At 35.8% G+C, this 61820-nt stretch overlaps 3 protein-coding genes across 8 annotated transcripts; 2 read left to right on the top strand and 1 right to left on the bottom strand.

The window, feature by feature from the left end:
• Nucleotides 1–2011: 2011 nt before the first annotated feature.
• On the bottom strand, nt 2012–8054 carry LOC138327362 (sequestosome-1-like). Its single transcript, XM_069273404.1, has 7 exons — nt 7714–8054; nt 7162–7257; nt 5519–5799; nt 5026–5230; nt 4504–4844; nt 4051–4228; nt 2012–3815 (listed from the first exon to the last, which is right to left on the bottom strand). The coding sequence occupies exons 1-7, from the start codon at nt 7871–7873 to the stop codon at nt 3646–3648; spliced, it is 1431 nt and encodes a 476-aa protein (XP_069129505.1). The 5' UTR covers nt 7874–8054; the 3' UTR covers nt 2012–3645.
• Nucleotides 8055–8247: 193 nt separating this feature from the next.
• Nucleotides 8248–18456, top strand: LOC138327360 (sterol regulatory element-binding protein 1-like). 2 transcript variants are annotated; one of them, XM_069273402.1, is made up of 16 exons: nt 8248–8405; nt 10652–11364; nt 11650–12084; nt 12293–12422; nt 12578–12715; nt 13215–13406; nt 13615–13799; nt 14072–14327; nt 14548–14714; nt 14974–15136; nt 15552–15740; nt 15868–16000; nt 16296–16461; nt 17058–17231; nt 17485–17596; nt 18007–18456. In XM_069273402.1, the coding sequence occupies exons 1-16, from the start codon at nt 8297–8299 to the stop codon at nt 18240–18242; spliced, it is 3498 nt and encodes a 1165-aa protein (XP_069129503.1). In that variant the 5' UTR covers nt 8248–8296; the 3' UTR covers nt 18243–18456. The 2 variants fall into 2 exon arrangements, with proteins under 2 accessions (XP_069129503.1, XP_069129504.1); XM_069273403.1 differs by lacking the exons at nt 16296–16461; nt 17058–17231; nt 17485–17596; nt 18007–18456 and adding an exon at nt 16156–16249.
• Nucleotides 18457–23853: 5397 nt separating this feature from the next.
• On the top strand, nt 23854–53762 carry LOC138327358 (PAN2-PAN3 deadenylation complex subunit pan3-like). 5 transcript variants are annotated; one of them, XM_069273398.1, is made up of 18 exons: nt 24527–24667; nt 28581–28635; nt 29940–30034; nt 30725–31060; nt 33122–33386; nt 34258–34391; nt 34950–35015; nt 35442–35546; nt 39943–40000; nt 41718–41876; nt 42249–42365; nt 43143–43310; nt 43612–43856; nt 45930–46069; nt 46556–46685; nt 47295–47359; nt 47740–47878; nt 48030–53762. In XM_069273398.1, exons 3-18 carry the CDS (start codon nt 29954–29956, stop codon nt 48177–48179), a joined length of 2358 nt encoding a protein of 785 aa, XP_069129499.1. In that variant the 5' UTR covers nt 24527–24667; nt 28581–28635; nt 29940–29953; the 3' UTR covers nt 48180–53762. The 5 variants fall into 5 exon arrangements, with proteins under 5 accessions (XP_069129498.1, XP_069129497.1, XP_069129499.1 ...); XM_069273399.1 differs by having other exon boundaries at nt 28581–28700; XM_069273397.1 differs by lacking the exon at nt 28581–28635 and having other exon boundaries at nt 23854–24667; nt 29943–30034.
• The last annotated feature ends 8058 nt before the right edge of the window (nt 53763–61820 follow it).

The following is a 61820-nucleotide window of genomic DNA, read 5'->3' as shown; positions in this document are numbered from 1 at the left end:
TTACAGTACTATATATACAATAAAATGAGTTAATCGCTCAATTATAAGTCACTTAGTGTAACCCCTGGGATATATCATATAGGTTGTCTTAGAGTATTACCAGTATCACCCTCGACACTCCAGGGGATACTATTACTGACGTTATATCCACCCCTGCAGGGTCACTATTGTATCTCATAGTAAAACTGGAGGTAAGAGAGAACAGAACAACTAATTTAGTCCTTTGATGTACATCAAAAGAATTGTATAACGGTACGCTGTGTAGCTATGAAGTTGGGCGTCTCTCTCTCTATGTAGTCTTCAAAGGAATTAAGTCTTTGCAGGTGAACTGTCTTTAGTTTTGCTATTGGGGTGGATATAACGACATTAATAGTAACACATGGATTATCGAGAATGTACCACTATGTGACTTTCGACATATTCCGAAGTTTGCCAGATTCTATAAATGTGTACACTACATGCTTCGATTCTCGTACATTCCTGTGTATGGTTATAGTTATATCATTTGGAGGTAGAGACTGAGAAACAATTCTGTGTTATTCATCAGTAGAGTCATCCTCGATACTCCATACATCGGAACTATGCTGAAAGATAATAACGAAGAGCACTATTACGTTCCCTACTATTTAAAGGTTTTGTATAGTATATTCATTGTACCATCATGCTACATGTACATGTATGAATTTCCCCTGAAAAAAAATTCTCCATCTTTTTCCCTATCCTCGATATTCCAGGGGTTCCGATCACTTACGATCTCTACACCCCTGGATTATCTCATAGTAAAACTGACGGCAGCTCATGATCAGGGGAACAAATCTGAACCATTCACAGGTCTGCAAAAATTTTCTTTGAAGACTACAGAGATAGCGACGCCCTATATAGCTACTTCAAAGTCGAACAGTCAACCACAGTGTATCGTTATACGGCTCTTTTGATGTACACAGTGTATCATCAAAGGACTAAATTACATTTTCTGTTCTAGATCTATTGCCTCTAGTTTTACCATGAGATAGTCCAGTGGTGTAAAGATCGTAAGTAATCGGAACCCCTGGGGTATAAAGGATGGTATTTCCCAAACTAAACCCCAGTTGTGCCTTAGCATTAGAGGTATCAAACCAGATAAAGAACACACAACCTTGTATTCTATTTGAACAAAAATTCAGCTTGAAGGAATTTGTTGATTCTCAGGTAAACAAGTATCAAAATTTATTTGACAGATTGTCAGGCAAATTTTATTTTGCCCTATAATACAGAGTTATCTGTTCTTGTGAATATTTTTTTCACAACAAAAACTAATCAATGAATTGAAATGCAGGTCCTTATCTTATTCTGACTGGCCAGTACTCCTACACGTGTATTCCGCCTGATTATATTAGGTGGATATGCGACGCAATGGTAAAAAATATCCCGTCGTGTTAACCTCTAACATTGTTGGAGTAACTGGCCAGCAGACCCTATAAGTTGCCAATTAGACTTTCCCAACTGAATTATTTACTCGATTATCCCCCCTAGTTTGACACTTTGAATCAGACGTAGTACAGCCAAATTTAAGTGGCGTTTTCAATATTCTAGAGGCTGGTGGCCAGTCTACTCTGTTACAAACAGAATATGATAAAATCGCCTAATATTGACAACATCATCTAATGGATTGAGACACAAATAAGGGATATGCAAATAAAGAGTAAACAAGATTCACAAATTATTTTGCAAAAAAAAAATAAACAAATTATTTTGCAAAAAAAAAATAAAAAAATTCCTACCCGATTCTGAAAGAAGCAGTTTGTATAGCCAATTGATAAAATCTTACGTAGTTGCCTGGGAATAAGGATATGCGGTACTTAAGCATAGTAGAAAACAAATACTTTTTGAACATGATTTTCAGTCACATACATATATGACTACTTCTGTGACAAGGGGAGAGAATTTGTATAATTGGTCCTAATAAGTCTGAACTACAGTTCTGTAGTACAGTTCTGTAGGATCTTACTGACAAATAACTAAAACTTCTACATTAAATGCAGATATGTTTATTAGACATACATTAATAACACATATAAATATACTGAAAGTCCATCGGTGATTTCTCCTATCCTTGCCTTCATTGGTTGATATCCAGACGTGACCTTCTATTTTGACCCTCGTGACCTTGCAACCTTGCAATGCTATCCATCACTGTTCAAAGTGAACTACCTAGTACATAACACTTCCTATAACCTTTTTAAAACTATAACTGATCCTTCTTCAAACACTTATGTTATTACATTCCGAATCATTCTTCTTTTCATTTTTTGTTCAACCTTTCCAAACCTTTCTTATAAAATTGCCAACTTCCAAAATCATTCTTCAAATGTTCTTACTTTCAATTGGTAATTTTCTTATTTTGTAATCAAAGTTACTTTTCAATGATCTGTAATCTCAATTCCTTCTCCTCCATCTATACAATTACATAAAATAAGCAAATGACCAATTCTTTCTCATGACCATCTTTTTCTTATAACAAATTCTTTCTCATGGACGCAAATTTATTATCCAATATATATTACCGCTAATAAATTTTCAAAATGCTTAAAATAATTAAAAAAAAATACATTAATTTTACCACATATAAAAAATTGTTTTTAGACCAAATAAAATTGGTATCATAATTCCGAAAATATTTTAATTCAGAAACACTACATAACTGTGATATCTAGTTATTCATATTTGTTTAAAATTGAATTTCTAAAATGTAAAAGTACATATACCAGATTTTCGTTTTATCATCAATAAAAATTAAAGAAATATCTCATTTTCAATATACATGTAAATATTCAAATAAATTCCATGTAAATCTTTGAAGTCCCGATACACGTAAAAAGCAAATACTTTCAATAAAATCATAATTATTTGTGTTAATAAAATAAACCCTTAAATCCAAAATAACACACCATAAAAAATAAACTAGTAAGCATTACAACAGAAATTGAGTCACACTGACCATTATAGATCGTATGCATGTACAGGATCTACCACAAACTCGGTATAACTCATCCTGTAAGATACTCTGTTTCTGCACACTACACTGTTATCTGTTCCTGTATGTATAGGCATTGATTGTAACATCATTAGTTTTAGGCAAAACAATCATGTCATTCTCTCCAAAAAGCAAGACAATTGACTCACAAACAAATGACATAACAAGCTAGCCATATCGGCAAGGGGAGATAACTCAGTAAGATGTATATACAGAACAGCCACCATCCATGTTCTCAGAATGGCTCATTTCCTTGTTTGTAATGCTTGAGCCGAAATCAGGATAGGTTATGTATGGTATGTAGAATATTACTGCAAACACTTCATTACAACAATTAATACATAATAATATGTAAAAGTTTTTGAAAATGGCCTAAAATAGGTGGTCAGTACTACAATGCAAAAATCACCACCCTCAGTTCATTTTGGTTCACTACATAAGTATATAATATACTCTATATACACAACAGTCTTTTTGTCAATTTAGAAATGGCAAAATTAGTTAACTTCAAATCTTAACAAAGTCTTATAACACTAATCATCTGGTTACATAGAATAAATGAAGAGTCCAAAGGTCATTATCCGAGGGCAAGGTCAGAGGTCGTTTCCGAAATGTGCCTGCAGGCCACAGCTTTAGGCCATGTATCCGCCAGTGTTTTGTCTGTTGGCTTGGCGTGTTTTTATCTCGTCGAGGACTTTACCAATGTCAGCATCTTTTTCTATCAAGAGATGTTGGAGCCAGCCACCCTCATTATGGAATCCCATAGCCAGCATCTGAGTGAGAGCATCAACCACTCTGGGATCTACGAAAAATAAAGAATAACTTTGTTAGACAAAAATAGTAACATTGAAGAAAATCTCAATAACAATACTATTCCAAAAAACTGGTATCCAAATTGTAGTACAATAATCATAGTCATAATGAATTGTAGTAAGTATATTAAACTTCATATGAATTGAATTCATATAATATTAATATATTGCACCAATTTCATACAATAGCATGGTAGTAGGTTTACAAAACATTCATGTCCTTACCAGATGGAGGGTAAATCAGCTGGGCACCAGGAGCTGATGCCTGCGGCGGCTGGGAGCTAGGAACTGATGAAGATGGGATTTGGAAAGGCTGTAGTGGTGCTGGATGTTGTCCATCAGCTTCCACTTCTCCCGACAGAACTGTCCATTCATCTATCTCCTTTGGCTTCCCACTTGTCTCCTATAATGTAACAATTACTTTTATGAATAAAATCTGTTTTTATTTTTTCTATTTTCACATTTTTTGTTTGATAAACAGTAAGGCATAGAACTTAAGGTTCATATCTATAGATATGCATAATGACTTAATCTTGCTTGCCACATTCATATGCAAAGAAAAAGCAGATTTTTTGCGGCTTAACATTCTACTTCTATCTTTATTTTCTGATTAAAAATTCCCTACTGAAAATTTACAAGTTACTAGAAGGATGATGTGTGAAATGTTCAGATATTTACCATAGGACTTCCCTGCTGTTGAGTTTGGGGTGTAGGTGATGGTGTAGGGGATATATCCTTTTCCATCGGCTCAGCATTTCCTTTCTGTGGAGCTTTCTGTTGGGGGTCAGTTTCCCCCGTCTGTGGTTTCTCCTCACCTTGTTTCTTAGCTTGACACTTGCCTTGGACAAAAGGACAAGACCCGTTTGTGGGGCCATTACCCCGGCCTCCCATCCTAGGACAACTTCCTCCCCAGTGGCCTCTGCCTCTACAGCCACCCCGCCCAGCTGACCTACCACGACGTCCACTACCACAACGTGTTCTACGCCCATTGGTCTCAACATCAATGTCTACATCTATTCCTGTAGACAACAGCAAATGTAAAATTAATGAAAATACATACTGTTTTACACTATCTTATCAAAATTAGTTCTAAAACAATATCAATTTTACTCTAAAATTCCCATCACACACATAACAACCAATACCTGAAAATAGTTTGCAATATGAAAAGATGGATTAGCGAAGAAAAGGTTAACCTACCAAATGGGTCAAGCATGGCCTGGACAGACTCGCCGATTGTCTTCAGATATTCTTCTGGAGTTCCCTCCTCTTGAGGCTCTTCCTGTGGCTCCTCTGGTTCAGGGGCTTGTCCTTGATCCTCTCCAGAATATCCTGGAGCATTTCTGTTGTGCCAACGCCTCATGAATCTCTGCATCCAGCGACGGAAATGGGGAGGAGGTACGAACTAAACAAGTCAAAAAAATGAAAATGATTTATCCTTCTAAGGTACAAATGGCAATCTCTGAAACTTATATCTAGATAAGGAGCATTAAATATTTTTAGTTTTAATTATATTTGTTAATGTTAGTTCCTGTTTAAACTCACAATCAGTTATATATAATTATGATTAGCTAGGAATGGTCAATGCTTGTCAAAATCAAATAAAATCCAACATCTATGATATGCATATGTGTTTTACACACAGTTAACTAGGTACTGTTACTATGACTACAGATAAAAACTGATTACTTACCCCATGAGGTCCATGTTGTGGTCCATGAGGGGAAGGCCCACCAAACATGGAGCCGAAAAATCCTGGTCCACCACTGACTGGTGTGGTTATCTTCAGCATGTCATGTTCATTGTGGATTCCTTTCTTCTCACAGCTAGCACACAGATCATAGTCGGCACAGACCACACACTTAAAGCGTGAACCAAAGATGGCTCCTTCACAGCCATCACAGATGACATTGGGGTGTCGCTCTCCTGTACTCTCATCGGGCTTTGGTCCTTCAGTAGAGTGACCATCAGATTCTGAATAACAAAAACAGTTTAGTCAATGTCAATAACTCTGATAGTTAAATTACATGATAGAGATATCAAATTATCAAACTTTTTTGGAAAAACTTCATTTCATAACAACCAAATTTTTCGCTTTATCTAATTAATTTACACTTGAACATTTTTTGTTGGATAACCCATGTTGAATTCCAATTACCAGTTACTGGGTTTGACTAGATGTATATCATAGTTATCTTTAAGCTGATTTTGTCACAATATGCCTTTCTACATAATTCCATCAAACAAGAGTATGCTTAAGTCACCTTTATTTTTATCTTTTGCATGACTATGACTCATAATAATGTTGCCATATTTTTACATCCTTATTTTTAACGTCAATAGAAGCTATTGAATACAGAATTAACCACAGCACATAAATTTTCTGTGTGTATTGAACAAGAGGCCGACAGCTTGGCATAATGCCTATACATTTACGCTTCACTGCACGGTCACACAAGGTTCTTATGAAATAATACATAAACAATCCCTTTTCCTCCAATACACAACATAGTTTATATAATAACATGTATTGCAGCATCTCTTTCAAAAACATCGAGTGAAATGACAGGTGCTGATAATCCTATATGATGATGACATAAATTTTATCAGATTTCATCAGAAAATCTACATTATTATGTTCCACATTGTGAACTCCAATGATTGACACCACCTCTTACTTATGTTCTCCAAATCATAGCAGTAAATTAAACATTTTTGTAAGTTTCATAAAAATCAATCTAACCAAAGACTTACACATAAAGATAGTAAATTAATGGTTATTCATGATGGGATAAATCAAATGTCAGCGGAACTAGGAACATCATTGAAAACTTGTACTTGAAATTGACAATAAAGACTATGATCTTTATTTCAGTAGGTGTATATTGACTATACGAGGAAAGAATATAATAAAATCTGATAAACTTGTACGGGAGAAAATGAACTCCCTTAATGACTTTTCAGCATATATATATAAAGACAAGTCACAACAACTTCAGAATACCAATATCTATTAACGTTATGTACATGTAATTTTGCTTACACTGAGCAGGAAATTTTGACACAAGGAAAAATTTATATAAATGTCCTTACTTTCAATGACAAATTGTTACTCATCATTCTACGATAACTATACCTATGTGGATTAACTAGGCATCTATTACCAAATACATGTACTTCCCTATACACTACAATAGTTTCGTAACATCATCATACTGAAAATCCCCAGAAAAACTTAATGAGTTCTCAATTTAATGATTTATTATCATTTCTAACCCTTACAGTAATAGCATTATTGAAGACCATATGGATTGATGAAACACAATTTCTTCTTACCTTTGATGAAAACTCTAAGCATTCCATCGCTTACAAAACCCAAGGCTTCCAGCAACTCTTCATCAGAGTTAAACGTGATAAAGTCTCCATCTTGGTCTGAAAAATAATATTAAATAATGTCAGTCAAAGTACAAGATATACATCACAATTCAAATATAATTTAATTATGTTCTGGCCTATCATGTCATATTAATATGAAAAAAAAATATCAGTGCTTTTGCCACGTTACAACTTTTGAACAGATGTCTCACAATGAATCATACGTTTTCTTTCTGATATAAAAAGAGAAATCAACATTTTTATCTAAGGATTTTTTTTAACAAATCTTCTTCGGGGATATTGACAAACCTTCAAAATGTACATGTTTACATATGTATACATATGTATAGTCATTATAAAAATCACTTGACATTTTGACATTAGATAATGCAAATGTTGCTGTATTAACTGTTACATGTAGAATACATAAATGTACTTGCCATATGTCATTGTGTCACGTACACACAAATTTGAGACAATGCTAGATATATCTATAAGCTTAGGCATATTTACCTTTCCAAAACAGAGAAAATTTTCCCTGTCGCAAACTCGGGAAGATGTCAGATATCTTCTTTTTCAAGTATTCGAAACTGCTCGATACATCAGCAGGTACAGCAAATCGTCTTATCTCGGGCTCTACCCGATGCAATGTTGCTTTGACTGTCAAAGACATATTGTTTACAAAATATGAGTAGGCTAGTCTGCTAGTGTTCTTCTGTCAGTGCATTCAGTTGTAAAGTTCTGTCAGTAATGTCGTATGGCAACAAGCTGACCCCTTTTATACAACAGTCCTAAATCACCTGGTTGTGACAATGAATCATATGTTAAAAATAGCCATTATAGAACGGCCCAGACGTTTCTAGGTCATGTTTTGCTGAATGTAGATGACATTAATTTATTCAATTTTGGAGTCTTTGCGCAACTTCCGGCTAAAACGAAAATAGCTCAATTTAGTAACAACCTCTCATTACAACTTCCGGGGGCACCTGCATAAATTAAGAACAGCCCAGTGACGAAAAATCACCCCATCCGAATAAAAAATCTGATTGGCTGTTGGCTCGTGGTGCTATCTGCAAACTATTTCAGAGCTGTGAAGATGGCGGACGATCTCAGCTGGCAGCTGCCAGCGGATACTTTTCCCGATAATGGAGCCGATTTTATATCGGCAAATGATTTAGAAAATGTCTCATTGAATGATGTTGAAGGTAAGGATCATTTCTGCAAAATTTGAAATCGATAACTTATTTCGATCTTGCGTTTCATCTGATGTTTATTTGGAGTTATGCAGACGAACTTTACATGGAATCATATGTTTACATGTTGCAACCAGTGTTAACCATTTCATGGCGTTAAAGTCATAATATTAAAGTGTTTATATCGTCATCAGGGCGTAGTCAGCAATTATTATGTTCAATTGATGTAATTTTTAAATGCATTGCAATGTCGGGCATCATCTAGAAGGAATATTTGGGCTGGAACATTGACCTTGAGGTCGACGTGATCTAGCCATCACTCACCGGTCTCGTGTCTACTGCTAGGGTCTAGTGTTTTCATTTCCAGTTATTTTATTAATTAATTGCTAGATTTTCAGATTATTTCTTTATACAAATACAATGGATGATGTAAGCTGTTTTGGGTTGAACCAACCACTTACACAGAAATTATCACCGGCAGCCAGTGGGTTATTTTTCTATGTGGTATAAGGGACAATTTTTATTTTAAAAAATCTAGGAAAATTAGAATCCCCGTTGAATGGGGATGAATAAGAATGGGGATGAATCAACGTTGCCTTGTGAATCACAAATACTGTTATACAAACAATCAAGAGTAATAAATGTCATGTATACAAGATGTATTAAAGGCCCAATATCCGTATTTTTCTTATTTTTTTCATGAGTTAGAAGAATGTTGAAAAAAAATCCTTTTGTAAATCATGCAGAGACCGGACTGAATTTAAGTCAAGATAAGCAATAATGATTCGGAATATTTTGATAAAAAATCAATTTATCAAATAAATATTAAACATCGCTAGGTGGGTCCCACTTAGTCAACAAGCCGAAGTTAGCCAACATTGTAACGTCGTTGCCGAGAACTTCATGTGACCTACGTAACGTCTGTCCGAACTCTTCCGAAAACGGGTCATGAAGTTTCCGACTTTCGTTTGGCAATAATCGTAACTTCTATGGCGACCAGTTTAAATGAAGGCATGTTTACATATATCAACTTTCGGCAACTGTTGTATCAAAGTTATAAAAAAAATTAAATTATAAACTCTGTAATAATATATCTTAATTTCAACTGTACATTTACAAATACTAATAATATCGGAGTCAAATTTAACTTGAAATTTTGATGATAGTTACGTATAGTGTGGCTTTAATATTACCATTGTATGGTCCTGATTGAACATAACACATAATATATGCATCAGTTAGAACGAAATAATCTTCACCAACTAGCAAGACTGTTTGATCTTTGGTGAAGTATAAATTTGGAACTAAAGAAGTCCTAGTTTCTTTAAACCCTGATCTAAACGGTTTCCTCCTCTCCACTTAGAGACATTATGCCATTCAACTGACAAAGTACAGTTATTGATGTTATACCCTATTTTTGTTTCTATTTAAAACATAATACATATTCCCAAATTACAATTGATAATACTGCATTCAACACAATAAGTGCCCCATCCCTGTTGGCGCCTAAGGCTCTCCCCCTTTTTAAGACTTCAATTTCACTTACCTTGAATTAAATGCAGACTTAAAATATGAAATTTGTGTTGGTTTCCTTAGTATTAGACCTTACTGATTTCTTTTGCAAATTTATCTATGACGAGTTTCTTTGTAGAATAATTGTATGAAAGGCTAGTCAAATTTTGTTTCTGTTAAGCGTCATGAGTCAACACAGTATCATTAAAATAAAAAAATAAAAATTGATTCTCTTCAATTACATCATTATATGAAACAACTAAGCATGGGTTAAGATATGACATAGCTCTTTAATCTTTGATTTCCTTTTGAATTTGCTATTAAAATGCAAAATTTTGAAATGTATTCCCCAAATTTTCCAAAAACAGATTATACCCAAAGAAACACAGTCTTCTATCTGTAGAAGATAGGGATAAAAAAAAAATACACATGATTCCTGTCAAGTCTGGGTCTCCAGCGTGAAAAACCAAACTACCGACTGAATGAAAGAAGCATGCTCTGTCAACTGAGTGACTGAGACCATATACTGGGACACTATATATATGTACAGACCACACAACAAGTTTCTTATTGATGATTTTTGTGCAGAAAAATCTTTTATGTTGCACATTCATTGGAAGAGTTTGGACTTATGTGAAATAAGCATCTTATAAAATTCTAAATAATATATAAAAAATAATGATTGATTTCTCATAGAATTTTGTTTGATTTAATAGTTTGTTGGGTTTTTTTTCACTTTTTTTCAGATATGGTAAATTACATGTTTCCTGATGGATCTGTAGATAATGATGCCTTTGATGCTCAGTTTCCATTATCTGGTGGTTTAAATGATACAGATTTGCTAGAATCTTCTACAAATCCCATTTTGATGGACACTGGTATCAAACAAGAACCTACACTTGATAGTACCTTTCCAGTAAAGCAAGAACTGTCTTTTGATGAACAACTTTCTATTGTATCTCAAACCATATCAGCAGATACAAGTTTAACACAGTCATTAAGTGCAACACCAAATGTGACATTAAACTCCTTACAGACAGGGATTCTGGCTAGCCAGCCCGTGAACAAGCCTGTAGTTAACATATCCCATCCTAGCAGTGTTCAGTTGCAGCAGGCTGCACTTAAAATTAGACAAGCCCAACTGGTTGCTCAGAAGAAACAACAAATTCTTCAAATTCAACAGAAACAACAAAAGCAACAACAGGCTCAGTTGCTTCAGCAACAGCTTAAACTGATTTTACAGCAGGCTGCACAAGCAACAGCTGCTCAGCAGCAGCAGCAACAACAACAGCAGCAGCATGTCCAAGTACAACAACAGGTTGTTACACAGCCACAGGTCCAAAGGGTAGCCCAAACAGTCGCCCAAACACCAGTGTCTACACCACAGTTACCTGTCTCTGCTCCTCAGAACACCACTAATGTTGGCATCAACCAACTTAACCTTCAGCAACTTCAACAGGTAAGTTCAATTTTGTACTAGTCTTAACATAGATCTACACAGATTCTGTTCTACCTTGTCAAGATGTACGTTCTCGATGAAACGCTACAACCAAGAAATTAACAATTTATTTTTGATCTTCTCTGCAAATCATTTCATCTGATTTGTATAGCAACATGCAGATGACCACCTACTGTATAGAAAAGTACCAATTAAAAATAACATTTTGATTTATTACATGTTTCATTAGGCCAATTCTATACATTTCTTCATTTATTTAATGTTTTATTTTGATTTCCATTTCAGCTGCTGCTTCAGGCACAATCTAAGACAACCAGCAATGTCTCTAGTAGTCCATCTAGTGTATCCCAGCCCATCACAGTCAGTCCCGTTAGTGTTCCCCAACAGACAATATCCCCTCCCCCCAACTACGTCACCATATCCCAGACTTCCCCGACAGTGGCAGCCTCGTCCCCACCTACAACTGTCACTCCCCTGCAGACAGTGATGACTAACGTCAACACAGGTGCCATCCTCACCACCACCAGCATTCCTATACAGATGGTTCAGGAGAATGATGGCTTTGATAAACTGCCCATCAACCGAATTAACTCTGTGACTAAGGGTCCCAAGAAGGGTGAAAAGAGAACATCCCATAATGCAATTGAAAAAAGATACAGACTGAGCATCAATGATAAGATTATTGAGCTCAAAGATCTAGTGGCTGGGACTGAAGCAAAGGTAAATATATCTTTACAATCTACATTTATGAATTTATTAAGATACTTCATAGATTTGAACTAAAGCTATCAGTGATTGTATATATTGTAATAATAGTCTGTGTAATGATGTGCTCAATATTTATTGATGAATAGTATGAATACATTTGTCTACTTTTTGTTCACACATTTTAGAAACTAATTGAAATGTTTTTATGTTTCTCTTACAGTTGAACAAATCTGCCATTCTGAAGAAAGCTATTGATTACATCAGATACCTTCAAAACACCGTTCAGAGATTAAAACAAGAGAATATGGCACTGAAAATGGCATCCCAGAAATCCACTGGCTTCCCTACAGGTATATATTTATAGAAATCAGTTGAAGAATAAAAATTTATGGGAAATTTAATTATTTACGAATCATCGTTCTGCCATTATTTTTCCAACAGATTTTCTTTGTCTGCCACTGATTATCCTAATTGTACATAGAAACTTACAATCTGTTTACTTCAGACGTGGAAGAAGTAATGGTGACTAACATAACCGGTGTGATTACACCGCCGGGATCAGAGACCGGCTCTCCCACCCACAGTGTGCAGTACACTAGTGACAGCGAAGCCTCCTCACCCTCTAGTCCAAGTTATGAATCAGGTAAGTTTTAATTTATTGAAGGCCAAAAAAAAAAAAATATGTATGTTTCAGGTACCCCTACTTACCCTAGTTTTTACTTCCCACCCCAACTATTTTATTTGTAGTGTGTGAAGTTTTCAACTTCGATTTTTACGCTTGCTTTTAAGTTTATCCAGATAAAATTCAATTATGGTAATGAGAAATAAAAGACTTCTAGCTATCCTAAAATCTAAAAGACAAATTACTTCGTAACAAAGCAACTCAACTCCGCCCCCATCCCTCCTAAAAAAATAAAATTAAGAAATTAAAATAAAATAAATTCCCGACCGACCTACCCTATTTTTTTCAGTCATGTAACTGAAACATGCATATGTATTTTTTTTGGTTTAAGGCAATTTGCATACACTAAAATGGTTTGATAAAAACAATTTATTTGATGGAAGTAAAGTTTTAGCATATAAAATGTGTGCGCATATTATTGCATATTAATATATTGTCTTTTACTCATTTTCCTCCAAAGAATCTGAAGCAGCCAATAGTTTTGGTATGAAAACGATCAACTCGATGCGTGACCAGACACGAATGGCCATGTGCATCTTTATGTTTGCTGTTTTGGCGTTCAACCCCTTTGGTTCTCTGCTTAGTCCTGGCTCCCAAAATTTGGAAATGGGAGCCAACTTTCCTGGCAGAACACTCCAGGGGGTGTCTGAAGGTAAGATACATGATGTTCATTAAAATGTGATCTTCTTCACCAAGTTCACCTTCAGATAATGTAGCTCTATCATAGATTTATTATAAGAATTACTCAAACAGGATGTTTGAATTTTGTTTGCTGTTAAAGTAATGAGCTAAAACCAAATCATGGAATTTAATCAATGTTCTGGTAAAGTATAGCTGTAATGTAAAATTGAATTTTCTAGGTTCTGCTCCTGGGTTTATGGCCTGGATGTTCCCTACTCTAATGATGTGGATGTTGAATGGTGTGATTGTCGCTGGAGTTCTGGCAAGACTCTTCATCTATGGAGAACCTGTCACCAAGAAAAACAGCGAAGCAGCAGTATCATTCTGGAGGCATCACAATCAAGCTGAAAACTATCTTGCACGGGTAAGAATGCAGCTAGCTACTGTACCTGCTTGTAGTTTGAAAAGAGCCAAGTTACACCAAAACCAAAATTAAAGGAGACAAAAGTAAAATTTAAATAAAATATTCATTCTTTATTTGGAGAATGATTTGATCACAATTTACGTTAGGTTGTATTTATAGATATCTTTCAAAGATTATGAAGTATAAAAGACTAGAATTGGACATCAATTGCCTTGTGTTAATTGCCATGCATGCACCATTTCATTACCAAGTTGATATTCTTGTGTGTACAGAAAGAGTATTCACGAGCAGTGAACCAGCTGTACCTGTCGTTGTCATCCTTGGGACGTCCCCTGACCACTACAAGGCTGGACCTGGCCTCGGGGCTGCTGTGGAATGTCATTAGGATGGTGCTGAACAGACTGTACCTGGGAAAGTGGATCTCTAACCAGATCAGTCATTTGAGCAGCAACACTGACGAGGATGTGAAGACGTCGGCTAGAGATGCTGCCATGGTGTACCACAAACTGAACCAGATCCATCTTACAGGTAGGGTGACCTTGTAAAGGGAGGTAACTAATTTTTTGATCAATTGAATAAATAATTGGATGTTATGTTATAGTTAGAAATAGAGTAGGTTAGGGATTGATATAAATCTTCACATTTAAGTAATTAAAGATCAAATATAATTTATGCATTGACATACATGGAGAATATAAAAGATTAGAACCATATCACATTGATGAACACATTGGTGTTTACATTTTAGGTCATGTACCAGGCAGCAACATGTGGGGACTAAACCTGACTCTGTGTGCAATCAACATGGCAGAAACAGCGGGCAGGAATATCACTGTTGCTCAAAAGGCAGAGATATATGCTACTGCAGCAGTCCGGCTTCAGGCTACAATGCCATGGAATCTCCTTTTCTTACGGGTATGTAAATCAAGGCTTCATAAATACTGTAAATCATATTGTCAATAATACAATATCTCAAAATCTGAGCTTTAATGATGAATTAAAATTTGTTGAGTATCAAACATGAGATGCAAGCACTACTTCCATTTACACTTTCAATATATAACAATACCCTATGGCATTGTCTGGTAAGAATTTATGACCTAGAAAAAGCCCCAAAAATGCTACTTATAAAATGTCTATAGTCTGATATAATAATTCTTAATGTTTCTTGCAGAGGTACTTTCTGAGGCAAGCCAGAAAAGTATGTAATGGCAATGGTGATCAGATTCCAGCCAAATTACAGTGGTTGTGTCACCCAGAGGGCCATGTGTTCTTTGTCAGAGGTTCATGGCAGATTGGTGGGAAGCATAGCATCTTCACAGTGTCCGGAAACGAAGGTTAGTTATCTTTATTTCTTAGCTCTGGTGTACAAAGCTCATGCCCATAGCTAGGTCGAAGTTGTATTGCACCTCAATATGAATATTTCTTAGGATTGCTGGTTGGTGATTAGTTCTTCTCAGTTCTTTTTCATATTAGTATGAATACACACAATTTTAAAACAATCGTGCAAATTGGCTCAAGAGTATCTTCTATCAGTAGATGATATTGTACTCAAATTTGCTCATAATCCTATTAAATACAGATATGACACATGATAACAAGCATTGGGAGTACTGCTTGCCAGCCAGTGGATAACAAATTGAAGTCCTTTGATGAAACAAAGTCTATTCATGCTGTCCCCAGAACTTTAATGGGGAAAAATAACTTACATATTTAAACAGGTTTTATAATGTGACCTTGTATACTTTGTAGCTGATCCACTGGAACATGTAACACAAGCCTTCAGAGAGTTCTTGCTGGAGAAATCTCTTTACTCCCTTCTAACACCCGAGCCACAGAAACAGAGTGGACCGTCTCAGTCAGCAGAAGTTCTTCAGTTTACTCAACTGCTCTCTGATTGTGCAACACTTCAAACAACAAAGACTGGCTTGGCTGTTTCAGGTAAGCACAAACATCTTGTCTTATTGCATGTGCATTCATCATTTGAACAATCCATGTATTTGTGAAATTTTTAAGTGAACAATGAAATTGACATTATTGTAATCTTGTTACAAATTTGAATTTCCAGGAGTGGATGAAGTTGCCAGATGGTGGTCTTCCATTGTCAGTGTGGCCATGTACTGGTTGTCTGGTGATGAGGAAAATGCAGAAAGGTGTTACTCCCAGTGTGATGCTTTCCCAAAATTACTTCAACAATCAGAGTAAGTAAAGCCGTCACTGTCAATATTTATCCAAATAAACCTCTATATATAATATGGTCCTTATTTATATCTACACCATACCTCATTATCTAATTCATTGTCTTTATATAAAACAGTTTTTAGTTGTATCTATAGCGATCTGTGTTTCGTTTCAGTGATCCATTACCAAAGGCAGTTTTGGTAGCTTCCTTAGTTGTATCTATAGCGATCTGTGTTTCGTTTCAGTGATCCATTACCAAAGGCAGTTTTGGTAGCTTCCTTAGTTGTATCTATAGCGATATGTGTTTCGTTTCAGTGATCCATTACCAAAGGCAGTTTTGGTAGCGTTCAGAGCAAGGAGAAATCTGCAGATGAATGTACATGGAGCCAACCACTGTGTTCGTCAATGTGACAGGGCTGGAAGATTGCTTCGTGACAGTCTCAAATTTACATACATGACAGAAAATGACAAAATTGTTTCTGTAAGTTGATATGAGTTCTGGGTTTTGACTTGCGCATTTAGAGATAATTTCAGTTAACAATAGTCCATCTATATACCATCATACAAAAGTTCTGTTTTCAGGGTGCAGTGAGGATCTTTTTGTGCATGTCCCTGTAGTGCATTGTAGTTGCATTGCATTAAAATGAGAGTTTGCAGTGCATCTGCAGTGCAATTACAGTGGCATGACAAACCAACTATGCAGAATTCCGTCAACTATATTACCTTCATTCAAGAACATTGCTGTTCATTTATGATTCACTCCTTCAATTAGAAAGGGTGTTGTGTTATTGGAACACAGCACTCCACTTTATTGACACAGAATCCACTATTTGCACATTTGCATAATTATATGACAAAGTCTGTAAAATTTCATTAGCTGGTACATAGATGTAACAAATTTTTGATTCTGTTCAAGCGAAACTTTGCATGCACTATGCAGCACACAAGATATTAAGAAATGGCTATGAATTAAGTTTTGAGTTGGTACTGTGTCACAGACTGAAAATCCATGAACCTCATCAATATCCCTATATACTTTGTTTAATGGTTTCCTCTATTGAAAATTTGTTGTTTCAGCATCTACAGTTAATGGTTTCTGACTGGTTATTGATGACGAGGAAAGAGGCGTGGGAGTATGTTCAAGCCGAGGACAAATCAAACACTGCCTCACAGACAGAGCTCATAGCATACCAACAGGATCTGGCCAGCTTCAGAAAGGTCGCCAAAAACTACAAATCTGTCATGTCAAAGGTAATTACTGTCATGTCATTATTCGTACCAATAGGTTCCTTTTGAATCTTTATTAAATGTACACTGTTGGAGGCAAATCTGTTGAGGTATACACAGCTGTGAAACTTCTTTTGAATAGTTTATACACCGTTGTTGGACTAATTTATGAACTGCAAAACTTTAAATCCAAAGACAATATGAAATTGTATTGTTCTTTTGAACATGACTATTATTATCTTTATTCATTAAATTTTTGTTTATGTGCTGTTTTCAGGTGTTTTTACATGAGGCGACAGGTCGAATGATGGCCGGTGCATGTCCAGCACGCACTCAACAGTTGTTGGAAAGGTCCATTAGACGTCGTCGTGTCAGCAAATCTGATAAAGGTAGGTCAACAAAACATATATTGGGAGTATAAAGTTTAGTACAGATATTTCATTTTTGAATATCACTTTAGGGGTAGAGAGGGGAGGGCGATGAATGAATGGTTTATCATCTTATAGATAATAAATGCATGATTTCTAAATAGTAGTTGCATCATAGGGGCAATCAGCATGAACAAGGAAATTATGGAAAATCTAGGTTATAACAAAGGAAATTATGATTTTCCATAATTTCCTTGTTCATACTGATTGCCTCTTTGATGCAACTACTATTCAGAAATCATGCATTTATTATCTTTAAGACATAAGACTCTTTTACCTATATTTTTCTTCTGGAAACAAGAAGTTACCTCAAGAAATTAAACTTTAAACATGTGCAGTTTTGATATCAATAGTTTGTATCTTTGTTCCAGAGGAGGGATCTGACAGTGATGTGCCTGATCGCCAGCAGGCTACTGCTCTCCTAATGGCTGGTAGACACCTTCCAGAGCCCATGATTGCTTCAAATACAGACAGAGTCCATCTCATTTCGGAAGCAAGCAAAATTTACGAGGCAATAGGGGATAAAAAATCTGTGCAGAGTTGCAGAAAAGTTATCATGCAATTTGAGGAGAGCAACATTACATCATCCATACCCATTCAGTGTTAGTGAGAGAAAGGATTGTATTTATTATTAGTGCTGATGGATCAAAACTCAGATAGATTATTTTGTGTTTGTAATAATGCATAATATATCAACTCACTATGTGTGATAATTGTGCAGAGTGACATGATTAAAAGGAGAATAAATGGACAGAGTAAAAGTGAATGGATGAATGATTGTATTTTGTACATTGACCATTAAAATAAATATTGTGAATTTATGTAGCTTTGTGTTTCTCTATGATAGGCTACTTTTTAGCTCACCTGGTCCAAAGGACCGAGGTGAGCTTATGGGATACCGCGGCGTCCGTCAACAATCGACTTCTTCTCCATAACCGCTGGTCGGATTTCAATAAAATTTGACTGGTAGCATCCTTATGGGCTATTAACTGAAAATTGTACAAATGATGGGGCTGACCCCCCCCCCCATATAAACCCCCTGAAACCAAGCCCACCCCAATGATATCTCCTTATAGGGTGGGATCCAATGAGGGGCCCCCGGGGCCTGAGGGGTTAATTTGGCTATTTCCATATAAACGACTTCTTCTCTGCAGCTAAGCATGGTATAGCACCCATTATGCAATGGTAGCATCCTTATAGTGTGGGGATTCAAAATTGACCCCGGGGCTGGGCGGGGTCATTTGCTATTCATATAATGACTTTCTCTGCAGTAAGCATGGTATAGCACCATATGCAATGGTAGCATCCTTATAGTGTGGGGATTCAAAATTGTGCAAATGATAGGGCTGAGGGGCGGGGTCAATTTGGCTATTTCCATATAAATGACTTCTCTGCAACTAATCATGGTATAGCACCCATAATGCAATGGTAGCATCCTTGTAGGCTGGGGATTCCAAATTGAGCAAATGATAGGGCCGACCCCCGGGGGCCTGAGGGGCGGGGTCAAAAGTGGTCAATTTCCATATAAATGACTTTTTCTCTGCAACTTAACATGGGATTGCGCTCATAATGCAATGGTTACATCCTTATAGGGTTTGGATTCAAAATTTTGCAAATGATGGGGCTGACCCCCCGGGAGCCTGAAGGGTGGGGTCAAAAGGGGTCAATTTAGCTATTTCCATATAAACGACTTCTTCTCTGCAACTAAGAATGGAAGAGCACTTATAATGCAATGGTAGCATCCTTATAGGGTTGGGATTTGAAATTGTACAAATGATAGGGCTGACCCCCGGGGCCTTAAACGGCAATAGATGCGAGGTCAAAAAGGTCAATTAGGCTACTATTTTCATATAAATTACTTTGTCTCTGAACCTATGTATTGGATAGCATATTTGTATGGTATCAATAGCATCATTGTATGGTTGTGATTCAAAATTAAACTTTGGGAGTCAATTTTGCTTATTTTTCTAATTGTCAGATTCTTGTGATAATTATTAACAAAAAACCAGGTGAGCGATACGGGCCCTCTGGGCCTCTTGTTATGTTTTCAAAGTGGTTGACTGTTGAATTTATAGTTGTCCATTATCTAAAGCAGGAAACCAAAAAAATTTACATCATTTAGACCCATTTTTCATTTTTGACCAAATTAACTGAAAACCAACTTTCGTGGTACTTTCGATTTGTGTAAAACTATTGGTCAATATACAAAGTATATATTGATGGGGTTAACACCTTGATTATGGAAGTGAAAACATATATACATATAAACGAAAACAGCAAGGGTCACTTTTACAATAAATTGCTTCAACGTGACTAACTAAAATATAACGAGAATTTTATAAAAAAAAAACTAGTACCGTGTGCTCCGCGTTTTGGCACTATGTATTCATCGAGGAGGAGTTTTGCAAGGCATTCTCCATTGTGTACCACATCCATTTTGACCAGTTATTAACCCAACTTCACTATCCTGTAATAAATAGGACCAAAACAAAAGAATTTGAAATACATATCTTGAATATACCATCTTAGATACCCCAGAGGTTACTATCACGGTCACCTGGAATAGGATTATACATGTAGCAAAACCGTGCAAGAGAAAAAAACGCAGAGACTTAAAGAGGGCGACTCTCAACTTCAAAACCATGCAATGTTCAAACTTCAAAACTTAAAAAAAAAACATTGTGTAGAAAAACATATTTACAACATTCAACAAATGCAACATAGAAGGAGGACAAATTATATACCTTTTCTAATAAATTTACACAAACCTTTCCGAAACGGCTTTTAATTTTTAAAAGCCCATTACCTTTCCGGAGCAAAATATAAAGGTTTCTTAAAAAACATTAATAACATCAGAAAATGCATACCGATGACCTAAAATAAGGTTACCACACCAAACATATGCAAGATTTCCTGCGTAATATATGAAAACAGTGGAGAGTCAATTCGCTGTTTTGCCGTCTGGAGCAATGATAATCAACTACCGCGCGGTACTTAGGACGACGGCGGGAAACATGATACGACCCGCTTTATGAAAATAAACATGTTATTTATTCTAATCAAATCGTTCAGAAGGTGATGATAAATGTAGTATAACGGTAAGCTAATAACTTTTGCAACTCTACAAAATTATCGATCTTGTTTTACATTCCCATTTTTAAAAATTAAAAACCGTTTCGGAAAGTTAGTGGGCCTTTAAAATAGGAATGTAAAACGAGATCAATAATTTTGTAGAGTCGCAGAATTTATTAACTATACGCTTACTAGCACACTTATCATCACCTTCAGAACTGTTTAATTAGCATAAATAAAATGTTAATTTTCATAACGCGGGTCGTTTTATGTTTCCCGCCGTCGTCCTAAATGCCGCGCGGTAGTTGACTATCACTGCGCCAGACGGCAAAACAGCGAAATTAATCTTCGCTGTTATCGTACATTAGACAGGAAATCTTGCATATTTTTGGTGTTGTAACCTTATCTTAAGCCATCGATATATATTTTCTTTTGTTATTAATATTTTTAAGAAACCTTTAAATTTTGCTCCGGAAAGGTAGTGGGCCTTTAAAGAACTAAACAATTAATCGGGACCACTAAACAATTTCAAAATAATCCGGATCTCCGGGTACGTGTTACATATAAATGGGATTCAGTAATAGACTTACCATCCCATATGTGCATATTAAACTTAGATGTGAATGCAAGAATCCGTACAAAACTACAATACTGTGTTTTGTTGTTTTTTTTGTGCGCGTCGTAAACCTGTGCTTCAATATAAAAGTATTTAAAATAATTACTTGCATAAAAAAACTAAGTTTGGTGACACTATGTATGTCCTATATCAGGCTATATGGAATAAGGTACTGATTGCGCAGACAACAATTTAGCAAAACAAATTATTGTATATATGTATTGTTGTGTTTTATATATACACGATTAAAAATCAATAATTGTCGAAATGATGAATAGTGTTTATACTCTGTCGGCGATGGAGCATTTTACTAGTAAGTTAGTTGGAAAGAATGACACTATATTACGACTAAATATTGACCACATTCCAAGCACTGTGCAGGTAGGGCGTTAGAATTGTACTGTACCTGCTGCCCAATTGCATGATCGTAAAATGCGACTAAAGGTCCTTTAGGATCTTATATTTTCTCTTCTTCCTATCTGAATTTATTCTTCCCAACGACTCTCCCTTGACACCGGCTCATTTTTGTTCTTTTGTGGAGCAGGTTGACTCTGGGTTCTGTTCCCTGGCCGAGACACACTAAAGTCTATAAAAGGGGTAGTTTCTGCAAGCGCTAAACATACCGGGTGTGGAACGACTGGTCCGCCCGTTGTCAGTATAATGTCATCCTTGATATTCCAGGGGTTCCGAACAGTCACGATCTGTACTCCCCTGGACTATATCATAGTAAAATTGGAGGCAGCTCAGCGGAAAATATATATATAACCACAGGGACCTGTGACCACAATACACCATTATATATACGCGGCTCTTTTGTTGTATATCAAGGACTGAATTACCCGTATTGTTATGTTGCCTCCAGTTTTACTATGAGATAGTAAGAGATGTAGGTGTAGAGATCGTAAGTGATCGGAACTCCTGGAATATCGAGGATGGTATAATGTGACCGGTGGGGTGTGCTGCTTTGTGGCTTCGGCGGCATGCTTCAGTGATATAGCACTACAAGAAGACACAACACGAATATACCGCAGTCTCCCAAAACACGCACCTTGCATTATATACACGCAATACACCGCATACATGGGAGGCCGTCCTTACATGACCCTAGCTGTGACTGTCAGTAATAGGACGTTAATTGAATCAAACAATCAACAAACCAAGCCCCAGTGTCATAATATAAACGTTGTGTATCTTCCCTTTTCTCTCTCTCATCACCATTTACGTTGCCATTCAATTGAAAGACAAATATACAAATTATTTTTTTAAAAAAAATCAAAAAAAAATCGGCCTATAATGGTAAATGGAGGAAAATTAAGTATGTTTTTGAAAACAGAGTAGTTCCATACTTAACTTTAGTACAAATTATTTTAAACGAATGTGGTCTGATGTATATATGGCACTCTCAGTTCCAACACAATTTGAATCCAAAATGGGTTAAAGCTCGACCATTTTTTACAAAAATGGAATAATGACATTTTTTGTTCCTCAAAGTCAATTTGCCATAGAACATACAAAAACGAATGTATTGGTGATGAATTCCATTATTTATTAACTTATAACTTGCGCTATATAATTGCATGACTTTAGATATCCTTTTGTTTGGGAACAATGTTATGTTTAAATCTATAATAATAAAAATTCAATACACATGAACTGGACAAAAAATGTAAATTAAGGGATTCTACTATTTCAAAAATTATCTCTTAAAAGATTGATTAATTCATATTATTTTGAGTAACACAACAATTTGCTGATGAGGAGGGTTGCATAGTGATATGACGACATTCACAATATTATCATTTCTAAATGCAGGTAACATTAAATCGAAAAATTACCATCTTGAGGAATTTTTGCAGTTACGCCACTGTAACTTGTATCTGATTCATTGTTCCCAAACAAAAGGATATCTAAAGTCATGCAATTATATAGCGCAAGTGTGTAATAAAAAATCCGTAACAATTTATATGTAAATTATAAAACATATGTATGAAAGTATTTTTATGTTAAAAAAATCCGCAAGAACAATTTTACGTGGTTTTATAACTTGTACAGCTCTAGATGAAGCAGGCTAGAGGACTTATAGTCTTCTTTTTGATTTAAACATATTTCATTGTATGTAATTTCTAGATCTAACATACGTGACGCTACTCAAATTGGTACGCCACCTAAATTGGTACACTTTTAATATATATCAAGCAGAATTTTCAGTGTTCACTCAAAACTGACAATAACTGTCCTGAACAAAAATTAAGGTAATTAACAGTGACTGTGACAATTTTTATATGTCATATTCTTTCCTGATACTTATTATCTTTATTTAAACATGAAAAGAATGAAATTGTGAAAAAATCCGGGAAATGACGTCGTGGGACAACCCTAAAAACACCACATATTTTAAGCACGGAAAACAATTGCTGAGTGGGATATTTTTGACAGATATGTGGCTTTAATCAACTAAAAAATGTTTGAAGTTTCTTTAAATGAATTAACTTTTTTATCATGTTTAGACATTTATTAATCAAATCAAATTTAGGAGGTGTACCATTTTCGGTACCTAAACCTGCTGAAACACAGGGCTTGACCGGACATGCTTCAAAGCTCTCTATTTATGAATATATGCACCGCTGCCAAGAAAACAAATCATGAAGTTAAAGTTGAAGGCATCTTTTTGTGGAATTTTAAAAGAAAATACTGGATTCAAGCACACGTAAGAAAATGTTAACATTTTTCTTCAAAAAGTGTACCAATTTAGGTAGCGTAGACAATTTGATCTTTTTCTTACTCTTTTTTTTTATTATCTATTTTTGCTATTTGATTTTTTTTTCAATTGACCAAGTAATCAGCTATATGGTTTTTTTTGTCTTTTTTTTTTTTGTATTCGTCTAGACACGAAATAAATTCTTATTACTAGAACTTTTACAAAAACATAGTACAAAATATGACTTACAAATTTTGAGACGGTCCCTAAACTTTATACTAAGCGTCCATCTGAGCACAAACATTCCAATGACTGAGAATATACTCACTCTACAATGACGCATGCGCACTAGACAATTGGGGGAACCTGTTCAAAAAGAAGGAAAAGTGTTGAAAACATTACAGGATTTTTCTTTGAAATGTACATGTCACGAACTTTGTGATCACAAGACATTTGCTATCGTGAAGTACCATGACAAGTGGTGTTTCTGGTGGAAAGAAGCCTACGTTATGCCGATATTATTTGAATACAGGTTCATGCATTTATGGTGATGAGTGTCAATTTTTTCACCAAAATCCAAGATCTGGTGTAGGGTTTCAAAAGCCATTTGCGAACGGTCCTTCATCGTCTTCACAGGAAAATCAAGGTTTGATCATGTGAATAATGCAATTTTGTTTTGTTTAGCACTGTTGATCTCTTTTCCTATGTGACCGTTGATGTTGTTTCCCATTGTGAAATTCAGAGTGAATCAGCTGTTTGCTCATCAGCATGTTGAGCTCATTGTCATGATTTTTTTTCCGATCGGTGAAATTTGTTGCCATGAGCATGTAACTAGAGGTCTAAAACGTGATCGGAAGACATATGTCATCGCATGTATGCCATAAACGGCCGATCGTCTGTTTCTTAATGTGATTAATTTCTGTCATCAACAATTAAGGGGAGATAAGTCATGTGCACTTCCAAACATGTGGGGATATCTGTGCTGCAGATTCTGATAAGTGGCAGCAAATTGTCAACGCTAGAGGTCTAGGGGGCGACCAAGAATGAGAAATAAAACAAATCATAATTTGAAATTCAAAATTTAATGAAAGTAAAATATAATATTTAATTGAAAGGGGGCCAATTCCCACTAAATTTCTGAAACCAAAAATATGTTTCTTGAAAACAATATGATGTTAGAAAATAGAGTTGCAATGATAAATCGTGGGATGATATATCACGGTATAGACTACACGGTTCGGTTCACAGTATTTTTTCCTATATCACGGTATGCCCCACCAGTTTCTAGATCAGGCGAAATCAGATTTTTTTTGAGTGGTTAGCAGTACTTCCTCCCAAAGATATTCACCATTGATCCACATTGTTTCTGTAGTTGTAGATTTTAATTCAATGCAATCACTAACTTAAGTCACCTGATCTACGTAAGGCAGTTTCAAATATGTTTCTTTGTGAATGTAACGTTCCAATTTAAGTATATATACTTCACGATCAGTTGGAGAAACCTTGCTTTACAATTTGGCCGTCTTGATGCAGTTTTGTTAACGCAGTCAGTATAGCCGAAAGTTTGATATTTTACTGTGGATACAAAAAATACTTTCTACAATGTTTTAATGCAGTTAATACTTGCATTAAACTTTTAAAAATACTATCAAACTTTCGTCATATGAATAACAATACGGATCAAATTCCCAAACACAACCTGGTATGAAATTGTGTAAACATGACTTCAACCTGACGCCATTTTCTTAAAACATGTGTATGATGTTACAAACAACTGCATGTTGGCACGTTGAAGTTTAATCACGATTGTTTGCTCATTTGGCAGAAAATATTCTGTTTATGATCAAAATTGATATGTACATGCGTGCAGTACTAGTGAAATTCACTGAAAATACAATAAGGAGTCTGAATGGTGATTGTGTTTCCGATTCATGGTGACTGATTTACATGTTTACTAAGACGGACAGTAACCAAATTAACTTTAAAGTAAATATACAATTATAAAAACTTCTGGATTAAAAGGTAAATACAGATTAATAAATTTTTAACCTTGTATATTTCAGCTTCTCCTGATTCTGTTGTTACTAATAATAAAATAATGATGTTTGGTAGCTTTCTCTGTTTTTTCTGAAAGTTTGTCCTTAAATTCTCTCTCTTATTAGCTCACCTGGCCCAAGGGGAAGGGGAACAGAGTTTGTGTAAATTTTGGCTCTGACCCCCCGGGGGCAGGAGGGTTGGGGCCCAATAGGGGAAATAGAGGTAAAACCTTTAAATCGCTATTAGTCATAGCGTTCTGCGTGGAATGATACCAATTTTGGTCAGAAACATCATTGGGTGAAGAGGAAGTTTGTATAAATTTTGGCTCTGACCCTCTGGAGCAGAAAGAATGGGTCCAAAGAGAGAAATTAGAGGTAAATCTTAAATTCCTTCAGAAAAGAACAATTAACCTGTAATCAGAACATTACTTGGCATTACAATAACCAGGTGAGTGATACAGGCCCTCTTGGCCTCTTGCATAATAATTATTTTAATAAATATTTGTGATACATATTGTATCTTGAGACAACTATCGCAATATGTAACGTATTGTGGGGGAAGCGTACGTATCGTTGCAGTAATATAGAAAAAATTCATTAATAACCAAAGTTAAAGTTACAAACCAGTCTGCGTCTTTATGCACTAAACCGATGCTCACAACTAGTAATTATATAATTTTACAGTCTGACTAGTACCAATTATAATGAACTAGTCCGACTGGACTAGTGGCTCCCCGACCAATTAAAATCAGTAAATATACTTCATATGTTTACAAGAGCGATGGTCAATTGTATCTTTCAACACAATTTTAGTGCATTCTGTATGCGATTATTTGTGTCCAGATGTATCATTTTCTGAGAATTTACGTTCACTAATGCATCCAAACTGTAATTTGGGTCAAAAACTGATCATGACTGAAGTACTAAAGCAAAATGCTCATATATATTTAATGTGGACTAGTGATTAAATAGTCGGGACTAGTAAAATTTTGAGGTTAACTAGTCCAAATGACTAGCAGCAAAAAAAATTTAAGTCACAGACTGCAAAACCAAACAAATACCTGTTTTCCTGCGTAATCTATGTTAACAGTGATGGTCCTTTTTGCTGTTTTGCTGTCTGACAACTTTGGCAACACTACAAAATTATCAATCATGAATTTTGTTTTACATTCCCCCATTTAAAAAATCAAAAGCTGTTTCGGAAAGGTAGTAGGTTTTTCAAGGTGCTTAAAAAATAGAAAATAATGAGATGCGTTAATAGGACCAAATTTGGACCTAACTTTAAAAAAAGTAAGTCATAAATAAGTTTGCAGAAGAAATCAAATAGAGAAACTGGTGTATAAGCCATGACTACTTTACCAGTTTTAAAACACTTAATACATACTCTGGAAAATATGGTATCATCTATGTGGTTTCCACATCACACAGACTGGCATTCTACTCTTTCTTCAGTAATCTATTGAAAACCATGTAAGGTTTGATGAATAAAGCTGTGAAAATCAGTGAAAAGTACTAGAGACAAAAAATGTATGATGCCTTATTAACATTAGTGTACATAAGATGTTTTTTTTACAAATGAAATCATATTTGCATAAGTAATAATTAATAATGACACTATTGGTGTGAAAATGTGAAAAACCACAACTAACTTAAGCTTCATAGTCTGACCATATGTACTCGTTTTATTGTATTGTAGAGAAACACAAACAGAGGTATATAAACTTGTATAATGGTTTTTGGCAAAAAATATATATATATATTATATATATGTGTACACTGCCATAATTAATTTTCAGCTCTTATTATACAGCCCGCAATGAAGTTAAGCCGGGCGCGGGTATACTGGAATTGGGTTGCCCGTCTGTCACAACTTTGTCTGGCAAACTCCTCCTAAACTACTTGATAGAGTTCGATAAAATTTGGTACACAGAATTCTGACATAAAGGGGAGTAACTCAGTTGAATAAACTATATAGTGTTGGGTAATGTCTCATATCAATGAAGTTGTTACTAAATTTGTGCAGCGGGGGGTATTAGTCGTCCACTCTGGTGACAGTTCTAGTTTGTCTATGCAAAATTGAAACATATATGCATGGTAATTCTCAAAAATATTGATATCTTTTGGTGGTGAATAACTTGAAAATAAGAAGACTTGTTGAGTCATCAATATGAAAATAATGACAAAACTGTAATATCAGTGAGAACACTTTGTACTCACTACTATTACACTTTGGCTTGAATTTTCTTTGCTAGTCCAGAATATTCAATAAAAATTAAAATAAAATGTTATTTTACAAAGTATATAAATATTTATCTCCTAAAAGCTGTCCAGACTGGATATTATATATAACTCATCAGTTGGGCAACATTTCACCTTTGACAGGTATATGAGTGATATCATCTGGTGAATTATTACTCGTAGTATTATTACCGATAATACAAATATTATTAACTATTTAAATATTGAATCATGTGGTTTGTTAAAGTTATATGTGTCATTATTTTCATACGGATGAATCAACAGTCTTGGTTCTGACTCCCTGTAGCTGAAAGAGAGGACCCCAGTAGGAAAATAAGAGGTAAAATCCTTCATAAAAGAAACACTGATCCTGTATTCAGAACATTACTTGGCATAACAAACCAGGTGAGCGATACATGTACGTCCTCTAGGCCTCTTGTTTTTTACTAGGCCAACTTTCCAAAGAGATGTTTTATTTCATTCAACTTCATTGAATAATTTTGAATAAAATCATTGTAAAAAGTAATGTACCAGTATTGTATAACAATTCAATATCAATGCTCACTTAGAATAAAAAGTGTCTTTAAAACTAATAGAAATCAGTAAAAGCTCAATCCTCATTGTGACTGTAAACATAAACCTATAGCTATATATAGTTATTGTACCTGAATTTTTATGGGCCATATTTAAACAATTCTTATACGGTCCTCTCCATCATCTCTATATGTCAATATAAAGTCTATCAATTTCAATTTTAATAGATTTAATTTTAGATCACCAATCCATTTCTGTAATTATGATTTAATATAATGAAGTCATTAATATTAATGTAGACTGATGCACAGTTAGCTCCTATATACATGTATCTATTATTGTCTCTGTCATATAAGCTTTATAGGCCAGTTATAGGGGATGTTACAATCACTTACTAGGTTATTATAGAAGCTGCTTTCACAAGTTTGACAGTACTAATGTGAATATGTACCAGTAAAATGATATTGATGCTACCCTTGAAAACATGGTAATGGACTTAACAGAATTCTCTGACATTTATAATTATCTACCAGTTTTATCCATGTAAAAGGTACATTAGAATTGAAAAAAAGAAAACTGTTGTTCAGAATTAACGTGTATTGATTGTACATGTTTAATGAAAAACATTTTAGCATGTGATGTAGCAAGCACACAGAAGATGAATAGTTGAAAGGCATGTTTATAATGCAGTTTATATATTGAACAAGGTTAACATTCTGTATATGGTTAGCTCTATTGTACATGCACGTTGATAGTGAATAAATTCAGCTCTTCTACCCAAGTTGATGATGAATTAATTACCTGTATTGTATTTGTGTATGTGGTGATGCTGTTGTGTCATCAGTGATATGTGATTTTCTTTTTGTAAATTCAGGACATGTTTATATAATAGATTAATTGTATCTTATAACTTTGAGTTGTAGATAAAAAACAAAATGGATGTGTAAAGGTGTTTAACAACAGAAATTTTTTATATGATCAACAGTATTGAACTGTTGGGGACTTACAAAACCTACATCTATATCTTTGTATTTTTGTTATGGATACTGGTGTTACAGTAAATATTTAATAAAGATTTTGGATTAATCTAGTTTTACTCTTATTTTACAGCAGGACCTTTCGATATGATGGGAAATAATGGAGATCAGTATTTCAACGCCACCTTTGAACCTGAAAACGGTGGAGCTGATTTTATTCCCTTCCCAGTAAGAGTCCAGATTTTTTCAAATATCTCTAAACTTAATAAATCTACTGAGATCAACGTGGGACCTCATTTTGTTGACTTTTTGTCGATTTAGCTGGATCTTATACATAATTTAGTCTAACTTTTGTATTTTGAAGAAAAATGTTGTCTATGGTAATTATTTTGAGGAAATCATTTTTGAAATGCTTTTCTGCATCGAGTCCTTGCCCTTTTTTAATGATTTATTAATGCCTAAAATTAAGTAATTTTCTAAAGTAGAAAATACAGTTATCATTTTCAGAAAGTATTTGAGTTTTTATTTTCATGGTTTAAAGTGAATAGTCGGGCAAAGAAAACAAGTCTAAATGCGTTCATTGGCCTTCCAAAAGTTCTCACATATTAATACGATGGCCAAGTTCTGCTTACGTTTCCCAGTTCTGACCATTAAAGTAAAGGAAAGTTGAAAGCATTGAAAGCGAGGCTGCGTGGAAATGTAACCACGGACATAGTCAGCTGGGAGGACGTTTTAGGATTCCTATACTTTAAATTAATTTCTTCGTACGCAGACAGATTTTGGCGAGAGATTTTATTTTTCTATTTCATAAGAAATTATACTGGATACATTCACACCATTTTTACCGACTTTAGCCATCCTTGCCCGACTGTTCACTTTAAACATTTATTTGATGTAGATATGTACTTGTCTTTGTAGCATTCACGTCCTATTTCAAGAACTCACAGAAACATGGCCAATCCAATGCCTCCCCAGGGCATGAAGCCACCATTTGGACCCCCACCCCAGGGGCCCCCGGGCCATCCAGGACCCCCTGGTCCTAAAATGGACGGTCAAATGCAGAGACCCGATGGTCCGGGTCACAGAATGGAACGACCCAACCAGATGATGGATGGGTATGGTCCAAGAATGAACGGACCAGTGACAATGATGGAAAATCCTAACCCTAATGGGGGTCCCCCTAGGGCTGGCCCCAGGATGGATTCCATGGCCACTGATTTTGCTGCTCTTAATCTGTCAATTCCAAGTTCCAAGGTATGGGAGATGAGTAGGCAGTTAAATTCGTCTTTTTGTTTTTGTTAAATTATTTTCAGAGTTTTGTCACAAAAAACACATACGTTTTATAGATGTAACAGACAAAAGGCCAATCTGGTATCACTTCATGTCATGTTCAAAGTGATAGGTACTGTACCATAGTTACACCCTCTGCCCTCCAAGATTACCTCCTAGCTGCAATATTGTAGCTCAAAAGACTTTTAGACAGATAATGAATCGATGTCGTCTTTAATGCTGCAATTCTGATTACCTCCTAGCTGCAATATTGTAGCTCAAAAGACTTTTAGACAGATAATGAATCGATGTCGTCTTTAGAGTTGCAACTCGGATTACTTCCTAGCTGCAATATTGTAGCTAAAAAGACTTTTAGACAGATAATGAATCAATGTCGTCTTTAGAGCTGCAACTCGGATTACCTCCTAGCTGCAATATTGTAGCTAAAAAGACTTTTAGACAGATAATGAATCGATGTCGTCTTTAGATCTTATTGGTGCCTATTACTACTAATGGAGCAAATAACTACTAATGGAGCAAATAATGGTGATGCAAACCATAATAAAACGTTTGTAAGTATTTTGTCTTACTTATTTCATATTGCTTTCCTACTAGGCAATAAAACTGAGCCATATGAAATATCCAATTCTCAGCGAGACATTGTTTTTTTTATATAAATTTATACAGCAAGTCTACAAGTTATGAATTTGACATCTTGTGAGCAATACATTTGATATTTAGAATGGTAGATATGTTTGTTTTGTACAAAAATATTATGTAAATGTTGTAAATGCAAAAAAATAGAATAATTGGAAACCTACAAAAAAAGTATATAAAATTGTGCCCAAGTGATTTTTGGAGGCACTGCCCCACTAGGACACATAGGGACCAATTCGTACCCAGCCGATAGGTATTGAAGGCAGGGTACAGATATTCGTTCTAGTTATCTCCCATTATCTATATATGGGAACACATTGTATGGACCTGCATTGGTACCGGTTAAGTGTCTCTACCCCACCTATACACAGCTGAATCATTCAGTACTAATGCCATTTTATTCCTAGACCCTAAGTAACTGATCAGTGTCGTGGAAATTTTTACATGTTTATTAGAGTTATCTACTCTTGCTGGTAGGGTCATTGTATTTCCTGTTTTTTCAGTTTTTTTGTGAGCATTAAGTAATATTTTTCAGGAATAACAAGTTACTATGAAATATTTACATTTTGCCACTGTGACTCCCATTACTCTAATGATAATCGTGATCTGCATTATGAGCCAATAAATGCAGCTTAGACTTTGTGTAGTAATTTCTACAGAAATGAATGTGAGTCTTGTTTGCTGACACCATGTTAGTCCGTGCGGGAAAATTGACATTGTAGTTGAATGAACCATTTTGGATATGAAACTTATGAAAAACTCTTTTAAATGTCTGGATAATTGAAAGTAGACTGAAAAGCTAATAAGAAACATTGAAATTTTGTTATCTTTTCAATTTTTCATAGGGACTATTTTTTATCACATTGAACTTGAGCGTGAAATTCAAATGTTCACTCGCATCTAAATTATGTTTTACTTTGAGCTAGAAAGTAAAATGTAAATATAACAATTAAAGGATTGTTAGATTGCATTTATTGGAGATATAAATGCAATCTGGGTGGCAGATAAATAACGGGCCCTATTCTGTTTATCTGCTTCCCAGATTGCATTTATATCTCCAATAAATGCAATCTAACAATCCTTTAATTGTTAAATGTTTGCTTGCGGAGTAACAGTGTCACAATCGATAACCTACCTGCAAAGGGGTATATTTCTGTAATTTTATTTTGAAAACAGGAAATAATGTTCTATACAAATGACATTTTCTAAAGCACTCACATGATTATTTAAATGTGTGTTGTTATCAGTCTAACACATGTATTGGGTACTAGTTGTTGTGACTAGTATTAGTTTTTTACAATTAACTTACATTATGTATTAATCTTATTATGATGTAGCTAGCCAACTCAGAATGAAATAAAAAAAAATGTGTTTTCTTGGTTATTCCAGGGACCAAACCCAATAGCAAATGAATTCATTCCTAAGAATGGACCTCTAACTCACAGTGCGAGTTCTCCAAACTTCTCAACATTTTCTGACGGCATGACAACGGATGGTTCAGGAAACAGTCACATGATGAACAACCCGGCTGTGAACCACATGTCTCAGATGGGTGGACCGATGGGCATGCCCCCACCCAGCGGCCCGATGATGCCACCCCAGAGTGGTGCTCAGATGTCCAACACCCCTCCCCCGACACATCTCTCCACCACAGGTGGGGCATTCTGATGGCGTTGTCTGTCTGATACTTAAAGATGCTCCACCACTGACAGAGCATAAACAATACTCACCATTTGAACAATAACTGAGATTTAATTGTGTGTATATTTGTCTGAGTAACACAAAAATACATATAAAATAAATTATTTTGCTCTTGGTGCATACGCAATTAGTACTTAATTCCATATAGGACATAGTGTCATGGATTTTTTTTTGGACACAATCAATATTTTAATACATTTTTATCTTAAATATGAAATGAAAAGCTCTGACTTTTCAGTGGTGGTAATTGTATTAAGTAACTTTTGTAACTGAAGACAAATACTAATTTGTCTGTCTCTTTTTGATAGTGATAAAAAACTGTTCGTCAGCGGTGTCAAATCTTTAAAGTTTATATACCTATTGTTAAATTTTTGCAAGGGATTTATTTTCACTTTATGAAAAAATTTTGTTATGTAATATTATATTTAATATTAAATATATATATATATTATATGACCTTGTATTTCATGTAAATTTGCTACAGTTTACATAGAAGGTATAAATAGTAGTCATATATATGTAGATAGGATTTGTCAGTTAGCAAAATTTGTAAAAAGATATATTGACAGCATTTTCAGCTGAATATTAACTTGCTGATTAGATTTGAAATATTTATAGAACTTCTTGATAATGTTTGGTTGACTTGTTTTATGTTTAACCCAGACATATGTTACCTATGTCCCAATGTATTTCTGTATATAGACTGTCTATCCTACTGGATAGCTCGAGGTAATAAAGGATACAGTATTGTAAAAAATATTAATAAGTTGTATCTGGTGCAGATAGTGTATAAATTAAAAAGCTTGTTCTATTTCTCTGACCAGGGTACACCGCCAGTCCGAACCATAGCCCACATTTATCTCCCTCCAATTCACCACTGATGTTACGTCGCACAGCCTCGCCCATCACACCATTGAAAAATACAACGCCTAAAAAGTCAGCGAACACCACAATACAGGTAAGCCGGGGCTCGACAATAAGTATACTGGTCAACACCTCAAAAGTCAGCGAATACCACAATACAGGTAAGCCAGGGCTCAACAATAAGTATCCTGGTCAATGCCTCAATAAGTATCCTGGTCAACGCCTAAAAAGTCAGCGAACACCACAATACAGGTAAGCCGGGGCTCGACAATAAGTATACTGGTCAACACCTCAAAAGTCAGCGAATACCACAATACAGGTAAGCCAGGGCTCAACAATAAGTATCCTGGTCAATGCCTCAAATGTCAGCGAATACCATGATACAGGTAAGCCAGGGCTCAACAATAAGTATCCTGGTCAATGCCTCAAATGTCAGCGAATACCATGATACAGGTAAGCCAGGGCTCAACAAAATATTATACTGGTATTTTGTATAGAAATCTTCACATATTATAGCTGAGTATGTATGTATAATGATAGAAGTTAGCACACAATCTTTTAATATCAAGGAAAAGTCTATCCACAAGTTTTCAGATATTAAACCCCTGAAATTGTGATGGTGACACTGTATTTTGCTGTTGTTTTTTTTCAGGAAAATGTAGGTGGTACCACATATTTCTATTCACCTGAAGATTTCACCCCTCAGCATGAAGGAGCCGTAAGTTGGATATTTTTCTTTTTGAAAAATAAAATGAATTTTTTTTCCTATTTTCAAATCAAATTATTTGCTTGAATAATATGTATAAAGTAAATGTGTTTTGAAATACTAGTAGAAAGCCTTTTAATGTGTTTTGCTGAATGATCTCGGTGGAGTAAGGGAGACAACTTGTTTTTCATCCTAAATACTATTCTGAGATGAAGTATCCAGAATAAAACACTACGGTTTGTAAATGTTCAATAGTATCATACAACTCAGTGCTGAACTGATGAATTGTTGAAGTATGAGGAGATAAACTTTATCTTATTTGACAAACTTATGACCCACAAAAAGAGCGAAACACACATGTATTGTTGTCGAAATTCAACATATTATGTTTTGTTTTTTTGTTGGCATGAATTTTCAAGCTAATATTTTATTTTGTAGGCTCTGCCGAACTTTTCAGTGTTTCCGAGTCTCCCACCTCATATTGCCCATATGACAGTGAAGAAAAATATGCCACAGTTTTTCATGCCAGATGAACTGAGAGTGGTAGGTACCAGCCACACGAAAAATATTTACCAAGTCTGTGCTGAATATACATACTATAAAATGTTTTTGTGAAGGAATAAGGAAACTAATAAGGAAACACACGCCCTCATACAGTATAAAAGTCTTCATACAGTATAAAAGTCTCATACAGTATCAAAGTCCTCATACAGTATCAAGTCCTCATACAGTACCAAATCCTCATACAGTATCAAGTCCTCATACAGTATCAAAGTCCTCATACAGTATCAAAGTCCCCATACAGTATCAAAGTCCTCATACAGTATCAAAGTCCTCATACAGTATCAAAGTCCTCATACAGTATCAAAGTCCTCATACAGTATCAAAGTCCTCATACAGTATCAAAGTCCTCATACAGTATCAAAGTCCTCATACAGTACCAAAGTCCCCATACAGTATCAAAGTCCTCATACAGTATCAAAGTCCTCATACAGTATCAAAGTCCTCATACAGTATCAAAGTCCCCATACAGTATCAAAGTCCCCATACATACAGTACCAAAGTCCAAAGTCCCATACAGTATCAAAGTCCTCATACAGTATCAAAGTCCTCATACAGTATCAAAGTCCCCATACAGTATCAAGTCCTTATAGAGTATCAAGTCCTTATAGAGTATCAAAGTCCCCATACAGTATCAAAGTCCCCATACAGTATCAAAGTCCCCATACAGTATCAAAGTCCTCATACAGTACCAAAGTCCTCATACAGTATCAAAGTCCCCATACAGTATCAAGTCCTCATACAGTATCAAAGTCCCCATACAGTATCAAAGTCCTCATACAGTACAAAGTCCCCATACAGTACAAAGTCCCCATACAGTATCAAAGTCCCCATACAGTACCAAAGTCCCCATACAGTACCAAAGTCCTCATACAGTATCAAAGTCCTCATACAGTACCAAAGTCCCCATACAGTACCAAAGTCCTCATACAGTACCAAAGTCCTCATACAGTACCAAAGTCCTCATACAGTACCAAAGTCCTCATACAGTATCAACGTCCCCATACAGTATCAAAGTCCTCATACAGTATCAAAGTCCTCATACAGTACCAAAGTCCCCATACAGTACAAAGTCCTCATACAGTAAAAGTCCCCATACAGTACAAAGTCCCATACAAGTACAAAGTCCCCATACAGTATCAAAGTCCCCATACAGTATCAAAGTCCCCATACAGTATCAAAGTCCCATACAGTATCAAAGTCCCATACAGTACAAAGTCCCCATACAGTATCAAAGTCCCCATACAGTATCAAAGTCCCATACAGTATCAAAGTCCCCATACAGTATCAAAGTCCCCATACAGTATCAAAGTCCCCATACAGTACAAAGTCCTCATACAGTACAAAGTCCTCATACAGTATCAAAGTCCCATACAGTATCAAAGTCCCATACAGTATCAAAGTCCTCATACAGTATCAAAGTCCCATACAGTATCAAAGTCCTCATACAGTATCAAAGTCCCCATACAGTATCAAAGTCCTCATACAGTATCAAAGTCCTCATACAGTATCAAAGTCCCATACAGTATCAAGTCCTCATACAGTACAAAGTCCTCATACATACAGTACAAAAGTCCTCATACAGTATCAAAGTCCTCATACAGTACAATCCCATACAGTATCAAGTCCCATACAGTATCAAGTCCCATACAGTATCAAAGTCCCCCATACAGTATCAAAGTCCTCATACAGTACAAAGTCCTCATACAGTATCAAAGTCCTCATACAGTATCAAGTCCATAAGTACAAATCCTCATACAGTACAAAGTCCCATACAGTATCAAGTCCATCAGAAGTCCTCATACAGTACAAAGTCATACAGTACCCCATACAGTACCAAGTCCCCATACAGTATCAAGTCCTCATACAGTATCAAAGTCCCATACAGTATCAAGTCCTCATACAGTCAAGTCCCATACAGTATCAAGTCCTCATACAGTACCAAAGTCCCCATACAGTATCAAAGTCCTCATACAGTATCAAAGTCCTCATACAGTATCAAAGTCCCCATACAGTATCAAAGTCCCCATACAGTATCAAAGTCCTCATACAGTATCAAAGTCCTCATACAGTATCAAAGTCCTCATACAGTATCAAGTCCTCATACAGTATCAAAGTCCTCATACAGTATCAAAGTCCTCATACAGTATCAAAGTCCTCATACAGTATCAAAGTCCCCATACAGTATCAAAGTCCCCATACAGTATCAAAGTCCCCATACAGTATCAAAGTCCTCATACAGTATCAAAGTCCTCATACAGTATCAAGTCCTCATACAGTATCAAAGTCCTCATACAGTATCAAGTCCTCATACAGTATCAAAGTCCCCATACAGTATCAAAGTCCTCATACAGTATCAAAGTCCCCATACAGTATCAAAGTCCTCATACAGTATCAAAGTCCCCATACAGTATCAAAGTCCTCATACAGTATCAAAGTCCCCAGTACACAGTATCAAAGTCTCATACAGTATCAAAGTCCTCATACAGTATCAAAGTCCTCATACAGTATCAAAGTCCTCATACAGTATCAAAGTCCACATACAAGTCTCATACAGTATCAAGTCCCATACAGTATCAAAGTCCCCATACAGTATCAAAGTCCCCATACAGTATCAAGTCCTCATACAGTATCAAGTCCTTATACAGTATCAAAGTCCTCATAACAGTATCAAAGTCCTCATACAGTATCAAAGTCCCCATACAGTATCAAAGTCCTCATACAGTATCAAAGTCCTCATACAGTATCAAAGTCCTCATACAGTACCAAAGTCCTCATACAGTATCAAAGTCCTCATACAGTATCAAAGTCCCCATACAGTATCAAAGTCCTCATACAGTATCAAAGTCCCCATACAGTATCAAGTCCTCATACAGTATCAAAGTCCCCATACAGTATCAAAGTCCTCATACAGTATCAAAGTCCCCATACAGTATCAAAGTCCCCATACAGTATCAAAGTCCCCATACAGTATCAAGTCCTCATACAGTATCAAAGTCCTCATACAGTATCAAAGTCCTTATACAGTATCAAGTCCTCATACAGTATCAAAGTCCATACAGTATCAAAGTCCCCATACAGTATCCAAGTCCTCATACAGTATCAAAGTCCTCATACAGTATCAAAGTCCTCATACAGTATCAAAGTCCTCATACAGTATCAAAGTCCTCATACAGTATCAAAGTCCTCATACAGTACCAAAGTCCTCATACAGTATCAAAGTCCTCATACAGTATCAAAGTCCTCATACAGTATCAAAGTCCCCATACAGTATCAAAGTCCTCATACAGTATCAAAGTCCCCATACAGTATCAAAGTCCTCATACAGTATCAAAGTCCCCATAAGTATCAAAGTCACCATACAGTACAAGTCCCCATACAGTATCAAAGTCCCCATACAGTACCAAAGTCCCATACAGTATCAAAGTCCCATACAGTTCAAAGTCCTCATACAGTATCAAAGTCCTCATACAGTATCAAAGTCCTCATACAGTATCAAGTCCCCATAGAGTATCAAAGTCACCATACAGTACCAAAGTCCTCATACAGTGTCAAAGTCCCCATACAGCATCAAAGTCCCCATACAGTATCAAAGTCCCCATACAGTATCAAAGTCCCCATACAGTATCAAAGTCCCCATACAGTATCAAAGTCCTCATACAGTATCAAAGTCCCCATACAGTACCAAAGTCCCCATACAGTATCAAAGTCCCCATACAGTACCAAAGTCCCCATACAGTACCAAAGTCCCCATACAGTATCAAAGTCCTCATACAGTGTCAAAGTCCCCATACAGTATCAAAGTCCTCATACAGTGTCAAAGTCCCCATACAGTATCAAAGTCCCCATACAGTATCAAAGTCCCCATACAGTATCAAAGTCCCCATACAGTATCAAAGTCCTCATACAGTATCAAAGTCCCCATACAGTATCAAAGTCCTCATACAGTGCCAAAGTCCCCATACAGTATCAAAGTCCCCATAGAGTACCAAAGTCCCCATACAGTATCAAAGTCCCCATACAGTTCCAAAGTCCCCATACAGTATCAAAGTCCTCATACAGTGTCAAAGTCCTCATACAGTATCAAAGTCCTCATACAGTATAAAAGTCAAAAAGTAACAAGGTAATATTTGTTCACAATTTTTGTAATTTTAAACCTATTTCTAGAAATGTATTATCAAATTATTCACAATATCGCTTAGACAGTTAAATTCTAGAAAACAATACATTGGTATTTATGCCCATATTGAGAAATTGAGACATTCTTTCTGTTACATCACATCACTTCAAAATTCGTATGAAGGCTGTGGTATTGTGTCTTTTAGATATATTCTTTCCCAGTGATTGTTTAGGCATTAATTTTCTATTTGTGTTGTAGGAGATTTTGAATCGTCACGCCCTCACCATGGCCCAGATTGACACTAGTGCTAATCCAGGTATGGACTTCCTTTCATATTGGTAATAAATATTGATGGGAACTGTTGGTGCTAGAGGGCTAGATTTAAGCCAAAAGCTTATTCATGTTTTCCAAATTTTCTTGCCTCAGCCTGGCATGTTCATTTACTATGAAGCCAGAATTTAAAATCATCCATAAAAATATTTTGTAGTTTATTTACTGACATGATGTCAACTTTATATATGTCTACTGGTGATTTACTTACGGAGAATATCGATTGAATCAACATGAATGAATTTTGAGACTCAAAACAAACAGAGTTACATCCTATCATTTAAATATGTGTTACCTTTGGGACTGTTCATGTATACAGGATAAACTGTGAAGCAATGATCCAAAAATAGAAAGACAAACTACAGTCAAAACTGTCTATAAAGAACAGGGATATACAACAGGAAAGTTGTCTTTATAGCCAAGTGTTTTTTATACACAGGTTAATTTGTGTTGAAATTGGTCATATATGAACCCAGAAGAGTGATTTTATTAAGCAGGAGGTCTTCATTAGCTCACCTGGGCCAAAGGACCGGTGAGCTAATGTCATGACGCGACGTCCGTCGTCCGTCAACATTTCCTTTAAAACGCTACTAGTCATAGAGTTCTACATGGATTCTAACCAAATTTAGCCAGAAACATCCTTGGGGAAAGGGGAATAGAGTTTGTATAAATTTTGGCTCTGACCCCCTGGGGGCAGGAGGGGCGGGGCCTAATAGGGGAAATAGAGGTAAATCCTTTAAATTGCTACTAGTCATAGGGTTCTACATGGATTGTAACCAAATTTGGCCAGAAACATCCTTGGGGTAAGGGGAATAGAGTTTGTGTAGATTTTGGCTCTGACCCCCGAGGGGCAGGAGGGCATGGCCTAGCTGCAATATTGTAGCTCAAAAGACTTTAAGACTGAAAATGGTGTCGTCTTTAGAGCTACAATTGTTCCCTATTACTGCTAATGGAGCAAAGTGATGATTATGCAAACCATTATAAAACGTTTGTTTGCATTTTATTGTACTTGTTTGATATAGCTTACCTACTAGGCAATAAAACAGAACCAAACAAAATATCAAATTCTCATCGAGGCATTATTTTTTACATTATACATATGCAGGTCTTTAAGAAGGGAATTTATACGGCAAGTTCACAAAATGTGATTTTGAAGTCTTGTGAGCGGTACGGTAGATATTAAGCATGGTATTTATGTTTGTTTTGGACAAAAATAATATGCATAAAATAATTGAAAACCTTCAAAAAAGTATGAAAAACTGTGCCCGAGTGATTTTCGGAGGCAGTGCTCCACTACGACACATAGGGACCAATTCATACCCGGCTGAAAGGCATAGTAGGCCGGGTATGTATATTCCTTCTAGGGCATGGCCCAATAGGGTATATAGAGGTAAATTCTGCATGGATTCTAACCAAATTTGTCCAGAAACATCCTTGGGGGAAGGGGAATTGAGATTGTATGAATTTTGGCTCTGACCCCCTGGGGGCAGGAGGGGCCAGGCCTGATCGGACAAATAAAGGTAAATATTAAAATTCCTTTAGAAAAAAAATAATGAACCTGTATTCAGGACATAACTTAGCATTACAAACCAGATGAGCGATACAGGCCCTCTAGGCCTCTTGTTCCTACTTGATGCTATTTTAAGTGTTTTTAGAATCTATCTTGATATGTGTGTATAACACATTGATACACTCTTTTGTAGATATCCCTGTAGAAGTGGATACTTATCACAATCTATTTCCACTGGAGCCCCCACCCAGTAATCCAATGCAGAAGTCCAACAGATTTAGTTACCCGACCACCTGCTACAAGGCTGTCAACACTAAGGATGGACTTACCTACTGTCTGAGGAGAGTACACGGTATGTAACACCAAGGACAGACTTACCTACTGTCTATGGAGAGTACACGGTATGGCACTCCAAAAACAGACTTACTTACTGTCTGAGGAAAGTACACAGTATATAACACGAAGGACAGACTAAACTAGTGTCTGAAGAGTTAACACGGTATTCATGCTATATATATTTCTAAAAAGCTTAAAAACATAAAAGATTAATAATGAAAAGATATTTCATTTGAAGCTAGATGGTAGAGTTATGCCTCCTCTATAATAGCTTATCTGCCATATGGCAAAGGTTTTTTTAATAGAGTGGTTATGTACTCTGGGGTTACTTCTTGGAGATTATTACAACATAAAGGTATTTAAATGATGATACATCTTCCACTAACAGGGTTCCGCCTGTCCAATACTAAATGTATGAGCATCATAGACATGTGGAAGAAGATGTACCACCCCAACATTGTACAGCTGAGGGAGGTCTTTACTACCAAAGCCTTTGGGGACAACTGTAAGTACATGGAATACATGGAATAATCTTATTTCAAAAGTTAGCTTATAATGTCATTTTCATACATTATATTTCTAAAACCAGTATAGTAAGGCTGAAAAACAAAACCATTCTTCATTAGAATGGATTCACTGATTTTTCTTGTACATTTGGGGCCGAATAAGGCCCCTTAGATAAATTTTGCTGTGTTTTCCCAATTTTTATGTAAATATTTTCCAAAATAAAGAAAAACTCTCTAAAATATACATATTTCAAGCAAAATACTAAGTAAATTTTTCCCAATTGAAAAGGTACAGGCCCCAGAAATTATTGAGTAAGACAATCACTGGGATTAGATGAACATTTGATATACTTTCTGTAGTTTTATTAATGTATTTGACCAAATAAGTGCCCAGGTTGCTTGAAAAATTTTGATAAATGAGGGAGCATTCAATAGAACCAAATTTTGACTAGACTTTTATAAAATTATTGTACAAAGTTAGCAATAAATCATCAATCATTAAGAAATCTACAGTTTTCATATTTTCCATTTGAATTTAATTCAGGGTAAATGAAATTGAGGCCTAAAACAGGGGAAGGGTTATAGGATTGGGGCGCTTATTCGGTAGAATACAGTATATGGAACACATTTTGAAGAAAAACTGAAATACAATTTTAGTTTTGTTTTTGTGCTTGGCTACTTTGTTGAAAAGTTATCATGTAAACTAACTTTAAAGATGTTGTGTAATATGGTTAGTATAGAGGAAAATATCTAATAAATGATACTTTTCCTTATAGCAATAGTTTTTGTGTATGACTACTACGCTGGAGCTGAAACTTTGATGGCTCATCACTTCCACAATTCCGGCGCCATGAACAGTTACCATGGTAGTATGGATGGATCTTCACGTTCATTCAACCCTAGTCATGGAGGTGCTGGTGGTGCAGGGACGGGTGGCAAAGGAAGTATGTCAAGGATTTGTTAATGTGTTATTTCTTTACAGATGACATCTAATTCAATAATCTTAAGATTTTTTTTTATTCATGATAACAGTATAATGTACAAAAATTCTTTTGATGTAAAGATATTAATTCAATATTGTTTAGCAAATGTTTTTGTCCCATAATGCACAAGTCCAGAAATGACAACAAGTAGTAAAACATTTAAGGGAAAAAAACCATAAATAACATTTGATAATGACATTATTAAACTTTTTTTGATAAAAGATTTTGCCATTCTTTACCTTTTATATTTAATTTTCATCAGATGTGAACGGCCCACGGCAGCACGCTGGTTTGCTTCCTGAGAGCCTGATTTGGGCCTATGTGGTACAGCTTAGTTCCGCCCTCAGGGCGATACATGCTGCTGGTCTGGCCTGTAGGACCATGGACCCTACAAAGATCATTATATACGGCAAGTCGAGGTTACGACTCAACTGTGTCGGTATTCTAGATGTTCTCACCTTCGATAGCACCAACGGTAACCCCATGGCGGTGATGCCGCATTATCAGGTAAGCCAATGATAGACCAACGGTAACCCCATGGTGGTGATGCCACATTATCAGGTAAGCCAATGATAGACCAACGGTAACCCCATGGTGGTGATGCCACATTATCAGGTAAGCCAATGATAGACCAACGGTAACCCCATGGTGGTGATGCCACATTATCAGGTAAGCCAATGATAGACCAACAACAACCCCATGGTGGTGATGCCACATTATCAGGTAAGCCAATGATAGACCAACAACAACCCCATGGTGGTGATGCCACATTATCAGGTAAGCCAATGATAGACCAACGGTAACCCCATGGTGGTGATGCCACATTATCAGGTAAGCCAATAATAGACCAACGGTAACCCCATGGTGGTGATGCCACATTATCAGGTAAGCCAATGATAGACCAACGGTAACCCCATGGTGGTGATGCCACATTATCAGGTAAGCCAATAATAGACCAACAACAACCCCATGGTGGTGATGCCACATTATCAGGTAAGCCAATAATAGACCAACGGTAACCCCATGGTGGTGATGCCACATTATCAGGTAAGCCAATAATAGACCAACGGTAACCCCATGGTGGTGATGCCACATTATCAGGTAAGCCAATAATAGACCAACAACAACCCCATGGTGGTGATGCCACATTATCAGGTAAGCCAATAATAGACCAACGGTAACCCCATGGTGGTGATGCCACATTATCAGGTAAGCCAATGATAGACCAACAATGGTAACCCCATGGTGGTGATGCCACATTATCAGGTAAGCCAATGATAGACCAACAACAACCCCATGGTGGTGATGCCACATTATCAGGTAAGCCAATGATAGACCAACGGTAACCCCATGGTGGTGATGCCACATTATCAGGTAAGCCAATGATAGACCAACGGTAACCCCATGGTGGTGATGCCACATTATCAGGTAAGCCAATGATAGACCTACAACAACCCCATGGTGGTGATGCCACATTATCAGGTAAGCCAATAATAGACCAACAACAACCCCATGGTGGTGATGCCACATTATCAGGTAAGCCAATAATAGACCAACGGTAACCCCATGGTGGTGATGCCACATTATCAGGTAAGCCAATGATAGACCAACGGTAACCCCATGGTGGTGATGCCACATTATCAGGTAAGCCAATGATAGACCAACAACAACCCCATGGTGGTGATGCCACATTATCAGGTAAGCCAATAATAGACCAACGGTAACCCCATGGTGGTGATGCCACATTATCAGGTAAGCCAATGATAGACCAACAACAACCCCATGGTGGTGATGCCACATTATCAGGTAAGCCAATGATAGACCAACAACAACCCCATGGTGGTGATGCCACATTATCAGGTAAGCCAATGATAGACCAACAATGGTAACCCCATGGTGGTGATGCCACATTATCAGGTAAGCCAATGATAGACCAACGGTAACCCCATGGTGGTGATGCCACATTATCAGGTAAGCCAATGATAGACCAACAACAACCCCATGGTGGTGATGCCACATTATCAGGTAAGCCAATGATAGACCAACGGTAACCCCATGGTGGTGATGCCACATTATCAGGTAAGCCAATGATAGACCAACGGTAACCCCATGGTGGTGATGCCACATTATCAGGTAAGCCAATGATAGACCAACGGTAACCCCATGGTGGTGATGCCACATTATCAGGTAAGCCAATGATAGACCAACGGTAACCCCATGGTGGTGATGCCACATTATCAGGTAAGCCAATTATAGACCAACGGTAACCAAATGATGGTGATGCCGCATTATCTGGTAAACTGTACTCTTGATAAGATAATTAAGGACTTTTTGTATAATATATTGTTTGTGCTATAGATGACATTTGTATTTTTACAGAATAAAGAAAGCCTTTCACCTAGTTACTTCTGTGTGATTGATAGTGAAAGTGTCAGTTTTGAGGCATTTTATCATAACGATCTTTCAATAGTTTCTTTTCTGTTGGTTGCTTTCTTAAGAATACTGAATTACTTTGATGTATCCTATTATAAATTTGAGTACTCTCTATACAGTACATGTGTATAATTGATGCGTTTACAGCAAGATGACCTCCTGTTTATGGGGCGTGTAGTATTGGCCCTGGCCTGTAATACCGTGATGGCTATTCAACGAGACAGCTTCCAAAATTCCATGGAACTCATTGCCAGGAACTACTCTGCAGATCTGAAGAATCTCTTCCTGTAAGGCTCCTTAGTCATAGAAATAGTGATCTTTGATATGCCATTACATCTATTGAGGCAATATAAAAAATACAATCAGTCATTGTATTGATATGTATTTTATCGAAATATCCACCTCCATATTGTGATTTTATTATATTTCAAAATTAGCCTAATAAAATATTTGATGTCGAAAACAACAGATATTTTAGCAGACAAATTCTCACAGGCATTCTTTTCCAAGTCCCTTACAATGGAAATTTGATTTATATTAAAATATGTATAAATGTTCATTTACCTATACAAATTGTTTGTCAATTTAAATATGTACAGGTGTAGTTTGTTAATTATGTACAGGTGTAGTTTGTTAATTATGTACAGGTGTAGTTTGTTAATTATGTAAAGGTGTAGTTTGTTAATTATGTAAAGGTGTAGTTTGTTAATTATGTAAAGGTGTAGTTTGTTAATTATGTACAGGTGTAGTTTATTAGAAACGTTATATTTTAGGTATCTACTGGCTAATCAGACAAGACCGAGGAGTATAAACGACATCATGCCTATGATCGGGGCGCGCTTCTACACTCAGTTAGACTCGGCCCAGCTCAGGAGTGACGTCATAGAGACAGAACTGGCCAAGGTTTGTTTTTACCTGTTTGTATTAAAATGTATCATAGCACTAGTAGAATTATCTCTATAAAACAGAGATACCTACCTTATCACCTGTTATCAAATCTCAAAACTCGCAAAGTTTTATCTCCATGAATATTGCTCCACGTTAATTTAAGACAATTTCAATGCAATAATGCTGTTTCTGAAAGTTAATCACTGTCAACTTGATTTATAATAGAAATCACAAAATTTATTAGTTGGGAAAGAAAGTTGATTTACAAATCAATTATCCAAATTATACTAAGGAAGAACTGTCTCTGGACATGAGCTTCATATTTTAATGGGAAGTCATCAACACACAGTGAACTGTAGACCATTTTATTTCCTTGTGTAAATTTGTTGGCAATTGATTTCAGAAAATTAGTCATCTTGAAGTGTTTCAATTAAAAATACAGTGAACTCACTGTAGGACTAAATCATGAAATGACATGACAGAGCAAGTTATAGGCATGAAAAAGCATAATTCATTCACTGCAAAAATTCATTGGTTAACAGCATGTTACATTTAAAGTAATAGAAGCTAGAATGAAACATACTTTCTACTTGGGTAAAAACTCTATTACTGTTTTGTGTTCAGGAGGTTGAGAACGGCCGAGTGCTAAGACTAATTTCCAAGTTTGGGATTATCAACGAACGACCTGAGTAAGTAATATCAAAACAGAAAACAAACATTAAGAATTAACAAAACAAATATATTACGATTTAGTGTTTTTAAATTTTGCTTTAGAATGATTTAATAATTTAAAAGAAGTTTCTTTGCAATCTCCTATATCAACTTTTTATATGATATAATTGTATTTACAGCATATGGAATAAATGTCATATTATTTAACATGACTTATAACACAAGTTTTAACATTTAGTTCTGGGACAAAACGATCTTAGACTCAAACCATTATCATATCAGTAAAGTAAAATAAGCTATTATCTGATAATGATGATTTGGTGCTTTGTTAACACAACATTTATCTGGTACAGGTAATAGGTATGTGTACTGTATAGATTGAAATCATTATTCACAGATTTAACATGGATCCTCAGTGGTCTGAGACGGGTGACAGGTATATGTTGAAGTTGTTCCGTGATTACCTGTTCCACCAGGTGGACGAGAACGGGGCGCCGTGGATTGACATGGCGCATATTGTACAGTGTTTAAACAAGGTGAGATTCATAATATTAACAAATCAGGCACAAATTTATTGTTAGGAGGAATCTGGCATGTAGATTTAACAATTATAATGATTAATAAAAAGTAATTTTCCATTATTTTGTGGAGTGCAGTATGTAATATGATTTGTTGTTTCACTAACAGCTGGATGCCGGCGTACCGGAGAAGATCTGTCTAATGTCTCGTGATGAACACAGTGTGCTAGTGGTTTCATACGCAGAACTCAAACAAAACTTTGAGCAGTCGTTTAATGATCTCTTGTCGGCGCGTCACCAGAATGGAGCTTATTCTTAGTGAGGAAGGACTCGCAAAACAGGGCACACTATGTAATATGAGGATGGCCCTTCTGTTAAAATGTTTATGGACGTTTTCTGGAATAGACTGTTATGGAACAAGTATTTCAGACATGTATGAGTGCATATCTGAACGAAAACAGAGACAAATTGTGACTCTATGTAATGAAGGGTGGTGTAATAGGAGCTTTGTGACAGATGTATGGGGGAACCATGCCCAGGGGAGACAACTCTGTGTGGTGGATCACGCCCAGGGGAGATAACTGTTATGTCAAAGCTTTGTCCTTATGCCTAAGGCAGCAAATGTGGCATTTGTTCCAATATTGTTTTGATTGGGAAATGCATTTTCTTTTTGAATGAAATAATTGATATGTACATTTTTATGACGGTATATAAAAATTGTTTTTTGTTTCAATAGTATTGTAATGTAAGATTGATATTCAATTTTATGAACAAGTTGGTGAAATGTTTGTAAAAGACTCTACACTATTTGTTTTGCATGCTGATCCCAGGTCCAGGGCTGCCTTCCTGTGTGTAGGAGTTGTACCCTAAAGAAGGGGCCTACCTTAAAAGGTGGACAGCCCCTTGGGACCTGGTAATCCATAGTCTATGTACGGACACCTTCCTGTGGTATTACAGGCTTGTTGAAGTAGGTAACAAGGGCATATTTTTGTATGTTCAGATTTGTTGATACCTCTGATGAATTTTAAAAGTGACCTTTCCTCCTTGTTGATATAAATTTTTATATGGCGGTTTTCAGTGTAAACCAGAGGCTTCAGTGCTTTGGAATGAAGAAAGGTTTATGATTTTGTATCCCACATTCTTCAGCAATAACATCATGGAATTATGAAAAAAGGCAACTTTTGCAGCCAAGTCATATCACTTTGAAATTGAACAGTATGAAGTATTGTTTATATACAAGTCAATGAATTCTGGCATTCCATCACAGTCAGCATATGCTGAGTTCTCATGTAGGTTCCACTTCTAACTAAAAGTCCATATATCATTTTGGGATCCATTCCTGTCCAACATTGGTAACATATGACTATAAATAGGACAACAAGAAGATCTCACAGAAATCAAATGTACCACAATAGCATTAGTTCTTTGTCTTGCGATACAGTAGGCTAGTTAACATTTACAAAATTCCTCTGTATACTATTGTCACAGTTTAGCTGTTACTTAATTTTAATCGTGCTCAGAATTTTGCTGCATTTGTGGTAATTTCATTCACTACAGAAATTACATGAATGGAAGTCCTCAAAACATTACCAGAAATTATGTATTCATTCCTATTGAAGCAAAGTTATATTGATATTATAAGCTAATTATGTTGGACTTCCAATATATATATAGTATTTGAAGTTTTAACACATAATGTCCGTTTAATGCAGCAGACTAAAGGCCCAATATACATATCTTCGGCGAAAATTTAAGTCTGAAATCCAAAGATTGTTTAGGGGTTAATAACATCCTATGTGAGAATGGGTGCAGATGTAGTCCAACTTCTCTATAATTTGCTATAATGAATTATTTTAGCGAAAATTGGGTGATTGGATTTTTATGACCTAATTTTTTGAGGTCACTTTTTGTACCTAAGGTATGTTGCTCAAGTCATTTACCTTTATTTAGATTATTAGGCCTTACTTGAAAATTTTAATGAAAGTTTCACATTTATCTCTCAATTCTCAACAGTTATTGAATTGGCTGTTTCAAAATAGATTTTGAATTTTTGTTCAGATATGTATTATGGACCTTTGATTATACAGCATTTTTGGAATCTATTCCTTCAACAGCTATGACATACAGTCCTGTTTCATGGTGATCGTACTTCACAAAATGATCTCAGTTTTCTAAAACCACATGTAATACAGGTTTACAGTGTGTATAAAGCTTTACCCTCTCAGACATCACACCTATTAATTATTCATACAGCACACAATATTTTGTTTGTTTTGTTCTGATGACCTATAACTGAAAATGCTCAATTTACCTACTAGGAAGTCTTTCCTCAATTAAAAGTTAACGTTGAATGTACCAAACATTCATCAGGGCTAAAATTGTCTTATCATCTACTTCTGATCAGATTTGCTGTTGAGTCCCACGTGGTGATTTTCTTCTCCTTAAAACTTATGGTAGATAAAAACCTGAATCATTTTCACTCAATGCTACAATTATGTTTAACTACATATGCATGTAAAATGCATTTCAAAATCTTGCCCTCAATTTTCATCGAAATTTAAAAAATATTTTTTGAAAGTTTTATTTGGTTTACACACTCTCACAATCACTAGGTTGCTAAGTGAGATAGGGCCTCTTTTGAATGATATATATGTCTAGTTCGGAGATGTTGTGTAAGTTGATATTAAAACAGACACCATCCTAATGATCATGTGTTAAATTCTGAATGGCCGATAATGTCACAAACTTTACGTTATTGTGAAAGTTCAGATGTTTGCCTTAGATTGGTCAATGACTGTTTAATATTCAGAAACTTGTCAATAATTCTGGGAGAAAGTAACGCTGTTTTATATACAGAAACTCGTCATTAATTCTGGGAGAAAGTAACGCTGTTTTATATACAGAAACTTGTCAATAATTCTGGGAGAAAGTAACGCTGTTTTATATACAGAAACTTGTCAATAATTCTGGGATAAAGTAACGCTGTTTTATATACAGAAACTCGTCAATAATTCTGGGAGAAAGTAACACTGTTCAATATACTGAAACTTGTTGATAATACGGGGAGATAGTAAAGGAAAGTTTTACTTATGGATAATAATGGTTTTTTTGTAAGAGAAGTCTTTGATATAGTTTGTAACACTTGTTGATCAAGTTTTAATTTCTGGCGCCCTCAATTTTGTATCAATATGCTGTGTGTATGGACGAATAGTCAAGCCTTGGACGATACAAATGAAACTGATTAAATGGGATGAGGGGAAGGAAAATACGCTGTGATGAAGATTTTGTTTTAATATGATTTGCCACTATGACATGTATATATTCATGTTTTAATGTTATTTTCATTACACGTTTTAAACATGTTGACTGTGGGATGTGTTAACCGAACTGGCCATTTGATGAAATATTGTTACAGAAACAAACCTAGAATTATGTATGGATGTGTTTGATATGTTAAGGAATATGGCTTCAGGTGCTGAATCACAGAATGTTATAATCATGATTCGGGGACTATTGTTACCCAGTAACCAGCAGTAAGATGGATTATGTGGAGTATATTTAATTAGACTTTTCTCGTCTTTTGCTACAGAATACAGTTATATTTGTTACACCTCTCTATTGGAAAGTGTGTAGGTGTTATTCTTAAGGATGTTTTTGATTGATTTAAATTCTTAGCAATGCAAAATGGCTATAAGGATTGGATTATTCAAAACAGGGAGTTTCAAATTTCTATATATAGTATAATATTGTTTAGGAATCAATCAAATGGTGTATATGAATTCCTCAAAAGCTAATATAGTGCTACATGTAGTTCATAACTCACACACATTTTCCCCTGTTATTTGCGGGGTATGTATTGCATTTAGGTAAGTTTGTAAAATAGAAATATGTCAACAACTAAAAAATCCCTTATGATAGAACATTTAAACATACTGATTATGCACTGATGACAGACACCAATGTTGTAGGTATTTTGTAGGGGGAGAGGGGGTGGTCCTAGTTATTCTGGTTAGAATGAAACTGGATATACTTGTTACTGTATACTGTTTATATTTATTTGGAGATGTTTCTGTGGTTTACCTTAAAAGTTGGATACTTATTCTTAATACTACTGAAATAATTATGAAGTTTAGAAGGTGAATAGTTTCTGACTTGTGTAGTGTTAAAGGATATGTTGTAACGTAACACTATGGTAGATCATCATGATGTTGATAAAAGTGGCATCATTCTGGGCCATCTGTTGCAGGGTTATAAAAATGTCAGTTGTTAAACTTACAGGAGAGGAAATCAGAGGTGACGTAGACTCTATCCATGGGAGTTAGATTATGGCCTGATCAGTGATTTCAATTAATTTGTAGATTTTTATGATGGCCAAGTAAGATTCTCCATGCTTAGATATTTAAGTTTGGACTGAAAATGTGGAGTTGGACCCACTTGCTTACACATGGGACGACGTTGCTGATGTTTGTAATCCCACATATGTCAGGGCCGTGATAAGGCGTCCCTGATCTGAGTGGCCAGGTCTAGGTGGTCATCAGTGCTGATGGTGGTCTATACGCCGTTTTTTAAATTGTTTTTAACTCTATTGTTTGTGATCATTATGAATCATGCCATCTCACTTTTAAAATAAGTGTTATTTATTTCAGCAACACTGTCGTCCTAACTGACTCCATTCCCATATCATGTTATGGTGCAAGTTTCAGAACAACCAGATTACAGAATGCACCCACAGAAATTCTCCGTGGGCTTACCTGTGTATAGAATTTGTGATTGAGGTATAATGTAAATATTACCTTAATATATAGCTTGTATACTTATTACAATATTACACTTCTTGGTGTAGTTATATTCTTAATATGGAATGAGAAATTAAGGTTGTAACTAGATCATTGTTAATTAGCTGTTTACGTGTTTGAGTAATTAACTCTTCCTTAGTAAAGAAACATGTTTGCAAAATTACCTCCTCCATGGTAAAGAAACATTCAAATTATGATGCAAAGATTTTGTTATATATGGCTGTTTAAAGTAGAGAAAAATACACTGTTTTGGTTTTTAACATTAAGAAATATTCTTATTATACGTTTAAACTTTATCTAGATTGTTTCAGCCTCAATTATGTTAAATTATTATTTTTTTCCTCGTTAACAGCCGGGCTCATTTGTGTGTCAATGTGTTTTGGTGATGGAAACTGGATCTTATAAATATAACCCTGATCTTTCATAATAATCAGCCCAGAGCCAGAGGTGAAAGAAGAATATTGGGGAATAAAAACCATTAGATCTTTGTGATTTTCTCACACTCTCTATATTAGGTGTATATAAGTAAGCTCCATGGTAAGTACTATATCCTGTAAGGTGATGTATCATTCAAAGGTTGTATTGTGTTTTGTGATGTAAGTAATATCTTACAACTTACTTTTTATGTATATCTCTATAACATAAAAAGTCTAGTCAGGTAAATCCATAAATAACTTTGTAATATCTTATGAAAGTCACAGTAGATAGAGATGGCCCAAAGCAGATATCACAGGTCTTATTTAGAAAAATATAAATGTTGGCTTGTAATCTCAAAAATACTAGCTGATATGATAAACAAAATCTTACAATATGTAAATAAAATCGATCAAACTATGAGTTTAGAAATAATTTGGTATGTCATTTTCACCTGGAACATTCTGAATTATACAACTATTCTATAAGATTCTCTATGAAGGTAGTTTGTTCTGAAGCTTGCACCTGACCTCGCTCGTAATCAATAAAATGTCAGTGGTTTCTTCAGATCTGTACAGAAATTTGCAATTGTTCTTCTGATGTACAGAGAATAATATTTTTATGGCAATGTTGAAATATGAAATAAAATATTAAAAATGCATCAAACAAAAATAATAAAAGTGAAATATGAATGCTGTTCAGTGTTATTTTTGTCTTTGTTGTATTTGTAGACAGATTAAGCAGTTTATTAGGTCATCTGAACTGAAAGGTTAGCTGAAACATAAACCTATAGTCAGTGTGCTCTGTCTGCCGTTTTCTGTCGTCTAAAAACATTTTTTCGCAATAACTGATTAGCCCAAGGTACTCATATTGGGCCAACTTTGATGAAGGGCTACCAAGTTTGTTCAATTAAATGACCTTGACCTTCATTTACGATCACAGGGGTCAAAAATGCCTTAAATCCTATAATGGCGTCTTGAAATTAAAAGCCTATAGACCTTTTTATGTTGTGCCTGTAACATGCTGGAATGAAAGGATTCTGGTCATTTTTTTTCATTTAGAAATTATTAAGCGCATTCTAAAACAAACGTTTCATTGTTACCGTATTTCACTGCAAATAAAACCCTCTCCTGCAAATAAGACTAACAAATTTTCAGAAGCTGTTGGCATGTCTGAAGATATAATACCAATATTTAACAAAGAAGCTACAAATATTAGTGATTTGAGCCACGACCTGGCTGCAGATCGAAGGTCAATGTCATTGAGGAGAGGAATCACATCTGTTGGCCAACAACGTATCATAATAAGTCAGTGTGTTTAGTGTTGTAAACATTAAATGTCTTGTATGTCTAGTTTCATAATTGGATCATCAGTTCAACTAAGCTAAATGATTTTTTTACCTACATCAATGCAAATATCATCCTCGATACTCCATGTGTTACTATCACTGCCATTATATCCACCCTTGGATTATCTCATATTAAAAACTCGAGGAAGTTAAGGGATAAAAAACCTGGCTAATCACAGGTCTGCAGAGAGTTCCTTTGAAGATTACAGAGAGAGCGACGCCCAACTTTGATTTGAATTGTGTCTAGGGTTGCTGTTGTCTGTATGGTATTATCAATGCTCGTTTCGATTGTGTGATGTAGCCTTTAGCGAGTCCATTGCTGTATTTCTGTGTCTGAGGTCTTGTCCGGACACCACCTGTAAATTGTCTCTTTAAGGAGTCAATTATGTGATAATAACTACAAGGCTCGGAATCGGGATATTTGGGTATGGATTACTTGAAGGGATCCTTGGTTTGGTCAAATGAATGATAGTCACCTTCATTGAAGGACATAGGGGGTCAAACTAGAGTCGAACAGATCAGGAAGTAAAGGAGCGGAGGACTTATTGCATGGGAGACTACCAAGAGTTTTTAAATGACCTTGAAATCCATTCAAAGTAAGAAGTATCAATCTACATCAAAGATGTCCCATTTTGACATTGCACAATTGTTATCGCTTCTGAACACTGTAGGACCGGAAAGTATAAACTCTACATCGAGAGAGTTAGTCGAGTTCTCGATTTGTTAGTCTGGTAGTCGATTGACTTTTGGCCTCTCAATACTATTGAATTTTTACTTCATTGTATCTTTCTGATTCAGGCTTCCAAAACCTCGTTTGATTGTAATCATGGTATTTTACGTCAGGTTTTCGGTTCTTTACGGTCAGACATCTTTTCTTACAACTTGTTTTTGCTAATGTACCACAGAATAATACATAAAACTATTGGTAAGGTTATACGGAAATTTAAGCTTGAAGGAAGGAGGTGTCGTGTTAAAGGTTGTTCTATAATATATCTAATCTATTTCTTTATTTGGAAACAGCTACAATAAACTTTCCTTCAGTTTTTATGTTATTGTCTGTATTGACGAAAGTTCATTCTGATTGATTTCCCATTTTAATATAAGTGGCTTTGTACATTTATGTAGAACTATATACCATTAAAATCACATACTGAAAAGATAAATGTGTGTTTTGATGGTAGATAAGCTAGTCACTGCTGGACAGAACAGTGCGGGGGAGAATGCGAATACAGACAGATGGATGATCAAGCTCAGAAGAGGTTACAATATGAATACGGCAGAGTTGGTATGTATGGACATTGAGGACCTATAGCAAGGAGACGATTTTAGTAGACGTTTCATTAAAGATATGAGAGGGAGAACAGATATCGACTGTGCATAACTGTAAAACAACTTATTTTGTTGCTATTTTTGCGTTGTCACGCCTAACATCAGTTTTTCCCCGACAATTTTATTTTCAATGTTTTGGTTCTCATTTACCTGTAATTGAAAATTTGTCGCGATTTATTATTCCCGCGAATTTTAAAAAGTAATTTAATTAGGTTACACAACTGTTTTTTGGCTACTTTTAAATAGAAGATGTTCATAATTTAATTTATAAAAAATATATGTATACATATATGAATGCAACATTTAATTAAGTATGTTTATCAACAGATCATGTCGGTGCGTATGCTCTTGGCGTTCTCTTTGACCATTGGGGTACATGCCGCCACGGATGCATCAATTGACCCGGATAGTGATAAGAAATGTATGCCACCCAGTTTTCCGTCACCGTTTGAGGAACATATTTTCAAAACATCCTTATCGAAATACCCTAGGTACTGTTTGTCTCAACAGCCCATTCTACTTGTTTGTCTAGCAAAGGATTTATTAATAACTTAAAAAATAAATAAAAAGTGAGTACAGATCCTATACTAGTACCTGTATTTTTGGTGACTTTTGTGTGAGTTTGATCATTGGTTCCCCATGTGTATACTGATGTTATTCTTGTAAAACCCTGACACATATGGAGGTTTACGACAGGAGCGTGTGCCACCATTAGGGCAGTCAATACAGATTAGTTATAACCGTACAAGATTGTCATTTTATTGTTTAATGTGACACAGAGCGATAGATAATCTATATCTGTCGAGATTTATCTGATCCTATTACCACTAATATTTATTACTTTTTGACTCTATGTATCACTGTAAACGTATACAACTCTAATATTTAGCGAGAATCTTATTAAACCAGAAATTTGGCGCTACAATACGACATACTGCTAATTGTATTTCCTCTTTCTTGTGAATATTGTTATTGCTCAGTCTAATTCTTCATTGCGCTAACTTTCCCAAAATTATTTTCGCTAAAATTTGATTTCGCCAAAATTCATACATTTGCAGTATTTACATGGTTGACCTGACCCATTAACTAGTTTTTACTGCAGACATGGATTACAATTAAGAAAGTAACAAGTGACTCGATCGTTCGATTTAATCTTTCAAAGGAGATAAAGTGCAAACGTTGAAAGCTTTTAGTTGTTGACTTTTTCCGAAATCCCGATAAATAACGTTGACTTTTCGCTGTCACAACGAATGCTATTGACATTCACCGGTCTTTGTCAAAATTGTTTCGAAGTAGTTGTTGTTTTCGTCCCTTCAGGAACAGTATACACCGCCTGAGTAAGGAGGATGTGAGGAAGGCGTCTATATCCTTAGCATCGCGCAACAGACTCTACCAGAACAAAATGTAGGTATTGGTTTAGTTAGTTGCAGTTAGAAGTCAAAAAGTAAAATTATTGACAATTTACAACCAAGAGGCTCAAAGAGCCTGACAGCACACATATTTATACAAAGCATAGTGATACCGGAAAGAAATGTACCCCATGGTACATCATGCATTTAAGGTACTTGTCATTTAATTAAACAAACTGAGTTGTCCTTCATGTCAGCGTATACAAACCAAATATCAAAGCTCTGAGACCTCTTACTTAACAAGAAGCTAATTTGCCCTTATTTGCCCTTTTGAACTCCTGTCGAAATGCAAGCTCTTCGGAGGTTATGTTCTTTGTTTACCATATTCGACTATAAATAAAGTTTCTTGTATCTTGATCCATTGAACGCATGTCAATATAATTCCTTTGAACAGTCATATACAGGCCCCCTTTTCCTAGCATGCTATAAACCAAACATCTGATTGATTTGTTGGATTACTCAGAGAGACACCACTCGGGGATATACCTGACGAAGTATATGTTCCTAAGACGATCCCCAACCTTGATGAAATGTGTCACTCGTACGGTCGGAGCACCAGCATGAAGAATATGTATGTCTACAGAGGGGAGGAATGCTGGATTCTCAGACCGTGGTGGGGTACCGAGCTCCATTGGGTGGAATGTGATCAGTAAGTACTTTGTATTAGTAATAGAGGTTGCCTTCTGTCTTCTCCGCCCGTCCATGGGTTCATTGCCTTTTACTTTGATATACTATTTGTTCTCTTTGCCTTCTTGTATTCTCTAATGACATTAATGCTATATTATGTGACAGTCATTGTTTTATGTGTGTCTCGATAAAGGGACAGACTGTCTAAAACATCCAACAATCTATTTTATCTACACGGTTAGGATTACATTCTCGCACCATAATATGGTTATCACCCACTCTAGGTAAAGTGAAAGTTTATTCTTTACCAATAGAATGATTTAGTGAGTCGTTCGTTAAGAATATCCTGTGCAACAAATCTGACTTCAGCCACTGTTAATGACCACATGACCTTACTGGGCTTAACAGTGTGTTATTTACATCACCTGGGAAAATAAACGAATAGCATTTACTACTGTAATTATATAACTACTGTTACACAATTATTCATTTCTTCATAAAGTAGGCATTTTAGCTGCATTTTAGCTGTGTTTTGCATAACATTGGTTATACGCTTCAGATCGCCACTTTGGTATTACATCATTTTTTACAACAAGTGTTATTATATAACGCCCTATTTGTTTTACTGTCCAACTTTCCTGTTCGTCAAGTCGTTAACATGGTTATGGTTAAACCGTTCCTGTGTTTTCTGGGGTCATTGTTCCATTTGTCGATTTGATCAAAATGTTTAAATCGCGAGCGTCGGCTCCATATTTTATTGTTCAACCTTGATATTGTTCCACAGATTTAGCCACTGACAAGATTCCTGCATTAAATGACGCAGTTTTATATAGTCTTCTTTTCGTTTGTCTGACGAATTAATTATGACCTTCCATTAGTGTTATCTGACGATATTGGTGGTGCGTCATAAATGTCATAGTATTGTGTTTATTGTTCAATGTTGCAAAAGTATTAAGAAGCACCTGCTCCATTCTAGCTGGCACTTTGATCCAATAACATAATTCTAATACTTCACAAATAAACGCACCTGCTTGTGGCTTTACTTTTCGATCGAGGTCTTATAACGAGTAATTTGGAATTTGTTTTGCTGTTGAATATTTGGTTACATGATGCTTTTTCCGATAATTGTCATGGTGTTCACTTTACACTTTCTAACGAGAAACCTTTCGCATAGGCCACTTGTTGTGTTTATAAATTGTTTTACAGGAGACTCTTCGGAATGTTTTGACACCTAATTTTGGTATTATTGATAAATGATTTGTATTATGATGCTTTCCTATTTTTTTCTCTTTTTTTTTTTTATTTCTGATCTCATTAAAACTAATTAAAAAAAGGTATTTTCACTTTTTTGCTTTTTGTTAAGAAAATATTAAAGGTCACATATCGCCATTGTAACGCTGTACAAGATTAGAAGTAATGGAGATTCAATCACGAACATGTCTCTCTTCGTGTTATCTGGAATGATAGATGTGTAAATTACAATCCTTCCAGGTACTGCAAACGAGTGAAGTCAAGGCCGCCATTCTTCTGGTACGTATGTGTTCCTGGAAATAAATATCCGACTCAGTTCTGGATATTCTGTCCAAGGACCCAGGACATAAAATCTGTGGTGCTGTGGCTCCCCCAGGCATGTCTTTGTCACCGATACACGTGCTGGTTACAACCAAAGGCGGTCAAGGTCATTGGGAACAGCTGACCGCACACGAAACAAAGATATGATTGATAAAACATTCTCTCTAGAGTTTTAAACAAACCATTTTGATATTGTTGTAAATAGAGATAATTTAGTGAAAGAAAGGATTTTCAATATCCATTAAAATGCATTAATCAAGTGGATCACTTGGGCTTTGTCAGCTGAGATAAACATGACACGGAGGTTCAGGACTCTAACTATAATCAGTCGTCTGCTGCTTTTAGCACTTCAATACAACACATTTCTTTGCCGTTGGTCTCAACCTGATAGTAAAGCAAGGTCATTCATCGATAATATTACTGTTCGGTTAAAGACGGTCTCCCCGGTTTGGTGTGTGGATGCTGATATGTATTTGGAGGCTGCATTATATTCATGTTATGTTTCCTGCTATAATGAAATTCTTCCCATTTTAAGTCATCTATAAGTCATCGTCACATTTACGGCTCGATGAAGGACGGCTTCCCCGGTGTTGTGTATGAATGCCTATATGTTTTGGGAGGCTGCAGTATATTCGTGTTGTAGGACATTTACCCATTTTTATACTGCTATCCCACTAAAGGCTACCGCTAAAGAGACCGAGCACTAGCAAAACATTCTATCCGCACACATTTTACTGACAACGGACAGACCAGTTATCTCACTCCCATTTTGCTGAACGCCAAATCTAGGATGTATCTCGGTTAGGGGACAGACGCCAGAGCCACAGCCAACACCCACTTCGTGGCCACAATGATTGGCGTGATTTAATGGGAGACATTAGTGAGGTAAATTTAGACATAACACAGAATTCAGTCAAAACCGAGCAACAGGTGAAGTCGTGTATTACGTAAACAGTAACTAACGGATTAGGAAGAAAAGAGAAGATAATATTCCAAATTTAGTCGCCTTTAACCTATGTTAGTTACTTAGTAATGTCTGATTATAAGCTGTGTTCTTTAAATTTGTATTTCTTGTAATTTTCGCTGTAACGATATGTCGTTTTAACATTTGATATTTTAATATGGACATGTAACTTGATTTAGCTCCCCAAAACCATATGTCAGTCTATAAAAGAGCCGAAATCTAGGGATCATCTATTCCTGGTTGTGAATAAAACGCCTTCAATCTCCGCCATATTCAGTACCTTCGGGTTTTGTCGGAATTCCGAATCGTATCACGTGACTAATGTCCACACGTCCTGCACGTGGTGATCCAGGTAAAGCGCACATGTGTTTGTTTACGTTTTCCTTCTGGCTAATATGAGCAAATCCTGCTTGTTTATGTCCACAGTGCGAGTATTTGAAACATCTAATTCTCACATTACCGTAATTCAATATTGTGTGTATAAAAATTGTAATTCCAGTCTGTTATGGTCGACCACGTGTTTTGTTTACGAAAAATTGTTGACACTTCTCTTGGTTTCACAACTCTCGTGTTACTTCGAGATTGTCGCGACGATGTTCGGAAGAGTTCGGCATCTTTCGAGCCTATTTTTTACGTGTTCACGTTAAACAGATTTTTTCACTTTTATAATTAAAATACTTCCAGTGCTGCAACTTAATAAAAAGGGGTAAAATTAGAAAGTTTAAACCTCGGACAGGCGGAGAAAAATGTGTATAGCACATATACAGTTTTTTCTATGAGAAAAAGAGCGAAAGTGATAGACCATACAACTTTAAACAACGGCCCCCTATGCAAGTGGTCAGGTGCGTATATGTTTTGGATATCAAATGGGGATATTGAGCTTTATATAGTGTAATCTGACTGACGCATACGGCACCGATCGTTACATTCAACCCGGTCACATTTTACTGGTAACGGTCAAATCAGTCTTCCAATCCCTAACGTCATTGTTCCCAAATTGATAGACCATACAACTTTAAACAACGGCCCCCTATGCAAGTGGTCAGGTGCGTATATGTTTTGGATATCAAATGGGGATATTGAGCTTTATATAGTGTAATCTGACTGACGCATACGGCACCGATCGTTACATTCCACCCGGTCACATTTTACTGGTAACGGTCAAATCAGTCTTCCAATCCCTAACGTCATTGTTCCCAAATTGATACTGTACCCAAATTGATACTCTAATTGAGAAAATAGCTGAAACATTTTCCTTGTTAAAGTTTACCTCATTTCTCAGTGGTGATACCAGAAAAAGATCATTTATTGATAACTACGCTTCGTTTTATGCAACTAATTCTGTTATTTTCTCCGAATCATAACTTTGAAATTGATACCTTGGTCTGAAACGTGTAAATCTCTAGAAATGTGGCCGTGCGGCAATTATTATTTGTACTATAATCATGTTTTTTCAAAGCGTAAGGCCTCCTTAAAGAACATTTTATTAAATAATGAAATT

The sequence above is a fragment of the Argopecten irradians genome, chromosome 7, assembly GCF_041381155.1.
Source record: "Argopecten irradians isolate NY chromosome 7, Ai_NY, whole genome shotgun sequence".
In the NCBI taxonomy this organism is placed as follows: Eukaryota; Metazoa; Mollusca; class Bivalvia; order Pectinida; family Pectinidae; genus Argopecten; species Argopecten irradians.
The sequence above is the reverse complement of the archived record's forward strand: the minus strand, read 5'-3'. Positions and strand labels throughout refer to the sequence as shown.

What these genes read in the sequence shown, in the direction of transcription:
- LOC138327362 (XM_069273404.1), bottom strand. Translation starts at nt 7,873, where the DNA reads ATGTCTTTGACAGTCAAAGCAACATTGCATCGGGTAGAGCCCGAGATA. An exon ending in GCTTAGAGTTTTCATCAAAG is followed by an intron (nt 5,800 to 7,161) that starts GTAAGAAGAAAT and finishes TTTGTTATTCAG; the next exon opens with AATCTGATGGTCACTCTACT. An exon ending in AACAGCAGGGAAGTCCTATG is followed by an intron (nt 4,229 to 4,503) that starts GTAAATATCTGA and finishes GTTACATTATAG; the next exon opens with GAGACAAGTGGGAAGCCAAA.
- LOC138327360 (XM_069273402.1), top strand. Translation starts at nt 8,297, where the DNA reads ATGGCGGACGATCTCAGCTGGCAGCTGCCAGCGGATACTTTTCCCGAT. An exon ending in CTCATTGAATGATGTTGAAG is followed by an intron (nt 8,406 to 10,651) that starts GTAAGGATCATT and finishes ACTTTTTTTCAG; the next exon opens with ATATGGTAAATTACATGTTT. An exon ending in TGTCAGCAAATCTGATAAAG is followed by an intron (nt 17,597 to 18,006) that starts GTAGGTCAACAA and finishes TCTTTGTTCCAG; the next exon opens with AGGAGGGATCTGACAGTGAT.
- LOC138327358 (XM_069273396.1), top strand. Translation starts at nt 24,493, where the DNA reads ATGACAAGTGGTGTTTCTGGTGGAAAGAAGCCTACGTTATGCCGATAT. An exon ending in TGTCAATTCCAAGTTCCAAG is followed by an intron (nt 31,061 to 33,121) that starts GTATGGGAGATG and finishes TGGTTATTCCAG; the next exon opens with GGACCAAACCCAATAGCAAA. An exon ending in CAAAGCCTTTGGGGACAACT is followed by an intron (nt 42,366 to 43,142) that starts GTAAGTACATGG and finishes TTTTCCTTATAG; the next exon opens with CAATAGTTTTTGTGTATGAC.